A 72,089-nucleotide genomic window follows, 5' to 3' on the forward strand; every position below is an offset into this window, starting at 1 on the left:
GTCGATCGCTAAAAAAAAATGTCAACGCGCGAAAGTTCAAAGTCTGAGATTTGGTCATTGGTAAGGTTTTCCAAAACACTGCAGAACTAAACGTGGGAAAACTCGATGCGAATTAGGAAGGCCCATATCGAGTTACCCAGGTTGTCCGAACCGGAGTCTGCGAGCTCGAAACCTTAGGGGGAACTCCTGTTTTGAGATCGTGGAATTTTATCAACCTAAAAAAGTACTACTATTAAAGTAGTAAAAATAGAACCACGATTGGCTTGATCCTTACACAAAGGTATATAGGCATCTTACTTCGTAGGTGCAGCCCCAAAACAAAACAAATCTGATCGTGGTCTCGTTGTCGAATGTCGAACCATCACGAGCTCCGAAGCTCGCATATTTTCTAAGTATTGCGAGGTCTCAATAACCTCCGATACTTAGCTAAGTTACACAAAACTCCTAAGTTTTATAGCAAAATTCAAGCATTTTAAAAATATTATAAGAAACAAACAAGAATGAGATAATAATAACGTGCATTCAAAACAAAAATAAAGCATCCATAGCAACAAATAATAAAGGCCACCCAGACCTTAATTGTTCCAAAATAATAACAAACATGCCCAAAACAAACGGTCCCTAAAAAAATATAACGAGTCTGGGAATTATGAAAATATGACTTAGACAAAAGAAATAACCACAAAAAGAAAACACGAATAATCTTTCTTCAAACGTTCGGGGGGTTTGGTGTCTAAGTCTCGGTTGCGCTGGCTGGGGCTGGCGGGGTCGAGGTCGAAGCTCTAGCTCCTTTGTTCCCCTATAGAATAGTCGAGAGCATTGGGGGTTGTTCGAGGTCTGCCTCCTCTCTATTATCCGCGTCTTCGACGGGAGAATTCTCGGAGTAACGAGTCATGGGAACCTCGTCCACCTCCGGAAGGGCTGCCGCCTTGTATTTAGCAGAGTAACAAGCGATATCCCTATCCGCTGCCTTGAGCTCCTCCGTCCAATTAGGCTACATGTCATCCATGATCTCGCCGATGAGGTCTCGGTCGCCCCTGCACTGCTCAAGCTTCTTAAGGATGATAATCGCCTCGTCCTCTTTGGCCCTGCAATATTTGAATTGAGCAATCCCCGACTGATACTTCAACGCTGATGCCTTCTTCACAGCATGGATCGCCTTCTCAATCTCGACATTGTCCGACCTTTTGACCCTAGTGACTACGATCCTGGCGGACTCATGCTCGCCCTCCAGGCCTTTGCAGGTGACCTCGAGTTCAGCACGAGTGAACTCGGTGACCCGATGGGAAGTCTCGACCTTCTTGATATGGGCGTAAAGCCTCACTATCATGTCTTTCTTAGCTTTGATGTCAGCACCTTGCATCTGGACCTCGAGAGCAGCGTTTATCGTGGACTCTTGAGCTTCTTCATGGTCGCGTCCTTGGCGGCCACCTCTTTCTGGAGGGTCTGGAATTTCTTCTTCACAGAGCTGAGCTCGTTTTGGACTGACTCCGTCTCCTCCTGCACTTTGGTGAGGTTAGCGCACTTGGCCTCCGTGTCATGAACCCTCTTCTCGAGCTTCATCACCTCGCGGCTGAAGTCCGTCGACAATTAAGAAGAAATAAAATGACTACTAAGTATAAACTATGAAAATAAATGACTATCGTGAATTTAGAAAATTATCATCATCTTACCCTTGTTATGTGCCCAGCAATCGTTCTGTACCACGAAGGCTCAAGAAGCCCGGGAACCTTGGGCATAGGCACATTCGGATCCGAGAGCTGGCAAATAAAACCAGCGGAGGCGTAGTTATCATCGCAAAGCATCCAGTCTTGAGCGAACCGGAAGTAAATCGGTTTCCTCTTCGTTGACCGAGGCCGCGTGGGAACTAGGGCCGGAGCAGAATCGGGATGGCCTTCACTCCGCAATTGCAAAGTCGTGCCCCTGTGAGGGAAATCCGAAGCCCCTTTCTTGCCCTTGCGGACAAAGGCCTCAGCCGTGACCTCCCCTTCTTCTTCTTCCTCCTCATCACCTGTGGCCACCTCGACGACCACGTCCTCTGGTTCAGGTTGATCATCCATTACCACCTTCCCCTTCTGCTCGCTGCTTTTCTTCTTCTTCTTCTTCTTCTTCTTCTTCTTCTTCTTCTTCTTCTTCTTCTTCTTCTTATTCTTATTCTTCTTCTTCTCTTTCTTCTTATTCCTCTTCCCTTCTTTCCTTCATTTCTTCTTCTCTTTCCCTCTCTCTATATCCTCCTATCCGGACTCTTTATGACTGACGGTCCTTCCCAATGGTGCTTCCTTTTACTCGGCACCTCCGTGACAGTGGCGCCATCAGTAGCGCGTTCCTCCTCGGTCATGGGGTCATCGGATCATTGGACCTCGACCAGAGCGACCTCGTCCCCATCAGTTTGGCAGTCTCTTTTGCCTTCGAACTCTCTCCGGAATCGACCTGGACGACTGGGATCGATGATGCGAGGTGTTCCCCATTAATCCTAACTTCCGGGTCATTCGTGGTCCCTTCCGGGGTGGAAACAGACGCGGACGTCGCAACAGCCCTCGTCGATGCCTCAGCCTTTCTCTTTTCAACGAGTGCACTCATCTCGATATTCATATTGTCATCTACACCTGACGATACATCGAATTTCGATTCAATAAAAAAAAAACTTTGACTCATAAATCAAACAAGCACACTCGTAGATGGCGGGACAAGAAGTTAGCGGCCACAACCCCGCTTCGGTGAAACGGAGAGGAGTTATCGAGTCCTGATCAACTTTTCTGTGACAAAGTCTGTCAAGCTTGACCGCGAATTCTTCGTCCCGTGGGATGGATTTGACCCGCCCTAAAAAATTACCGCACACTGATTATGAGCTAAAGACAAAACAAAAACAACGAGAATAAAGAACATAAAATTGAATAATAATAAATTCTTTTACTTGGCTCGCTGGCCCAAGCTGATCTAAATTGGCCAACACGATCACCCAACGAACATTTATTGACGGCAGAGAAAAAAAATATGCGCCCCCGATAGGCATCTTTCCCAGGAAGCCATGTAAGATGCCTCGCTAGCTAAACTTCGACAGGTAGAAGGACTTCGGGTCCTGCTTCGAATTCGCCTTTACCACTGTGAGACGAAGTAAGTCTGTTACGGTGAGCTCGAGCGCTTTCTCCTCAGCGAGAACGATCAGCCATGCATCATCCGAACGAAGTTCAGACACATGTGAGGGATATAGAGTTCCAATGTTTCGAGGTAATCTACCAAAAGTGGGTAAAAGGGAAACCTAAGCCCACACTTTTCTAACCAGATCTCATAAATACAATAAAACCCATCTACTAGGGTATTGGCGGTAGCTCCTGGAGGTGGAAGAAGAAGGTGACCTCTTTTTGAGATTCGGTATGCCTTCCTGTAAGCGAGCAAATCGCTGGAAGTAACCTTAGTAAGTTTTAGGATATCTTCGTTCCCAATAATGGAGGATCTGGCCAAGGTGGACCCTAAGATCTTTGATTTCATCTTGGGTTTGGTCATCTCTAAATAGGAACAATAAGAACAAAACTAACAACTACAAACGAAATCAACGAAGTCCTATGAACACTAATCTAGATCGAGCAAGGTGCTACGAAATTTAAGCGAGATCCTAAAAGAACTGTGAAATTGACATAGAAAAAAAAACGAGCTAGAGAGAGAAAGTAAAAAGTAAAAAAAGGGAGAATGGGAGAAAACTTACTCAATTTTGCTCGTCTCGAAGATTTTAAATAAAAGTAAAAATGACCTTTGGGGTTCGCTTATTTATATTGAGTGAATTTTTACCCGCTTCCGAAAAAATTTCATGATTAGAAATCAAATTGAAGTTCTTTTAAATCTTAACCTCCGCAAAGAAGTCGAACCGTACCACGGAATTTTCACAAGCCTCAACGACGTGTCACCACGTAGTCGATGCACGCGTGCAATATTAGAATATAAAATTCAATTCCCGCCCCTTATTTCGGGTACATCAAATTTCTTTCTTCCCACTTAAAGTATTTTTAATATTTTCTCAAATATTAAATATACTGGGGGCTAATTGTGGGGGGTCAATTATTATTTTCATAAACGAGTAATCTAATTGGACCTTGGGGAGCCCAATAAGCAGTCATTCTTCGACCAAAAGGACGTTCTACTTCGGCCCAAATAAAACAACAATATTCTGATGGACTCATTTATAAGGTGTAACTAATTATTAGCGAAGTCATAGTTGTTGATGTCGAAATCTCAACAATCACAAATATTATATATGATTTATTTAATGGTTCCCAGAAGACTTCGTATAAGAAACAAATGATATTAAAAGAAAAATAAATACGAAATAATAAACGAATAACTTTTATTTAACTCTGCTTTTTACAAGAGGCAAGGTGTTGTTGATGTCGATTTTTGGATCGTTCAACAATCACAAATAATAATATATGCTAATATTTGATATTTATTTTATAAGGGTCTCAGAAGACGTCGTACAAGAAACACTGTAGAAATGGAAAGTTTTAACGAAGGGAAAACAATAATAAACTTTATTACTGTTGAAACTGAATTACAAAGAAGGACGAAGTGGTGAACTCGAGATGACGAGCTCAAGACTGTAAACTATACGAATATAAGAAATGGTTGGTTGAGAGCTGGAATTGTAAGCTTGCATGTGCGAAAATCGTCGTTTCTTCTTCTATTTGTAGGCGAGTTTGAGTTTCCTTGCCGAAGACACGTGTTCTTTGATCCGCACTCCTTGTCAAGGCTGAAGTCGTCTTAGATCCGGTCTTCACGGCGTGGTCTTCTCTTTGACTGACCGATTCTTCTGGCCGGGGGGACGTGGTCAAACTGGAAGACGTGATTGGACTTGGGCCGATCTGTCGAGATCGAACTGGGCCCAAGATTTGATTCCGTGGGCCGACCTGCAAAATAGATAATGGGCTTTGGCTGACCCGAAGCCCACCTGAGATATTTATATTAAATAAAAGCATTTTTTTATCCCCCACAGGTGTCGAGCTCAAATGAGCGAACTCTACAAAATAACCGAAAGAATTTCAATAATAAATAACTATGTTACATGAGCTTGTGTGTGAAAAATTAATAGAACAGTCGTTATTTATAAGCGAAGAAAAGATCATATCTTGGACCTTGTTGATCAGCTCATCCTCGGCACATCGCAGACTGGTCAAGTCTTAGATCCGATCTTCTCGGCGAGATTGCAGGTTGACCACGACATCGTTACTTGGCTAGGTCAGCTCGAGCGAACTGGATGACTTCTCTGTGAACTGGGCTTGGGCCTTTTCTCCTTGAGCCGGACTGGATCATTTATTGGGCCTTTGGCTGAACCGAAGCCCAATAAATAATAATATTTTATTTTTATACCGCCACAATTAACCCCCAAATATTTCCAAAATATTCATAATATTTTGAAAATATTTTGCGCGGAGAATCCGCACTGTCTCGAAAACTTGGTTGGAAATTTGCAAAACTTTTTTGACACGCGGCCTTGCGCGATGACATAACTAACGTGTGGCGCGCTCTAGTCTCATTTGAAAAGTCGGAGTCGAAGAGTCGCGAGTGTCTGTTGGTATTCTCGCGAATATCAAATATTTTATTTGATTTTGAGAGATTCTCTCGGAATGCGGTTGGATATGATTGTATATAAATACGTGCAACGAAAAGACATTTCTTCTCATTTATATTCAGAGCATCCGAAGCAAAAGGTAACTTTTTCTTTCTCTTGCCTACTTCGATTTTTCATTTTCTCTCTCTGCTCTTTGTTTCAATTTAGACTTCGGCCAATCTTTAGTGTTAGTTCAACCGGTGAACTCAGCTTAGATCTTTATTTTAGCCACTTCGTCTTTTAAGTTTCTTTAGTGTAGATGTCGAGCTCAGAAGTTCTCCCGTCGGAGTCTGGCTTTCCTGGAAACGAGGATATTTTTATGCCTTCTGTCATAAATTTTATAGAATTGAGGGCAATTTGTGATAAATATCAAATAGTTCCAGAGATCCCAATCCTTCTTCCCCCTCCCAGAGCTACAGCCGACGCGATTATAGATGGTTTTTGTTGTGTTTATGAAATTTGGTTAGAGAAGTACGGGTTAATGTTTCCGATTCACCCCCTTCTTTTATACTTTGTCGAAGCATTAGGGTTAACCCTTCCTCAAAGTCTTCCAAATTTTGTTAGTCGTGGCCCACGAACAGTAGGTCAAACTCACGAATAGTAGTCCGTCTTTATGTTGTCAAGGCGAACTCGAAACACGATCCGAAGTATTTCTATCTTTCAAAGGCCATGGGTAGGGGAGTGATCTTAGGCATTCCTTTAAAGGATAAGTATTGGGGGAGGCGATACTTTTACTTTGTTGTTAACGAGCATTCTCTCGGGAGCCAAGCTCGATCTTTCTCATCTAAATGGGTGAGCTTGCCGAGTATCCTTAGATTATATATCATGTCTTTAACGTAGTTATCGAAAACACGCTAACTTTTCATTTATTTTATTTTTCAGGAAAGATACCCCCTCCAGGAGACGAGTTCGCCGAGAAACTCTCTAAGCTTTAGGAAGGTTCTGGTGAGTGATCGAGCTTCAACCCGTACAGGTTTACCTCGGCCAAACTTTGGCCATATCCAATCGTATCTAAAGATTTTGACAAAGGTTAGTTCGACAAAGATCGAGTTCGTCCTTTTGTTTCTTACTATTATTTTTTTTACCAAGTCCTTTTTTAGACGTAGGGGACAACATGAACACTCCATTAAGTGCTCGCGAGGCGAGGAAGAACAAGAAGGGGGCACTGCCTCGACTTCGACTCCGGCGCCTTCGATGCCAACTATTGATCCCAACGTCGAAATGACGGGGGTTAGATTAGCGTCTTTGATCCCGGTCGTTCTGGTGAATTCAGACGAAGCACCCGAGACGCCCGAGACCATGCAGAAGGTCGTTTCGGGAGCCAAAGCCCCCGAGTCCGCTGCTCTCGTGGTCGAGGGGGAGTGCGCCACTAAGGGCGCCGGGGTCGCGGCGGCGCCTAAGAAAATAAAGACGTCGGCGGGTCGAACTCCTGACGGCGAGTGCCCGAGGAAGGATATAAGAAGAAAAAGAAGAAAAAGAGGGACCAAGTCCCGAATCTTGCTTAAGCGGTCGAGCAAGGGCCAACTGCCAAAGTCCCCGCGGCCGTAGTGGTCCGGGCCGACAAGGTTAAGGCGGTTGCCAAGAGGAGCAGAGCCTTGTCGAAGTCCAGGAGTAGCGGTCATATTGACTCCGCCCCGTCTGCATACCGGTGGAAGAAACATGTCATCGACTTCCACTATGCATAGGATCACATGTTGTGTGATGACATTTATTCTTCGGCAGGATTTCTCCATCAGCTGACGTACACTGACACGGGCCTCGCGAAAGTACCCAAGCTTGCTGAGGCAAACTGGTATAGGATGATGGCTTCGGCCATCACTGGGGTAAGTATACATGCATATATTTTTTTTGTATGAAGATTTTTTTTAATAGTCGACCTTTTATACTTGAGAAAATTCTAGTTAGGGACTTTGTCAAGAAGTCGAACTTGATATTTAGTTATCTTTTTATGTTGTCGAACTCTTATACTTGGTGAGATTTTGGGATTTTCAATAAGTCGAGCTGGCAGGATCTTCATTAGGTTTGAGCTGTCGACCCAGCTGAACCGGGGTGTGTTTCATTATGAGAAACACATCCTCGATGCTAAGAACGAGCATAACCAGCTGGCCATGGTTTCAAAGGGGACGGGGTCCCTTCAAGCCATGATCAAGGTGATAAACGACAAGTTCGCCGTCCTTCAAGATGATCTCCTCGCCAAGGATGCACTTCTGGAGAGGACGAAGGAGAGGATTGATGAGCACGCCGGCGAGGCTCAATTCCTGTCCGTCGAACTTGATGACAAGAAGAATAAGATCAAGAAGTGGGGGTTTACGCTGATGTCTTGAAGAGGGAGAAGGAGAAGCTCGAGGTTGACCTGGCTGATCGGGACAAAGAGCTGAAAGATGTTCTCGAGGAGCTCAAAGACGAAGAGGACGGCAAAGGCGGACCGGGATCCGGCTGTGCACACGGCGAAGAAGGCAACTTCGCTGCAATAGAGGGAGCACATTCTCAAGTACCGGGCTTAGAAAGAGAAGACGGATGAGGCCTTCCTCGTCCTAAAAAAGCTTGCGCAATGTCGGGGGAACATGGAGCTGATATTGGAAGCCCTTAAAGGCATAAACTCGGATTGGCCATCGCCATCCCCGAGGTCGAGGACGTCCCATTCACTCCCTACTTGGATTGATCTCCTACTGACGCCCCCACGACCGAAGTCGAGACCGCCATCATCGATGAGCACGGCTCAATGCTTGGTCAGAATGATGAGGTCCTCAACTCGATTCCGGAGGGGAACAAGAACGTGGAAGTGTTTCACGCCGACTCTCGAGCAAAGAAACGTCGATGTCAAGCCTCGAGACCAAGCCTAAGCCTTTCTCTACTTTTTCAGCAAGAAGTCTATTTTTTATATTTTGTTTTCAGTAATTCTTTTGGGCCCTCATGTTTTAGGAGAAATCATTCATTCGCTGTGACAATTATTGGGGGCTTCGGTACCCATCTTATTTTTTTAATGTTTATTTGAATTTTTTGTTGTTGCTTGCTTCTTGATTTATTTCAAAATTTTGCTAAGTCTTTTAGGTCGCTAGACCTTTATATGTGTGAATGTTCTTGCAGATTTTGACTAACTCATTCAGGTTGTCCAATCGAAGTTTTTCACTTAATATAATGAAATCGAGTTCTTAGCAACTTTAACTCGTAAAATCTGTTAAGTCTTTTAGATCGATGAGGTCTAAAAGGTTCCCTTAAGATTTTAATTCGAAATCGTATAGAAATGTTTTCCAATGAAATTCGCCAAGTCTTTAAGATTGTCGGAAATCTAAAATGTTTCCCCTAGGTCGAAGTCATTGGGTGGCCCTTTTTCTTTATTTTTATAAAATCTGACAAGTTTTTAATGTTGGCGATCTGAAATATTTCCCTTAAGATTTAGGCCGAAGTCAACAAATGAATTTTTATTAAGAAATTGTTAAGTCTTTTAGATCGTCGGGGTCTAAAATGTTTCCCTTAATACTCTTGGGCGAAGTCGATCTTGACGGAGAGCGCCCTCTAGTTCAAATGTTATGACACAGTGAGATATCGGGTCTCACCATGGACGTCGTTAGGTATTTACACTGCCGACCTAGGCTGGTTCAGAGACAGTATAAAAATATGCGAGCTCCGAAGCTCTATTGATATGTGACTATTGCAGTTTGCGTCACATAGGGAAATTTATATAAAAAATAAAAAGGGGGGACTGTGCCTTTGATGGCCAAACACAAAGGATGTCTACATACCCTTGTGTAGGGATCAAGTCGGACGTAGTTCGATTCTTATTGGGTTAGCAGTAGTATTTTTTTAGGTTTATCACCTTCCATGATCTCAAAACGGGGACTCCATTGAGTGTTTCGAGTTCATAGACACGAGGGTGTACGACCTTGGTCACCCTGTAAGGGCCTTCCAAATCCGCACCTAGTTTTCCGCCGTTTGCCTCGGTGGTGTTTTGAAAGACTTTTCAGAGAACTAGGTCTCATACCTCAAACTTTCTTGGATTGACGTTCTTGTTATAGAACCTGGCGATAGACTGTTTGTATTGGGATAGTCGTGTTAATGTTAGCTCCCGTTTTTTGTCTATGAAATCGAAGGCGTCATATAATGACTGTTCATTCTTTTGTTCGTCTTCATGGGCGTGCATTATCCTAAGAGTTTGCACCTGGTATTCGATTGGGATGAATGATTCCACTCCATGTGTTAGGGAGAATGGGGTTTCCCCAGTCGGCCTCCGTGGGCTAGTCCGATAGGTCCAGAGTATGCCTGATAGCTCTTCCGCCCATCGTCCTTTTTTAGCCGTAAGCCTTTTCTTAATGGAGTTCACGATGGTCTTATTTGCTGCTTTAGCATGTCCATTTCCTTTAGGATATTGTGGTGTCGACATCCTTAGTTCAACGTTGTTGTTGTAGCAAAACTTTCTTAGTCTATTGGATATGAATTGTGAGCCATTGTTTGCCACGATTTCGTGAGGTGTCCCATGCCGAATGATTATATTTTGCCAGATAAAAGCCTCCACGTCGATATCTTTCACTAAGACAAAGGCACCTTCTTCAACCCATTTTGAAAAATAATCTGTGAAGATTAAGAGAAATCTTAATCCGTCTGGGGCGGCTAGCATTGGTCCCATAATGTCCATAGACTACTTCATGAAGGGGTATGGAGCCAAAATGGAAGACAACTCTGCTGCCGGTCTTTTTATGTTAGGGGCGTGTCGTTGGCACCGGTCAGAGTGACGCGAGTGTGCTTCACAATCAGCTAACATTGTAGGCCAGAAGTAGCTTTGTCATTTTATTTTTATGGCGAGTGCTCTTCCACTTGGATGGCTTTCGCATTCCCCCTCATGTATGTCTTCGAGGATTTGCTTGGACTCGGCCAATCCGAAGCATCTAAGGTACGGTCTTGCAAAGCTTCTTTTGAACAGGCTTCCACATAGTATGTAAAATCTCGCACTTCTTAGTATGAGTTTGCGTTTAGCCATTTTTTTAAGTCGGGACTGTACCAGTGGTAATGTAGTGTATGATTTTATCTCTCCAATCCCCCATTTCTATAGTTATTAATGTAGTAACAGTTGCGGCTATAGAAGGTTGTTTGCTTTTCTCGACTAGTATAATTCTTTTTAGGTCTGGGTCCGAAGTGGATGCTAACGTAGCGAGAGCGTTTATGAAGGTATTTTCACCCCGAGGGATTCGTGTCCGAGTGAACTATTTGAATTACGCCGTGAGGTCTTTTACGATCTTTAAGTAGGCTTTCATTCGCTCATCTCGTGTTTTGAATTCGCCAGAATATTGATTTGCTATGAGTTGTGAGTCGCAAAAAGCTTGAACTTGCGTTGCTCCGACTGCTGTAGTTAATTGTAACCTGGCTATTAATGCTTCGTACTCGGCTTCGTTGTTGGACGCGACGAAGTCGAGTCTAAAAAATTGTTCAATTATCTCACCGTGGGGGGAAGTTAGGTGAATTCCTATCCCTTCCCCTTGTTTTGATGACGCTCCATCTACTTTCAATGTCCACGCGTCTTCAACTTCTGTCACAGCGGGATCATCTCTAGGAAGCTCGATTAGAAAATCCGCCAAAATATGTGATTTTGCACATGTTCTAATTCGATACTCGATGTCGTATTCGCTCAATTCTACGACCCATTTAGTCAATCTTCCTGATTGGTCGAGACTATGTAGAAAGCTCCTAAGCGGTTGGGTTGTCATTACTATTATGGTGTGAGATTGGAAATAAGGTCGAAGATTTCGTGCGGAGGAAATGACTGCTAGGGCCAATTTCTCCATAATAGGGTATCGTGTTTTGGTGTCGACTAATGACTTACTTACGTAAAAGATCGGTCGTTGGTCCCTTGATCCTCCCTGACGAGTACTCCGCTAACGGCTGCTTGGGAGACAACGACGTATAGGTAGAGTGGCTCTCCCTCTTCGGGTTTTGCAAGAATATGGGGCGTTGAAAAGTATGTTTTCAATTCTTTAAATGTGTTTTTGCACTTTTCGTCCCATTAGAGCTTTTTATTTCCTTTAAGGAGTCAATAGAATGGGAGGCATTTGTCCGTAGATCGTGAAATGAAGCGGTTGAGAGCGCCGATTCGGCCTGTTAATCTTTGCACCTCCCGCCTGTTGTGTGGTGAGGGAATTTCTCTTAGGGCACGCAATTGATATGGGTTTGCTTCGATTCCTCGATGGGTCACTAAGCATCCGAGGAACTTGCCGGATGATACCCCGAATGAATATTTGGTTGCGTTAAGCTTCATTTGGTACTTGTTGAGTACTTTGAAACATTCTTCCAAATGTTCGATGTGGTCGTTTTTCCTTAGGGATTTTACAAGTATATCATCGATATACACTCCCATGGTTTTTCCTATTTTTCGGCGAACATCTCGTTGACTAGCCTTTGATAGGTGGTGCCATCGTTTTTCAGTCCGAATGGCATAACCTTGTAGCAGTATATGCCTCGGTCTGTTATGAATTTCGTTTTCTCTTGGTCGTCGAGATGCACTAGGATTTGGTTATATCCCGAGAACTCATCCATGAACGACAGAATTTTTTGTCCCACGATTGCCTCGACTAGCCTGTCGATGTGTGACAGAGGGAAACTGTCTTTTGGGCATGATTTGTTTAGATCGGTGAAGTCGATGCACACCCTCCATTTTCCATTTTCTTTTTGACGACGACGGTGTTAGCCAGTCAATCCGGATATTTCACTTCACGGATGGAGCCGGCGGCTAGGAGCCTATCTACCTCGTCATTGACTACTCGAGCCGTATCGAGGCCGAGCTTGCGTCTTTTTTGTTTTACGGGTTTGAAACTAGGATCGACATTGAGTTAGTGGGACGTAACGTCGATGCTAATTCTTGGAATATCTTCTGTCATCCATGCAAACCTGGATTTGTTTCATTTTAGGAAGCAAATCAACTCTCGCCGTATATTTCCTTTAAGCTCGGCTCCGATCCCCACACACTTTACGGGATCGAGGCCATCGAGCTGTACTTGTTCAGTTATTTCGGTACTCGGGGAGTCCAACTCTTCATATTTTGGGTCTTCCCCGTGAGTCGGCTCAATGTTTATTAATTGCTATTACTCCTCAACATGTGGTTTGGTTCTTAGCTTATGGCTCGTGAGGTAGAACCTGCGAGAGGTCGCCTGGTTTCCTCTAATTTCTCTTATCCTTCTAGGCGTAGGAAAGCGGATACCGCCCTCATCTTGTGTATCCACGGTCTTGCCAATATTATATTATAAGGATAGGGACATTCCAGAATCTAGAACTCTACTATTTTGTTTATTCATTCCGTCTTTACAGGTAGCTTTATAGTACCTATCGAGGGAGTGGTTACCCCGTTGAAGCCCGTGAGCTGGGTTTACTCCCTTTTGATCTATGAATCTTCTATCCTCATTCTTGTTGGGGTGTCTTTGAAGATGAGATCCACAGAACTTCCTCCATTGATGAGGACTCTAGCGACTTCACAGTTTGACATGTCGATCGTGATAACGAGGCGTCGTCATATGGCTCTGTTGCCCAGTGAGCCTCGCTTTCCAAAAACATGATTTGTACATATTGCTCCACCCTGGGCCGGGTGGTCTTGTTCTTCAGCTATCGCTGGTGAGGTTTGATCGAGTTAACTGAGTTGCTGCCGAATTTTGAGCCCCCCATTATGAAGTCCACTCGATGTTTTACTTGTGTCGGTGGGGAATCGAGCTCGCCTTCATCTGTTGGTCTTGACCTTTTAGGCGAAGGACTACCTCTCCCTCAGTTGTTAAAGACATTCTTTTTAGGCGGGGGACCTAAGTCGACATTTTTTTTAGTTCCCCTTTTGCGTATTTTTCGGCCAAGAATTTCCGCGTAGTCTCGTAGTTCACTGTCGCATGGCCGTTAGTTTGATGGAATTCGCAATACACGTTCGGATCCCTTGTCCATTTTTTGTTTGGGGTCCTCCGCCGTTGCTTTCATCTCCAATGTTGAAAGCGAAACCCGGAGGGGCATGCTGCTTCCTGGCTTGTGGTACGGCGTCTTGAGGATTGACCATTCAAGGGTTGTTTCCACCGTTTCCAGGTTGTACCCAGGTGTTTGAGTGTGGCTTCTTTTCGACCGTATCACTACCAGAAATTTGGCCTCTAACTACTGCCGAACGCTGTAGTCATTTTAAATCCACTACAGTTTACTGACTGTCATCTATTGCACTGGAGTCTTATCTCTTTGATTATGACTCCAGTGTTTGGCCGTAGTGTATCTGTTTTATAAGACTGTAGTTAAAATATATAACTACATTGTTTAGATGTAGTCTTACTAGTGGCATCTATAAATACTACAACGTTATGCTGTAGTTATATAGAACTCAATTACATAAGATAAAAAAACTACAGTTTTAACAAGTAGTCTTAATTGAGTCAATTAGACAGACTACGGCGTTTTTGTGGCATCTATTGCACTGGAGTCTTATCTCTTTGCCTATGACTCCATTCTTTTCTATTGAAGACTACATCTTTAAAATGTAGTTGTTGAAGTTAAGAGTGTATAAACACTACAGCTTTAGAAAGTAGTTTTAATTAATTGAATTTGACAGACTACTGTGTTTTTGTGGCATCTATTGCACTGGAGTCTTATATATTTGTCTATAACTTCATTCTTTTATGTTGAAGACTACATCTTTTAGGTGTAGTTTATATTCATGAAGTTATATTTTAACAATATAGACTACATCTTATTTATGTAGAGAATTTTTTTTACTAAAAACATATATTTAAATAAATATAAATAAAATACATTTATAATAAATAAATATCCAAAAAACACCTAATAATTTCCAAAAAAAAAAACTCATATTTCAATAAATCAATCATAAATCTCATTTCATTACAAGTATGTCAAACACACAACAAATTCCAAAACTTCCACAACAAATTACAAGTATGGCATTCAAAAGTCAAGACGTTCACAAAATGTACCAAATCATTATGGAATTGGAGACCTCACCTTCTCGGAGCTCGTTATTTATCAGAGATTTCACAGCGACGCTGCCGGCGAGACATGAGTTCGTGCGAAAATCCCAGTCGGAGTCTTAAGTCGAATAACCCGGAGGAATTACCTTGAATGAGTTCGTGCGAAAATCCCAGTCGGAGTCACAGCTTTTACTTCTCTGTTTATACAAGACAATGAAAAAAACAACATCCACAAAAATAAATAATGGCGGGAGATGGAGGACACGATGTCGGAGGTGGCGGCCATTAGTAGGAGGCCAGCAGCTCTGCTATAATGTTCTGATTCCAAACACGTGCATAGAGAGTCATCGCCTGAAAGAATCAGTCAATCAAGGCAAAGATACACAGAAACTAAGCAATTGAAGTAAGCAAAGTAACGACCTTTTTCAATAAAATAAAATCTACACACTTGATAGGACTTAACAAATTAAGGAAATATATATACACACTATAGTTGGATAAATATCAATATCTCAACACTAATATCACTATAGCAATCATTCAATAATATTTAATACAAACCAATCCAAAATCCCATACCAACTTCAAAGCAAGCAATAGAGCAATACACAGCCTCAGCATCATGATTACAGTAAGAAAGGCATATGAGGTTCAGAATTACCTCATAAAGATCAACAACTTCTCATAACTGCCCAACCTAACAACAATCAGATCCTTCTCACACATATGAGTAGAAATCATTAACTAATTAGTGCAAGAATGAGAAGAAAAGTAGACATCAAAGAAAAAAAACTAGTAGAACTCCTATGATTTCCAGGTTTTTGCAGAATTCCTTTATGAAGGCCTAAAGGAAGGAAAGAAATAATAAGCACAAACAGAGTTGTCAGTTTGTATAAACATGCATATTAGGGGAACGTTTGTTATTATGCGTTGACCATATAAAATTTAAAGAGGCCATATTTATACAAACAAAGACTCATATATGAGTGTCCATGGGGTTCCAATTTATCATTCAAACCTTGTAGCTTAAACATAGTAGTATTTATACTAATATGATAAATTTAAACATAGTAGCATTTAAAAACATAGTAGCAAAAACTAATGCAGCTTTGCACTGTCATTGATTTTGTGTACGGTTTCTAAGAGTGTCGGAATCTTATGCTGTAAGATTTGATTATTTAAAATATGATATCACTGGTTCAGTCTTCTGGTGGGTCAGCCTAGAGAATGACAAAGTTGACAACTAATCTCGTCTAGGCTTTTCCAATAATATGTCCAAAACTTGCAGTATAATAATACAATGAAGATACATAACTAAAGCCTTTTTTTCAAGTTATTCGCAAAATTTACCATGCCAAATATCAGCACTGCAAGGAAACAGGGCAAAAAAGAGAGCTCATTGACACTCAAATAGATTTTTTTTATCTTGCAGTTTTTGCATCCTTATTACAGCCTAGAATGAAAGTAATATCATATTTTAGAATGCTGAAATACGACTCCATTCTAGGTACTCATGTTATGTTATTACCTTGAAATATTTGATTGAAAAAGGTCTGGTCATATGATTTCATTGCCTCAGTAATCAGCTCAGTGAAATGTCCCTCGACAACAGACTGCTTCTCCAAAGTTTGGAGCTCTCTGTTAATCGCAGCAGTGTCCTTGCTAACCTTTACATCGAAGTTCCGTTACAAATTACAACAAAAGAGATTCAATGCTATATAAACAAGAGAAAAGAGAGAAATAAATTCGGATCCAGTCTCAAACTCCGAATTCACAAGAAAAAGTTCGGGCATCTCACTTCTTTGCAGCCATTGTATCATAAAAATACCCGACATCTACTCAATATATATATATACACTACACACACACACACACAAAATGTCCCTATATGATCATCAATGGCTTGGAATCTGATACTTCAACTTCAAGTACATGTAACAAAATTTTAAGATTCCGGAACTAGAGATCTTCAAATTAGTACAAAATTATAAATCTTGTGTAAGAGACTTTTCATACATCACAGGAAACCAAATTGAAAGTCCTCTTCACTTCTTTATGAACTTAAGTTATGATTTCCCAGTACGATTTTTCTTAAATCTTTTCATAATCGCACAGTATATGTAAACCTAACTCTCGTGAATTCCAAATTTTTAGACTAATTTTCATTTACGCAATGAATGAATGAGAAAGTGAACAAATATAAATGATGGAACCTAGTTGTTACTAAACTCATTTTATATCGGTTTTGTGATAGATGAAATCCCAAGATACTTAACATGGTATCAAATACACGGGGTGAGACTCAAATGTGTGAGACAAAACAACATTATTTATGCAAGTTCACGGGATTTAAAAAAAAAATAGAACCCATGGTACTTAAGCAAGTGTTAAAAATTGATGCTTATTAGTCTTTATACTTCATACGTAAATCATATGAATTTCTAATTTAAACCAAACCATGTCATTTTCCTCTAATATCAAGTATAGATTCATATAAAATAAAAAATAAAAAAAGGACAATGTACCATTAAACATGGAGAAAGTATCAGCACAACAGCCTTAAAAACACCCAACCCTTAATCAAAATACTCAAAACTCAACACGAGTTTTGAACTTCTACAACTTATAATGATGTGCCCTAAATTATTTCTTTATTTATTTTACCCAAAAGAACCAAGAACATAAATGCAGCTATAGAAAGAACACACCAGTTTAGCGACGCGCAAGTAAAGAACAAGCATTTGGTTAGTGTAATTTGAATCCCCCAATTAGCGCATTTCCAAGCTACCTACTTTACTATACCCAACAAAGCTTCGTCAAAAAATCAATCTTAATTTGATTATAACCAAATACCCTTCGAATCCAAATCCCACACCGAACCCAAAAACAAATATTATCTCACAATGCCAGAGCAATCTCAACTAACCATAGGTGATTTAAATTCATTTTATTCAATAAGTTTTTTTCCTTCCCCAAATTATCAAGGGATGTGATGATAATTAAACCGAGAATGACGAAGAAGGAAAGTAAAAACAGAAGTGCCACGAACTACACATACACCACGAATTCAGGAACCCTAAGTCAAAGAATTTCAGATCAAGAACAACAACAAACCGAGCCCAATCTAACCCATATACCACGAAAAATCACAGAACAAGCAAGAGAAATCCAAAACCCCTAATTTCTAAACCTAAATCGAACTAAAAGAAAGAAGAAATTTTCAAATAGAAACTCATACCTCTTATTAATGAACGAACCACGGACTCTTTGTCTCTCCTTAACCAGAAATCCGCGCTCAAGACCTTGTAAAGAAATGAAACGGAGCCATAGACTAAGATTAGACGCGATTCAACTAAAGAAACGAAGATGAACGAAGGAAAAAGAAAGACGAAGAACAGAGGAAGGACGAGATCTCACCAACACAAGTCCTACGACGCTCAACCCTCACTTACTCGCTCGCTCTCTCTAGCTCTCACTCTCGGAATCTCTCTAGCTCGCTCCCTCTAGCTCTCTTTCTTCTTCTTTTTATTCTTTTTGATGTTTTTACGGTGAAGCAAAGAAAATAAAGAAACTATTCAATTTGTCTAAGTGAATATAGTGTTGTTTCTATACTTAGTCAAATTTGAAGATTTCATACACTGTGTTAAACAAAATTATTAGTGGGAAATTTCCCTCCACACTTAAATAGTAAAATTTTGTTAATTTTTTATATTTTAAGTATTACAACTCCATCTTTACCTTTGACTGTAGTGTAAATGTGCCAAAATTTTGTGGGAAATTTCCCTCCATTTTAAAATGGTGAAATTTTGATCATTTTTAATTTTTTTAGTAAAACCACTACTTTTTTATATAAGCTGTAGAGAAAAGTAGACCATTATCTACAGTTTTATATTCGACTAGAGTCTAATATAGGCCAAAAAAAAGGTGACCGTAGTCTGTATTCAAAGACTCCATTAAAAGGCTAAACTGAAGTTGAAAAAAAAAACTGTAGTTGTATCCCATATGTCTGGTAGTGTATGCTTTTTTGCCAAAGAGGTGAATTCTTCTTTGGCTCTAGCATAGTTTGCGGCCCTATGGATGGCGTCTTCTAGAGTGGGGGGTTGGTTAACGGTCATCTCTAACATGAATCTTGATTCGTGCCATAGTTCGTTCTTCAGAGTGGTCATGGTAGATTCAGGGTCGATGTTTGATATATTGGATAGTACATCCTTGTAACAGACCATAAAGCCCTTCAAGAGTTCACTTTCTTTTTGTGGACTCCCCAAAAGTCGGCCATCGTTCGTTCGTCATCGACGAACATCGAGTAGTGTTTCAGGAATGTTGCAGATAGTTTCGCGAAATTATCAATAGAGTTGGGCTCTAATATGGAAAACCACTATAAAGCGGTTCCAAATAGGTTTTCTGCAAAAAATTGGCAGTAACCTACCTCTCGCTCTCTCTCTATCAGCATGGCTCGTCCCATAGCTATTCTAAAGGATAGAATATAGGCCTTCAGGTTCGAGGTGCCATTGTACCGCGGGAGGCAAACTTTCCAGGCGTCGGTAATGTTTTTAGCGAACAAAGTCCTTCCTATTTCTGCCATGAGTCGGTCTATTTCAGGGGCCGAACTGGTCGCACTATGAAACTTTGAATGGACAACCCTCAGCTCGGCTGCCATAGACTCCTTAAATTTCACAACCTCAGTCATGCTGGGTTCGCCATTCTGAGAATAGCGAAGTCCCTGTGCAGTGGGGTGATGGTCGTGACTTTGACCGAATCTATCATGGTCTGATTCAGTTCGCCCGAGATTTGGGCAACGAATGTTTACGAGATCACCGAGAGACGAGGTCCAGATTTTGCTGGGAAGGACCCAAAGGGTGCTCATGCCGGTGGGGGCGGGGGCAGCCTGATCGGATCATTTCAAGCCTCCGGGGCAGCCTCATCTAAAGTTCCCCCGAGCTGGAAGCTCAGACAAGGGGTCTGGTCTAACCCTCAGGAGACCTGAATCTCACTAAAGTCCAGTCGGATGCCTGTAGGAAGAGCTCGCTCGTCTATGCAGCTGATGTCGCATTCCGAGCCGACTCAGAGGTGGTCATTTTGCCGGATCCATATCATGGATCCGGAGTGTTCAGATGGGTCGTGAGGGAGTCCAGCCGAGCGTTGAGAGCTTGGTTGGTTTCTTCCTGATTTTCCAGCTTCTTATTCAGCATATCCAGGATTGGCCTGATCCCCGGAGGAATTTCTTCTCCTGATTCGTAATGAGTCGGGGTGGAAGACATGATATTTCTTTTTTGGGAGAGTTGTTTTTCTTTCGATGTTGGTCTTTCTGAAGATTCCCACAGACGGCACCAAATTGTTGATGTCGAAATCTCAACAATCAGAAATATTATATATGATTTATTTAATGGGTCTCAGAATACTTTGTATAAGAAACAAATGATATTAAAAGAAGACTTAATACGAAATAATAAAAGAATAACTTTTATTTATCTCTGCTGTTTACAAGAGGCGAAGTGCCGAGCTCAAATGGGCGAACTCTACAAAAGAAGAATGAAGGAATAAAACAAACCTATCTTCTTATTCGGTATCAAAAGAAGAGAATCGTCATGACCTGCAATCCCTGATCGAGTCAGCCCGGCCGTTCCTCCGCGGCGAGCTCGAGAAAGAGGACCTACGTCTTCCGTCGCTCGACGCGTTTCGCCATCTTCTTGGCGTACTCAAATTCCTACGTCAAACTCGCGCTCATCGACCCTTCCACCGCCCACTCCACCGTCGCCGACCACCTCGGCGCCGCTGCCGAGCGCCTCGTCCACCTCTTCTGTGTCATCCCGAGGCAAGCCTTAATCCACGCCGATCTCAAGGTCGAAAAAAAAACAGCTCAAAACCCTATATTCAACTCAAGAAATAAAATAATCCCGAAGCTCAAAACCCTAGCGTTGTAATCAAATTTGAAGTAAAATTTTCAAGATACGAATGAATCAATCGGAGTGAGAAATAACAGAACCAAAACCCCAAATTCATAAACCCTAAATTCGAAGTGAAGAATAACATCAAAAGAAAAAAAAAATATTCAGTACAACAGATTTGAAGAAAATAACTAGAGCTTACCTTGATTGCGAGCTCTAAACTCCGCCTTCGGTTCCCTGACGTTTTGTATCTTACTCTCTCTCTCTCTCTCTCTCTCTCTCTCTCTCTCTCTATATATATATAAACGCGGTGTAGGTTCCGTCGACAAGAGAAATAGAAGACTCACTCACTGAAGATAATGGGAACGAGAATAGGTTTTTAAAACTTTACTTTAACAATTAAATAAACAGTACAAAAATACATTCAAACAATACGAGTGTATCTCCTAAAATACATTCAAAATAAGCTTTGAATGTATCTCCTAAAATACATTAAAAAAATTCATTAATACAAAAAAAAAAAAAACAAGCTTGAATTATTTTAACAATTAGAGTCAATAGTTTTTTTTTTATTATTACAAAAAATGAAACTCTCTTTGAAAGTTAAATATTTACTATTTTTATATGTCACAGTACAAATAATTCATTTTTTAAATATTATTTTATTAATGTAGTAAAAATTTATTTGAATTAAAAATATATATTTGTAGATGACTGAAAATCAAGATACACGATCTCGAACAAAAGCAATATGAGATAATGATGCGGTTGCTATCTTATGCGATGTTTGTTTTGCGGAGATTGAAGCTAGACATCGACCGGGAACAAGCTTCACCAAATAGGATGAGAGAATATGGTTAAAAATATTTTCCAGAAAACACAAAAAATATACGATAAAGCTCAGTTGCAAAATAAGCTTGAGTATTGTAAGGTGAATGAAAACTCTGGAAGCAATTGATCGGAAAAGAAACTGACATTGGATGGAATGGTAACAATAATACCGTTGACGCAACTAAAGAGTGGTGTAGTAGTAAAATAAAGGTTTGTATCAATAAAATAAATAAATTTAAAAACTTCAAATTTAAATTACAACTAAGATAAGACTTTTTTTTTGTATGAGAATAAAAAATTCAGAAAATTTCGCAAAAAAAGCATTTCTCCCAACTTCAAAGATAAACTAGATACTATGTACAAGGATATAGTTGCAACTGGAGTATATGCATTTTCATCTACAACTAACCCTCGTGATTACGATGGTAATGAGACATTTCCTAGTGCTGACATCTCAAAAGAAAGAAGTGATGAATCGGAGGATCCTGTATCTCAGCCGAATCCTCAAAAGAATGTGAAAAAAAGAAAAAAAAAATACCCTAGACCTCAATAATTTTCCAAAGTTTAAAAAGACTGGTGGAAGGAGCAAAGCTAGTGGAGCGGTCAAATTATAGTCTCAAATTGAACGTCTTGGGAAGGCAACAGAAGAGCGAAGCGACAACATATACGTAGTACGCAAAGATTTGCCTAGTACTAGTACGCTGGAATAATGGAAGTTGTTTTGTCACTTCCTGATATTGGTTTGCAACGATGAAAAATCCACATGCTCAAAACTGTTGGCTCACTTACGAGTATAATCTAGTTTATGGCTCAGGAGGAGCTCAAAATGTCTCGCGGTTTTGAATTTTTAATCGATTGTATTTAATAAGCGACCTTATATGAGAACTACATTAATTGTTTTGCATTTGTTGGTTAATTAATTTCCCTTTGTTGTTCATTTTGTTTTACTATAATAATCAAACAATATGAGAATGCTAGTCTCGTTTATATTCCTTGGTTACTTACTTTCTTTTACACCTTAAGTTATCTTTTTGGTATCAATAATGATTTCATCGAATGTTATTTGGTCTTACGATATTACATATTTGTTTTCAGGAACAAATGGATACCACATCAGATGATGAGTTCGAAATTATTGCCAAAAAAGAAAATAACGAATGCATTGTCCTTATAAAGAAAACTGCTCATTTTGATGCAAATTTATTATGATACATACATACATAAAGTTCCTTGTATGGATTAAAAAAAGCGTGGCATATTTTCCTTCAAGAGATGTTGAGGGAAACAGAATTCGGTGCCAAAGAATGTTCAAAATGGAAAAAGAAGTTTTCATAAGTTTGTGCAATAACTTGGAAACAAGTTACGGATTCAAAGGTTCAAGACATATGACTGCATTGGAGATTTTAGGAATGACTCTAATGATTCTAGGACATGGTCTAGAAAACCGATTAGTGCAATAGATGTTTCAACATTCTGGTGAGACGATAAGTCGATACTTTTCGTAGACATTGGATATATTATGTCTCATGTGAGTGGATGTCATAAAACCTGCTGATCCAGAATTTAAGAGTACTCCCAAAGAAATAGCAAATGATTCAAGATATATGACACATTTTAAGGTATTATCATCATACTTTTGTGATTTATTTTCATCAATATCGTATTACAAAATTTGTATAATTTAATTGATGTATTATGTTTTTTTTTTAAGGATTGCATTGGTGCTATAGATGGTGTTCGCGTTCCAGCATTTTTACCTCAAGCAGATCAAGTACCGTTTATCGGTAGAAAGAAGATTTCCACTCAAAATGTATTGGCTGTATGTGATCTCTATATGAAATTCACTTTTGCGTTCTGGTAAGAAAGGTCATGCGCATGATTCAAGGGTATTCTCTGCCGCTCTTCGTGATACCAATATTAATTTTCCAAAACCTTCAGAAGGTATGACTATAATTTTTTTTTTTATAGCTTTTTCTTGTATATAGTTTAAATTAAATCATTTTATTCAACTTGATCTGTCACATGAAGTATTATCTGGTAGACGCTGGCTATCCTAGTTTGCCCGGATATCTTGGTCCGTATAAAGGTCAAATATACCATCTAGAGCATTTTCGTACGAGAAGAACTCAACCTACTACCAGCAAAGAAATCTTCAATCGCGCGCATTTTTCTCTGAGAAGCGTCATCGAGCGAAGCTTTGGAGTGTGGAAAAAAAAGATAGAGAATCCTGAATGTCATACCGAGTTATCCATTCAAAAATCAAGTAAAAATAGTTAACGCAACTATGCACTGTATAACTATATTCGAATGCATGCAAAACAAGAGTGGATTTTGAAATATTTGATGAGACAGTGGACGATGGCGAATGGAATGAAAACGACACAATTGAAGATCAAGATGAAGAGTGTCAGACTTCTTCGAGTAGTATGTACAAGTTAAGAGATGAGATTGCTGCAAATTTAGTAGAAACCATAAATTTGTAGTTTAAATTTTTGTCAATAATTAAAAAAACTTTATATTAAAAATTAAATAAATTTTTGTTGTCCATATGTGTCTAGTTTATAATTATATTTCATATATATGCATATAAATCATCATATTAATAATTTTATTTAATTTTTAAAAACATGTGTATTTAAATATTTTTATTATAATATATTTATTTTACCAAATGCAATATCAGTTTTTATTAACAGCAATAACTGTTTTATAAATTGTTTAACAAACACCTATCATTTACAAAAAAAAAAAAAAAAAAAAAAGTTCTCTAAAAACTCTTCTTTTTTTAAAAACAAAACTATGTAAAAAACGGTGCACATAAAAATTGTTGACGCATCAGGCAAAAACGCCATTGAATTTGAATATCAGCATTACGCGCTTTTCATCAGTCTACTTCCTTTTCATCCTCGAAAATGGCGTCATCGATTTACGCGGTGGCCGACGACAAGGATTTCGACGACGCCACACTGTGGGCCGTTATTGACTCCGCCGCCGCAGCCTCGGCCGCCGCATCGTCCAAGTCTCGGAAGCCTCTCACCATCACTTACCCGAAAACTTTCAATTCTCCCACGCCGCCGCCGAAAATCTACGATTCATCTCCGCCGATAAGATCTTCCAAAAACCCTAGGCCTTGCTACTCCGAATCCGAATCGAAACTCTCCGGAGAAGGCGAGGTTTTGCAGGAGCCCTGGGTTTTCCGGCCGCCGAGGAAGGTTGGGAGGACGTGTTCTTCCGAATTAGCAGAGACGAGTCCGATGGTCGTGGTTAGAAGTGCTCAAAGACTTCCAGTTCCAGGAGCGATTTCTTATTCTTCGCCGGAGAAGTATTTGTCTCCGCAGATCGGGACATTTCCCGGATCGGAGTGCTCGCCGGCGAGCTGTGCGAGAAGCCAGGAGAAGGAGAGTCCGGGCCATTGCTTGTCCGGGATGTTTCCTTCGGTTTCGCTCTTCAAGGAGTATCAGAACGCAGCTATGGCGGTACATTACGAAACTTGATGTTAATATCTAAACTTTTACTTGATATCTATGCTCAAGTGATTGGCTTGTTGAACTGCTTTATGAGGTCAGGTCTGGTCTGGTATGATATGTTTAGGCTTTTGGGTAGTAGACAGTTTTGCAGTATCATTTGCTGGTGGTTTCAGAGTGATTTGAGTGTTTAAAATATCCAAAATTGGAAGAGAAAAAAGCCTGTTTGGCTGAGGTGTTTCAAGGGCTGTGAATTTAAAGACACTGAGAGTCAAACATTAATCCTGATTGAGGATTGGGTTGATATGTTTCTAACATTGGATTTGGATGTCATAATGCTAAGGTACAAAGTTGGCTTCATGTTGGCAGATTTGCTAAAATAGTAGTCTTAGTTAATAAGCTAGGTTTCTTACTTTGATGTTGACGGAAGCAATCCTTCTCTCGCATGTTACTCTCGCTCTTATCATTGCTCTGCACTCTGTTTCATGTCAAAGTGCTAACTGAGAGTACTCAATGAAGGTGATTTGAGGAATCAGTATGGATCTAATCACAGTCTCCTTTTGTCATATTGTTGGCAGATTTTGGAGAAAAGTGATTTCACAATGATTTCAGGGAATCCATTCATAAAAAAGTCAGGTATGGCACGGTAACTATCCTTGTATAGATTGATTAAGGGTTTAGAAAATGAGTTAAGAGGTCACTTTATTTTGATAGGGTGGAGGAAGATATCATTTTACTTCAACCTCTCTTATGAAATCAAAGACAAGTCGATAGAGTTTGATGAGCAGCGTAACGTTCAGCGTGCTGAGTTTGTGGTTCGAGCTTACATGCAGTATGGTTTTTGCCCGTGAATTAGTTATATAAAATGTCGTTAATTCTTGCGCACTTTTCTCACTCTTACTACCTGAATTATCAGGGGCGGCCGATTTTCAGATGGATGGGGTTCGTGTGAGCGGCGTGAGAAAAGATTTCAAAAACCAAATCATGATATTCCAAGTACAGCAGAAACCAGAGCCAAAAATAGAGCATGCCAGGTATAATTCCCTTTTTTCTACAACGTTCATTAAAAAACAATTGTCAGTTCTGTCCAACTAAATTCACACTTAATTCGTTCGCAAGAGGCTGTGTGCATTTTCTATCTTCTTAAAATGCTATATCCTGAAGGTTATAATTTTTTTTGGAATTGTCGAATAGTGCAGGCATACTGCTGACAGACTTAGTGCAGGCATATATTTTGCTGTGGAATTTTGAATTTTGATTAGATTCCAAGAATGGAAATAATTGAAGAAAGAATTTGCTGTATCTACTATCTGTGTGTTGTTTCCAGACAGACTTCATCTAAAAGAAAACTTGCATAAAATAAGTCTTGCTAGCAGTCATTTTCTTAGATATATGATACGGTTTCATGGTTCATTGATTCCGACCATATCGATTGCTGCAATAACTCCGACTAGCATCCTAAAGCAAGGCTAGTACCTATTATGTGTTGTCTTTATTGTTCTTCATTTAAAAGAGAGGAGTAATTAGTGATATATATATATATATATATATATATATAATATATATATATATTTCAGGACCTGCTGGGAATTGGAGAGTATAGACCTGGCATGGCACAAGTCAACGGACAAAGATAGTCTATTACAACGCCTCTGGGATGCACTAAACACCTCTATCTTCACATACAATCTCATTGACAAGAAGGGTGGTTGAAAGAGCAACAATGGAAGTGGAATATGGTTACGAGAGGTGTGCAGATCATTTTATTCAAACGGGACTGTACTCTGGAATTAAGATAAAGGCAATCCGATACTCCCGTTACCAATGTCAATTTTAAATTCAGGTCTTACTCGATTGTTAAAATGGTGTGTCTAGTGCTGGGTGCTTCGCCGATGGTCCCAGTTTACAGAAATACCGACAGTCGATGTAATGTTGATGAAAATTTTGTATCTCTAATGTACAATTGGAAAAAAAAACTGAACTATCTCAAGAAGCCATTTGTAAGACACTTAAATCATTTTGTACCGAAGCTTAATGGTGGGAGTTCAAACAATTTGGAGAATCATTGCTTTTCACATAAACCAAGTCATAAAAGTTCTTTAGGGGGCTAAATTATTCAAAACGATTTAATAACTTTTTCTTTTCTTTTTTCTGTAAGAAACGAAACAATTAAGAGAACAAAAGAAAAACGGAACTACAATTATAAATCAACAAATTTTCGTTCTTTAAAATCGCTGTATCACTACATCACTCGACTTTCTGTGAAACTATTTCGCGAAATTGCCAAGACTTTTGTGGGGGTTTGACGACTGTTATAAAAATGAAAAATTTATCAAACTAGGATTCCAGGTTTGAAAGCGTATAGTGCAATTACTTTATTGTTCCTATTTTTCCTATTTCCCTCTTTGTTTTCTTTTTTCTATATTTCCCCTCCTTCGATAAACACCCCGCAGACTAAACATCTCTTCAAATACCATATCCTTCACCATTTCTTTCGGTTCTCTTTCTCTTCTTTTCTTCTTTCATTTCCTAACTTAAAGAATAAACCCAGACATTGGCGTACCGGAGAACCACCATAAAACACCGACAACCACCACCTGCCTTAAAGGTATTTCCTTCTTTGCATGTACCTTCACCTTCTCTGTTACACTTCTCAGTAGCTAAATCTTCAAACTTTTGAAGATTTAGTGACACTATTGTCACTAAATCTGTACAACCTTTGAATATTTAGTGACATTGGTGTCACCAACTCCAGTTAGTATGTAATTCACTGGAATTAGTCACGAACTTGTCATTAACTCAAGTGAATTAATGACTAACTTGTCAGTAATTCAATAAAATAGTTACAAGCTTGTAACCAATTCCAATGACTTATTGATAAATTTGTAACTAATTCATTGAAATAGTTGCAAACTTGTCACTAATTTTAGTGACTTAATGAGAATTTTGCAACTAACTTCAGTGAATTATTGACAAATTTGTAGAAAATACAATAAAATAGTGACAAGTTTGTAACTAATTCCAGCGACTGTGTAATAAATATAGATCGTTAACTAAACACAAGGAGATGCATATATAACAAACTATGTCAGAACACACTACTTTAAATGTTGGATTCTACAACCTATTTTCTACAACGCTTAAAATAAGTGTTGTAGAAACTAGGGATTCTACAACGCTTAACATAAGTCTTGTAGAAAGTTGGTGTTTCTACAATGCTTATGGCTAAACGTTGTAGAAACTGAGTGTTTTTATAACGCTTATAGCTAAGTGTTGTAGAATTTAGTATATTTCAGATTTTTCACAACATTGAGACTATCCGTTTTAGAATCCTCGCCGCGGCAACAGGTGTTTCTTTTCCGCGGCAACAAATTTCTTCAACGGATAGTCAAAGCGTTGTAGAATAATGGACTTCGCCGCGGTGAGACCTTCTACAACGCTTAGAATAATCGTTGTATAAGAGGCTCGCCGCGGCGAAGTACGTTTTTTGCCGCGGCTAGACATAGCCATCACCGCGGCGAGATTGGTTGTTGGAATTGGTTATGAATTTGCGATTGTTGGAATTGTTTATGAATTTGAGATTGTTATGTTTAAATTGAGTTGGAATTGATATAGTATTTAAAATGGTTATTTTGATTGTAGATGTTGAGATTGAATTGTTTATGATTATGCTTTGTAAATGTGAAAAATGGTTCGAATCAAAACTCTGGCGAGCGCCACGGCTCCGAGCTCTTCCAAAGGTCATAGTAAAGGTAAAAGTAGGAGAGCTCGTCAAGCGTCTCCTGAAGCGGATCATAATACAAGTATCTTACTACCAAGGCCGCGTAGGAACGCTACGATAAAATCTCGTCGCCTAGTGTGATCCTTGAGTGACGATTCAATGTGAGCACTGACACCAAAATAGGAATGCTAATCCGCAACAGTATTCAAGGTCACGACTGGGTGAAGTATTGTGCCGTACCCGAGTTTGATGTGAACTTAAACTTCGTGTACAAATTTTACGCAAACTTACCGGATAACGATCAAGATGTTGTGACGGTCCGAGGTAGAAAGGTCGATGTGAGTGTCGGAGCTATCAACGATTTGCTTGGGAACCCAGACCTGCCTTTCGACAATGAGGGCTATCGGGAATGGTTAAGAACTTGCAACCATGAGGAGATGGTGAGGGTGATGTGCATTCGGGAGAGGATTGGGTCCTTGAAAAAGGAAAAAGGGTATTCAAGCGTGAACGACTCACCAGGATTGCTAAAGCTTAAATTTACTTTTTTTTTTGCGCTCGTCTCTTTCCGATCAAGCACTTCACCACTCTCGACGAGGGTCGTATTTAGATGTTGTTCTGCATCATAAAAGGTCATTCTATCAACGTCGGTCGATTAATCTATAATTGGATGAAGATCCTCGACTCTACTAATGAACGAAACGGTTTGCCATATCCGTCAATCATTACCGGCCTTTGTACAAATATGGGGGTAGGACGCTCGAAAAGGGATATGTTTAAGAGTCCTATGGGGCCTATTACGAATAAAATTATCGATCGGTACAAGATTAGGGAGGAACCACAAGAGGAGGAAGCGGAGGAAGAGGGGGACGATGAACCACCACTCAACGAGCCCCTATTGCAATTACAACCACCTCCGGTAGTCGACCCCGCCACCATCGACTACATTGCTCATTGCTCTAACTATCTCGTAGGCGGGTTTCAGCACACGCAACAGTATATGCACCAACAAGCGGAGTATGGCGCCTCTCACATCAATCAATTGAACGATCTCTACTCTCTTTGGGACATCAACCAGGAGAACCAAGTGTTATTTTCTTCATATACTCAATACTCCGATTATCCGTACCCACCACCATAGTGGCCACCGCATATGGCACCTCCTCAATATCCGGCGTACCCACCACCATAGTGGCCACCGTATATTTCAAGAACCAACAACACCAACTCTTCTTTATAAATTATGTTATAAGTTATAAATTTCATACTCTTTTTTAATTTAAGTTTCAATTTAAGACTCGTTGGGTTTGTTTAAGTTTAAGACTCGATTATTGTGTTTTATTTAATGTGTGTTTGAGACTTAATTCTATGTTTGAGACTAATCTTAATTTCAATATGTTAATGTTCATTGATTGTAGAATTTTTATTTGAATGGTCATTTTTTAGTTGAAAAACATGTTTAATATGCGAAAAAATGTGAAATCTGAATGACGTGGTCGTTGTAGTCTTATCTCGCCGCGGCAAAATCACTCCTCATCGCGGCGTATGTATCGTACCGTGGCGTGAATTTTAAGTCGCCGCAGCGAAAAAGTTACCGAGAGTAGTTAATTTGAGAAAACAGAGTCTGGCCGCAGTGAGGTACATTTTTCGCCGCGGCGAGATTTATACTTCGCGGCAGCGAGAGTTTCTATAAGCGTTGTAGAAAGGTTCTCGCCGCGGCGAGCATAAAACATTGTCACGGCGAAAAACATACCGAGAGCATGAGTTTTTTAAAACATGTCCTCGCCGCAGCGACGCTATTTTCTCGCCGCGTCAAGAAAAAGTAGTCGTCGCGGCGAAAACCATACCGAGAGCATGGGTTTTTTAAAACATAACCTCTCCGCAATGACACACAAGTGTCACCGCGGCGTGTTTGTCTTGCCGCGACGAACATTATACGTCGCCGCGGTGAATCTTCTACATTGTTTAGCAAAAGCATTGTAGAAAGGCCCTCGCCACGATGAGAGTTGTACTTAGCCGCGGCGAATTGCGCTTTCCGCGGCGAGATAATTACGTAGCCGCGGCGAGATCTTAGAAATGATATTTTAAATTTAAATACATTGTACCGATAAACAGTTCTCAAACATTTTTCTCAATGTGCATAACATCCAAACAATGCCGAACGTAGTATGTCTTCCAATAAGGAAGGTTGTAGAAAATCAATTTCTTCTTCCAAGGATTCTCTTTGAACGATTCTTTATTACTAGCACTCCGCTTTCTTTTCCCAAGCACTTCATTGACGATTTTCACCATCTCATAGACATCTTCACTAGACTAAATTCTAGGAGGGGTCGTTCTTCTGTATTTCCATCAAATGCATGTTTCAACCTTCCATACGAGTATCTCTTGGTAAAAATCTTCTTTGACCAAGAAAAACAGTCTTCTTACCATGCTTCAACCGGATGGAAGATGTGTCTTTCATGCAAATCGGACAACCAATCGAGCATTTCACGGAGTATCCTGACAAGTTTCCATAGGCCAGAAAGTCATTAATAGTCAACATTAACATTGCCCTTAAGTTGAACGAATCTCCACGGTAAGCGTCTTTGACTTCGATCCCTTTCTCCCATAACATCTTCAAATTATCGAGCAACGGTGCCAAATAGACATCGATATATTTTTCTGGTGGATTCGGTCCTGAAATCAGAAGCGTTAACATCAAGAACTTTCTCTTCATACACAGCTTTGGAGGGAGATTGTAGTTCACAAGTATAACCGGCCAAACACTGTATTTACTTCTCAGCATGCTGAACGGGTTCATACCATCAGAAGCTAGACAGAGACGCAAATTTCGAGTATCAACACTAAAATCCTTATACCCTAAATCAAAGGATTTCCACTGTGAAGCATCAGCAGGATGTCTCAACATACCATCATTGATACGCTTTTCGGAGTGCCAAACCATGTTCTTCGCGTGTTTGACACTATTAAATATTCGACGAAGCGCAACATTGGAGGAATGTACCATAATGACTGAAATATATTTAAATAAAATCAATAATAAATAATGAATATGAGCTACATGTATTTCCTAATCAAGTAATGAAAATGTACGTACCTTGACTAGAACTCCTTTAACCCCGTTACATGGAATGTTACGCTTCTTCCACCTTGACTCTTTGCACATCGGACATTTATCTAGATCTTCATACTCGTGTCTATATAAAACACAATCATTTGGGCGAGATTTATACTTCACGGCAGCGAGAGTTTCTACAAGGCTTATATAAGCGTTGTAGAAAGGTTCTCGCCGCGGCGAGCATAAAACATTGTCACGGCGAAAAACATACCGAGAGCATGAGTTTTTTAAAACATGTCCTCGCCGCAGCGACGCTACTTTCTCGCCGCGTCAAGAAAAAGTAGTCGTCACGGCGAAAACCATACCGAGAGCATGGGTTTTTTAAAACATAACCTCTCCGCAATGACACACAAGTGTCACCGCGGCGTGTTTGTCTTGCCGCGACGAACATTATACGTCGCCGCGGTGAATCTTCTACATTGTTTAGCAAAAGCATTGTAGAAAGGCCCTCGCCACGATGAGAGTTGTACTTAGCCGCGGCGAATTGCGCTTTCCGCGGCGAGATAATTATGTAGCCGCGGCGAGATCTTAGAAATGAAATTTTAAATTTAAATACATTGTACCGATAAATAATTCTCAAACATTTTTCTCAATGTGCATAACATCCAAACAATGCCGAACGTAGTATGTCTTCCAATAAGGAAGGTTGTAGAAAATCAATTTCTTCTTCCAAGGATTCTCTTTGAACGATTCTTTATTACTAGCACTCCGCTTTCTTTTCCCAAGCACTTCATTGACGATTTTAACCATCTCATAGACATCTTCACTAGACTAAATTCTAGGAGGGGTCGTTCTTCTGTATTTCCATCAAATGCATGTTTCAACCTTCCATACGAGTGATCTCTTGGTAAAAATCTTCTTTGACCAAGAAAAACAGTCTTCTTACCATGCTTCAACCGGATGGAAGATGTGTCTTTCATGCAAATCGGACAACCAATCGAGCATTTCACGGAGTATCCTGACAAGTTTCCATAGGCCAGAAAGTCATTAATAGTCAACATTAACATTGCCCTTAAGTTGAACGAATCTCCACGGTAAGCGTCTTTGACTTCGATCCCTTTCTCCCATAACATCTTCAAATTATCGACCAACGGTGCCAAATAGACATCGATATATTTTTCTGGTGGATTCGGTCCTGAAATCAGAAGCGTTAACATCAAGAACTTTCTCTTCATACACAGCTTTGGAGGGAGATTGTAGTTCACAAGTATAACCGGCCAAACACTGTATTTACTTCTCATCATGCTGAACGGGTTCATACCATCAGAAGCTAGACAGAGACGCAAATTTCGAGTATCAACATTAAAATCCTTATACCCTAAATCAAAGGATTTCCACTGTGAAGCATCAGCAGGATGTCTCAACATACCATCATTGATACGCTTTTCAGAGTGCCAAACCATGTTCTTCGCGTGTTTGACACTATTAAACATTCGACGAAGCGCAGCATTGGAGGAATGTACCATAATGACTGAAATATATTTAAATAAAATCAATAATAAATAATGAATATGAGCTACATGTATTTCCTAATCAAGTAATGAAAATATATGTACCTTGACTAGAACTCCTTTAACCTCGTTACATGGAATGTTACGCTTCTTCCACCTTGACTCTTTGCACATCGGACATTTATCTAAATCTTCATACTCGTGTCTATATAAAACACAATCATTTGGGCACGCATGAAATTTCTCGTACTTCATGCCTAATGTGCCTAAAGTCTTCTTCGCTTCATACGTACTTAAAGGTACTTTATTATCGTCTAGAAAGGCTTCTTTCAGTATTTCCAATAATAGAGTAAAACTAGTGTTTATCCAACCGCCCGACGCCTTTAAGTGAAATAATGTAACTAAAAATGACAACTTCGAAAAGTTTGTACATCCTTAATATAATGGTGTCTCCGCATCATTCATCATGGAGTCAAACAATTCTGGTCTTTCAACAAAATCGTCCTCCAAATCGTTCATCATTCTGCACATATCATCAATATCATCTTCAACATCATTGTTATCCTCGTTTGTCATAGAACAAAAAATCTCACCATGGTAGAACCATCTTTGATACAAGGTAATTGTTTCATATACAAACAAATGGGTCCAAATGACATCAATCAAAAAATGTCTATGATTTCCACATTGAATACAAGGACAACAAATATACTTCACATCTACCATGTTCTCTCTAGCAAAATCACAAAACTCATTTACACATTTCCGATATATCTCGTAAAATCTATTCTCCCACATCCACTTTCTCATCTTCATAGAAAAACTCTAATTATACCAAATATTACCAATTCTAATTAGTAAACTATCAAGAGAACCACATTTGGAACAAGTTAAAGAAGAACTTACATGATTTGGATGTGTAGATGAGACTTGTAAATGATGATGACGCAAAATGAGTCGAAATGGTGCTAGAAGTCTTTTTCGGAGTGAAGTTATGAGATTTATAAGTGAAAAAGACGAGAAATGAGAATTTATATATTTAGTCTCATGTCTACCACCGCGGCGAGAATATAACGTTACAGCGGCATGACTTTCTACAACGTTTGTAATTTGCGTTGTATAAAGATGCTCGCTGCGGCGAGAAACCAACGTCGCTGCGGCGAGAGTAGATGTAGAAAAATGAGATTGGGAAACAGAGTCTCGCCGCGGCGATGTACAATTCTCGCTGCGGCATGAATCACCCGCCACGGCGAGAACAAGTAGTCGCCGCGGCAAGATACTTACCGAAAGCATGCATCTTTCAAATTATGTTCTTGCCATGGCGACGTACACTCTGCGCCGTGGCGAGATATTTTTGTGCTGCGGCGAGAAATCAACGTCGCCGCGGCGAGGCTTCTACAATGCTTAGAATAAGTGTTGTAGAAGCATCTCGCCGTGACTAGGACGTTTAGGGTTCAGGGATTTAGCCTCGCCGCAGCTAGGAAAATATTTCGCCGCGGCGAGATGTTTTTGGGTAGTACTCACTGCAGCGAGAAACTAGTGTCGCCGGGGAGAGTCTCCTACAACGCTTAGAATAAGCGTTGTAGAAGCATCTCGCCGCAGCGAGAAATAAATGTCGCCATGGATTTGGATTATTTTTTTTTTGGATTTGAAGATTATTTTCAGGTACCAGTTTTTAAAACGGGTTTCAGTACCGTATAAACACTGATTTCAGTTTCAAAAATTGGTGCTTTTCGCCGCGGCGACTTAGATTTCTTGCCGCGGAATCTAACACGTGTCGTGGTGAGAAATATGAGTCACCGCGTCAAGAAAGATACCGAGAGTACATATTTTAGAAATCTTAGATTCGCAGCGGCGACGATTTATTTTCGCCGCGGCGACAAACACACCTCCGCGGCGAGATTTCTGTTGTCAATGGTGCCCACAAGAAGAGTCGTAGTGTCTATTTATGTACATTTGATGTCATATAGTCTTACGAAGACTCTTGCTTGTAATTGCTTATTCATTAATAAAAAGTTGAAACATTCATTCAATCTTCCTTGTCTGAAGCTTTATGATAAAACCCTGGTCTTTTAGTCCATAAACAAACCTAACAACTTACGAAGAGACAAATGTAGATTTGCATGAACAAACTCTTCGTAGTTTGCTTAAAACGATATATTCGCAATCTTAGGGTCAAAGGACTATTGACCTCAGTATGATTGTTAGAAGAATCTATGATGTCTGGTTATGAGGCATTGAGAGTTGGGGACTCTATAGTTCTTCTAGGTATCTTCCGAAGGTACTGAATTGACCAGTGCACTTCTAGAGACAATATAAGAACAAACCATTTAACCTCTTATGTCTCGAAGTCACTATGTATGAATTGCATCATGCTTACCTTAATCCTGAAATGAGACATGCCATTTCACACCTTAGTATTCTCATTTGAGAAAGTCAGAGTTCGGACTCACTATGTCATTCCGAACAGGGCCTATTGGTGAAATACTAAGTTGTGAGTATGTCATGGGTAACTTTGTGAAGTTCTCATAGATATGGAATTCATGTACAAGATTGCTGAAATGCAATGTATGTCACCTCATGCTTTGTTCCTTGGAGTGTGAATAAATGAACTGGCCAGTGTCCAAATTGAGTCCTGACTCTTTTGGATGAATCAATGTGACTTGTTAGCTCCTCGTCAATACATTGTTTCTAACTTATTCACAAGCGACAAAGGAGTTGAGGAAATAACAGCTAGAAGGGTAAAATGGTAATTTAGTAAATCCCGACTAGCTGATGACATTCATGAAGGGTAGCATAGATAATATTCAGTGGATCCGCTCATCATAATTAGGTCGAATTCTTGAGTAGAAAACAAATTCATTTGAACCGAGAGATTTTCAGTGTCAGCTCTTTAGTGGAGTCAGTTGGCATTAAGCTAAACTTGGAAAAGGTTTGTGAACTTTTGAGTCCAAGTGTTTAGCTAAAGCTTTGTTCATTTGGGTCCATGAGGTCACTGTCACGAATCACATCGATAGGAATAGTTAAACTGGAAGCTAAGTCAAAACAAGAACGAAAATAGTTAAAAGGGTAATTTTGTCTTTTGAGACATAAGGATGAAATGGATGTCAATAAATTTTGACAAGTTCATTTGATGACTTAATGTCACTCGGCCATAATATGATTAATTGGGCCTTGTGAATTAATTTCATTTCATAAGAATTTTATTGAAAATTCTTAATGGGCCTTTTTCATGTTGTCATGAACAAAATGGAAAAGCTTCTAGAAGCCCTTTCTAGATGGTGTAGGCGCCCATATTACCCAAGAGGAAAGAGAGTTTATTTTGTGCATAAATGTATTAAGATACTTGCCAAAAGAAAAAGAGGAAACAAATTTCCCCTAAGGGGAAAGCATGGTAGGCGCCCAAAAGGATCAAGAGAGAAGCAAATAAAAGAGGAAACAAATCCAAGGACTTACTTGCTTAGTCTTGGCCGTGTGACTCTTTGAAGGAAAAGGGAAATTGGCTCATGAATATGTGATATTCTATAGAAGAGGAAACTACCTTATTGAAGGTGAGACCTCTCCTATAAATAGGAGCCTCATTCCTCACAATTAATTCATGCAAAGTTTTAGAGATTGAGAGCTTCTCTCTCTAGACTTGGCCGCCCCTTCCTCTCTCTCTCTCTAGTTTATATTTTCGATTATTTCTTGTCTTGGCACCTAGGTCCTCACTCGACCTAGTGTTTAGCTCTGCGACTTCGAGACTCGTTCTCAAGTCGTAGTGTTTAAAAGTGCCCACTCACTAATTCCTTCTTTTCGAGTGATTTAGTGATAGAAACTATCGTGGTTGCTCGAGTTCCCGAGGAAAGAAAAGAGAGACGTGCTGCGAGGGGAGACGAACGTTGCCAACCTTCCAAAGGCTCATCAACGTTCAAGCATCAAAAAGGTTAGTAACTTTTATAGCTCATGTTAGTTTTTATTTACATGCATATGCTCTTGTCTAGGTTAGTAAAAACTAGTTTTACTTAAAAAGAAAATTTTTAAAATTCCGCCGCTTAACGAAGCGTTAAACTTTTTCTTAAACCCTAGATCGATTCCAACAATTTCTACATCGCTGCAGCGAGTTTTTAAAAAAAACTCAGAACCTTCCTACGACGGATCTAGATCCGTTGTAGACGTCTGTCGTTGCGGGTCAGAATATACGTCGCTGCGGCGACGTATAATTTTCTCCGCGGCGAGGTATTGTACAACGGATATTTTAACCGTTGTAGAAGCTTCGCCGTGGCGACGTATAATTCCCCCCGCGGCGAGAAGCTTCTACAACGGTTAACTTATCCATGGTACAATACGTCGCCGTGGAGAAAATTATACGTCGCCGCGGCGGGAAGTTTTAAAGTATTTGAAAATTGCATAATGGATTCATACCGTTGTAGAAGCTTCTACAACTGTTTTTAAGCGTTGCAGAATCCTAGTTTTTGAGTAGTGACATTATTAAAAAAATCTCACACCAAGCACAAAGACAAAGAACAACACCTGAAGCATGAAAACATGAGTATGAAGTGCTGGATTCTCGCATTCTTTGTCGTTCTTCTTCTTGATCAATTCTGGAATAATGTGCTTGGATCTTTCGTACATCTCAGGGTCTCTACAATGACACAAATTCACCCAAAGGCACTCCACAATAGTAATTATACAACCTCTACTCATTGTATTCCATCATGGTTCGAATTTGATTTATAATGTGGAAAAGTACGAGTGAGAAGGAAGAACAAGGATTGTATTGAAGAGGAAGAAGTGTTTCAATTGGAGCTTTTTTTTTATTTAGGTTGAATGGTTGGTGAGGTATTTATGGAATTGATTTGCCCAATTTAATTTCAGTTTGCACGTTTGGTCGGGACATTTACTTTTTTCATTCGTTCTAAAAAAACTTGAAACATTAAATTCATCGCGACTTGCGTCGAATTCCGGATTAAAAAGCTCAACAGGCCGGGTCACGAAGAATCCCATTGTAGCTCGAAAAGAGTCAAAAGGCCCGTCCAAAACAGGCTCAAAACAAGCCCACGCTTGCATGCGCAGACTAAGGCGCGCAATTAGTAGGCGCGATAAGGCTTGCTCCTCGTGCACACTTCAAAAGAATGCACGTGCATGCCTCATATGTTGCGAGGCACACGTGTCGTGCAGCCTTGATGGCATGTGCATGTTTTTAAAATTATGAGCTTGAAAATCGTTTTCGAAAGTTTACTAATTTTGTGACAAGTTAGAATTGTAATCTTAGATTTTTTTTTTAATTTATTGCTCATGCCTTTAAATTAAAAACCATGTTGATTTTCTATGAATTTGGGATGATGTTAAAACACATTAGATTCAGTTCTAAAAGTTTTTAATTTTTTATATTGAAAAACGTGTTTTAAAGGTTTGAGATTTTTCGAGTAAATTTTGTGACTAGTTTTATTTCCTTGCTAGTTTCGTTTATTTACTTGAATCGTTTTATGCATGTTGTTATTTCTTTTATTCTATGTTATTACCCTGCTAATAAAACACAAATAAAAGCTTTAAACAACATCATAAAACGTTCCGTTACACTTGATTCTTTTTCGCACCTAAAAAGGACCAAAGTTTTAATTTATTTCTTTTTCTTTGAGCTGGAGTAAACCCGGATTAAAAGTGGCATAACTCTCTGCTCAGAAATCTAAATTTAATGATTCTTGAATAAAATTAAAGCTCTGTCTGTCCTCTGTCCAATGCCACCGGTTTCGGCTGAAAAGGACATCAGAGCCGCCAGATATGGCGATTTTACTCCGAGGTGCGCGGCTGTCTGAAACTCCAGTTTTTAGAAATCCGGATTTTCAAACCCCACTACCATGAGTTATAGAACTCTAATGAGAAAACTTTCTTGAGCAAAAATGTTTTTCATATGATTATAAACATGATGTGTAAGATTAAAATGTTTTGATTTTTGAAAGTTTAATTGAAATTGAATTTTTACAAAACTAGTTTGAATTTTGAAAAACCGTTTTCACTTTCAAGCTTGAAAATATTTTGTCATCCAAATCAAATAAGTTTTCAAAATGTTTTCAAAACTATATCTATATCACATATGTTCAAAATCTATATGCTCTTGAAAATTTGAGTGGGAGGTCTCCTTGTAGACAAGCCGAAAAATAAAAAGATGTGTAATCTCAAACTTTCAAGTGTTCGAGTGAGTTGAAGTTCACACTTCCCTCACGCACTTTCCCGAAATAGAAAATAGGAAAAGATCGAGTATGTACCTTGTGCCTTTATGCACTAATACTGCTCTGAACATGTCGATCTAGGATTCTCTTCTAGTTGTCCGCTCTGTCGCTCTCTAACTAGGAAATTTGTTTCCGAACTTAAAAGAGTCGATGAACCAACTCCAAAAACTAAGTGGGAGGGTTATACTTGTTGTTTGTAACCCACGATCCCCAACACTAATGAAAAGTGCAAGTGTCGCCGGACTAAGAGTCACCCTCGTGGCCCTCTCTTAAATGAGAGTACTCAAGGGCGCTTTGCTCTGATCATTGCTCAATGAGCTACGTCCGAGAGTGAGACGATGATGACAAGACCTCCCCTCGGCGGATTGTTTTTCAAAGTCAATCTTTTGGACTAAGTGGTTGGTTACACACTTAGACTCAATCCCTAGTAATCCTCCCTCGAGGCCCTGCGAAAGGATGTGAGTGATCAAACCAATTTACAAGGTGGCTAGTCAAAATTGATGTATTGACATCTTGGCTATGCATTAATGATGAGTCATTTACTTATGAAAGGAGACTCGTTGCGGCCTTCCCTCGAAGGAGTAAAGTGTCATTTCGTTCATAACACCTTTGGATTTTACAAAAGTCTTAATGAAACTTAAATCCTAAACCAAAGACTAATCATAAACTTGTTTCAACTTACATAGGCAATATGTCTCTCAACCATCTCTCTATCTTTCTTTCCTCGATCAAACTCGAAAACGAAAACTACGTGGATTCGAAACGTAACCTCGACATAATACCTACCGTTAACAAGCACAAATGGGTACTCACCACCCCGTGTCCTCCTCTGACGAATGATGATTCAACTCAAGAGGACAATGACGCCTTAGCGGCCTGGCTTCGATCCGATGAGATTGTGAGGTGCTATATGATGGCATCTATGAACAATATGCTGAAAGAGCAACATCGTGACATCGAGACTGCCGCTGACATGCTCTACAATCTCCTTGAGATATTTGGAGGGCAAAGGCGTCAAACAAGGCTACAAGCAGTCCGACAGTTTATGAACTGTCATATGCAGGCTAGGACTCCTGTTGGAGACTTTATGATATTGATCATTAGTCATCTGAGTAAAATGGAAATCCTAGGATCTGAGATTGATGGGAAGAATGTCATAGATATGATCTTAGAAACTCTCCCCGCATCTCTTGATACCTTCAAGATGAACTACTCCATTAACAAGCTAGAGTACACTGTTACCAAGCTTATGGAGGAACTTCACACTGCTGTAGGTTTCACTAAGAGAAAGAGGAATCAAGGAGAGGCACATGCTACTGAGCAAAAAGCCTCCGCCTCTGGAACTGTGAAGAGACCTTACAAGGCCGATAAAAGGAACTGTCCTGCCTATCTCAAAGCAAAGGAACATAGTATTGTACTAGTTACCGAAGCATGCTTAGTAGCTGATAATGTATCAACGTGGATTCTTGACTCCGCTGCTACTAACCATATTTGTTGTTCCTTGAATGGTTTCAAGAAAACCAAAAGCTTAGAGGAAGGCGAGTTCTGTTTCAAATGGGGTGATGGGAGCCTGGTGTCTGCAAAGGCTGTGGGATCCGTGACGCTGTCTTTTGAAGACCGCACTTTAAACTTGAATAATGTTTATTTTGTTCCTACCTTTGGGAAGAACTTAATATCCGTTGCTCGTCTTCGTGAGCAAGATTATTGTTTAAAGTTCATTAAGAATGGAATTCGTATTTCGTTTCCTGATAATTCTTTTGTCACTGATGCATGTATGAAGAATGCTCTTTTCTACATATATCCCACTCAACCTTCTCTTTTAGACACCGAAATAGATAACGATCTAATTAGGGAGCCAAAGAGGATCAAACTTTCTGAATCCTCCGATCTAACAAAATCAACATACCTCTGGCACTTAAGACTTGGTCATATCAGTCTAGATAGGATTAAGAGACTTGTGAGGGATGGTCCACTCCAAGCCTCTGCAATAGGCTCACTACCTACTTGTGAATCCTGCATAGAAGGAAAAATGACTAAGCGACCTTTCTCCGATAAGGGTCAAAGAGCCACTGAGTTGCTGGAACTAATACATTCTGATGTATGTGGTCCGCTCAACCAACAGGCACGTGGAGGATACGAATACTTCGTTACCTTCACTGATGATTACTCAAGATATGGGTTTGTCTATTTGCTTAAACACAAATCCGAGACCTTTAACGTATTTAAGGTCTTTAGGGCTTTAGTGGAAAAGCAAACTGGCGAAGTGATCAAAACCCTTCGATTTGATCGAGGTGGTGAGTATATGTCTGGAGAGTTCGATGACTTTCTTAAAGAAGAAGGTATCGCTTCTCAGCTTACCGCACCTGGCACACCTCAACAAAACGGAGTGTCAGAGAGAAGAAACCGAACTCTTATGGAGATGGTTAGATCAATGATGAGTTACTCATCACTCCCGCTTTCCTTTTGGGGATATGCCCTCGAAACAGCCGCCTACATTCTGAACCAAGTTCCGTCCAAAACGGTTCCTGGTACTCCTTATGAGAGATGGACTGGCCGTAAAGTGAATCTTGGCCGCATCCGAATTTGGGGTTGCCCTGCACACGTGCTGAGGCAAAAGACTAGCAAGTTGGCTAGTAGGTCAGAATTGTGCCTGTTTGTAGGATATCCGAAGGAAACCAAAGGTTTTACTTTCTATAGTCCCGAGGACGATAAGACTTTCGTTAACACGAATGCTCGTTTCCTTGAGGAGGACTTTATGAAGAATGCGAAACCTAGAAGCAAAATTGTGCTTGAAGAAAAGTTGGGTGAGGAAGCTTCTACCTCATCTGTAAGAACTGTTCTTACCCCAACTGAAACACAACCTAACTCATCAGAATCTCGTCAAGTAGTACTTAGACGTAGTGGGAGGGCTACTCAAAAGCCTGACAGGTACATGTCTTATGGAGACTCTCTTGTAGCCGTCTCCGACATGGATGACCCTGTTTCCTATAGCCAAGCGATGGCTTGTTCTGAATCAAACCTTTGGCTTGACGCCATGAAAGTTGAAATGCACTCGATGTATGTCAACAAAGTCTGGAAACTTGTAGACCTTCCTGAAGGGATTAACCCCGTAGGGTGTAAGTGGATATACAAGAAGAAAAGGGGTCCTGATGGGAACGTCGAGACGTTCAAAGCACGACTTGTGGCAAAGGGTTATACCCAACAAGAAGGGATTGACTATGAAGAAACCTTCTCGCCAGTCGCGATGCTTAAATCCATCCGCATACTCCTATCCATAGCTGCAGCTCTCGACTATGAGATCTGGCAAATGGATGTCAAGGCAGCCTTTCTGAATGGCAATCTTGACGAGCGCATTTACATGGCTCAACCAGACGGTTTCGTGGATAAAGGTCAAGAGACCAAGGTTTGTGAGTTGCTTAAATCCATTTATGGACTAAAGCAAGCATCTAGGTCATGGAATATTAGATTCGATGAAACTGTAAAGAGCTTCGGCTTTGAACAGTCAATAGATGAGCCTTGTGTTTACAAGTTAATACACGAAGGCAAAGTTGTGTTTCTGGTACTATATGTCGATGATATACTACTCATTGGTAATGACGTGGGTAAGTTATCTGAGGTTAAGGTCTGGCTAGCAAAGCAATTTGATATGAAGGATCTAGGAGAAGCCGCGTACATTCTGGGGATCCAAATCTTTCGAGATAGGAAAAACCGGACCCTGTCGCTCTCTCAAGCATCTTATATTGATAAGGTGATGGATCGCTTCTCGATGCAAGACTGCAAGAGGGGTCAAACACCCTTTAGGCATGGAGTTTCACTCTCTAAGGACCAGTCTCCCAAGACTGCACAAGAGATTGAAGACATGAGGAAAATTCCTTACGCCTCTGCCGTAGGAAGCCTTATGTATGCTATGCTTTGCACTAGACCTGACATCTGTTTCGCCGTTGGCGTAGTTAGCCGTTTCCAATCAAACCCTGGACCCGAGCACTGGATTGCTGTTAAGCATGTTCTTAAGTATCTTCGAAGAACTAGTAACTTGATGCTTACATACTCAGGTACTGACCTGACTATGACGGGATATACCGACTCCGATTTTCAAGCGGATAAGGATTCCAGGAAATCCACTTCGGGATCTGTGTTCATCCTTAATGGTGGAGCTGTTGTGTGGAGAAGTATTAAGCAATCTTGCATTGCTGACTCCACAATGGAAGCAGAATATGTGGCTGCTTGTGAAGCATCCAAAGAGGCTGTATGGCTTAGAAAATTCCTTAAGTATTTGGAAGTTGTTCCAAACGTCGACAAGCCCATGACCCTTTATTGTGATAATAGTGGGGCTGTCGCTAACTCAAAGGAACCTAGAAGCCATAAGCGCTCTAAACATATTGAGAGGAAATACCATTTGATTCGAGAGATCGCGCAACGCGGAGACGTGGAGGTGAAGTAGATCTCTGGCAGATCCATTCACCAAGGCCCTAGCGAACATGGTCTTCGACCAACTTCTAGAGGGATTAGGCATGTAGGACTACTCACATCTTCTTTGAGTCAAGTGGGAGTTTGTTGTCAATGGTGCCCACAAGAAGAGTCGTAGTGTCTATTTATGTACATTTGATGTCATATAGTCTTACGAAGACTCTTGCTTGTAATTGCTTATTCATTAATAAAAAGTTGAAACATTCATTCAATCTTCCTTGTCTGAAGCTTTATGATAAAACCCTGGTCTTTTAGTCCATAAACAAACCTAACAACTTACGAAGAGACAAATGTAGATTTGCATGAACAAACTCTTCGTAGTTTGCTTAAAACGATATATTCGCAATCTTAGGGTCAAAGGACTATTGACCTCAGTATGATTGTTAGAAGAATCTATGATGTCTGGTTATGAGGCATTGAGAGTTGGGGACTCTATAGTTCTTCTAGGTATCTTCCGAAGGTACTGAATTGACCAGTGCACTTCTAGAGACAATATAAGAACAAACCATTTAACCTCTTATGTCTCGAAGTCACTATGTATGAATTGCATCATGCTTACCTTAATCCTGAAATGAGACATGCCATTTCACACCTTAGTATTCTCATTTGAGAAAGTCAGAGTTCGGACTCACTATGTCATTCCGAACAGGGCCTATTGGTGAAATACTAAGTTGTGAGTATGTCATGGGTAACTTTGTGAAGTTCTCATAGATATGGAATTCATGTACAAGATTGCTGAAATGCAATGTATGTCACCTCATGCTTTGTTCCTTGGAGTGTGAATAAATGAACTGGCCAGTGTCCAAATTGAGTCCTGACTCTTTTGGATGAATCAATGTGACTTGTTAGCTCCTCGTCAATACATTGTTTCTAACTTATTCACAAGCGACAAAGGAGTTGAGGAAATAACAGCTAGAAGGGTAAAATGGTAATTTAGTAAATCCCGACTAGCTGATGACATTCATGAAGGGTAGCATAGATAATATTCAGTGGATCCGCTCATCATAATTAGGTCGAATTCTTGAGTAGAAAACAAATTCATTTGAACCGAGAGATTTTCAGTGTCAGCTCTTTAGTGGAGTCAGTTGGCATTAAGCTAAACTTGGAAAAGGTTTGTGAACTTTTGAGTCCAAGTGTTTAGCTAAAGCTTTGTTCATTTGGGTCCATGAGGTCACTGTCACGAATCACATCGATAGGAATAGTTAAACTGGAAGCTAAGTCAAAACAAGAACGAAAATAGTTAAAAGGGTAATTTTGTCTTTTGAGACATAAGGATGAAATGGATGTCAATAAATTTTGACAAGTTCATTTGATGACTTAATGTCACTCGGCCATAATATGATTAATTGGGCCTTGTGAATTAATTTCATTTCATAAGAATTTTATTGAAAATTCTTAATGGGCCTTTTTCATGTTGTCATGAACAAAATGGAAAAGCTTCTAGAAGCCCTTTCTAGATGGTGTAGGCGCCCATATTACCCAAGAGGAAAGAGAGTTTATTTTGTGCATAAATGTATTAAGATACTTGCCAAAAGAAAAAGAGGAAACAAATTTCCCCTAAGGGGAAAGCATGGTAGGCGCCCAAAAGGATCAAGAGAGAAGCAAATAAAAGAGGAAACAAATCCAAGGACTTACTTGCTTAGTCTTGGCCGTGTGACTCTTTGAAGGAAAAGGGAAATTGGCTCATGAATATGTGATATTCTATAGAAGAGGAAACTACCTTATTGAAGGTGAGACCTCTCCTATAAATAGGAGCCTCATTCCTCACAATTAATTCATGCAAAGTTTTAGAGATTGAGAGCTTCTCTCTCTAGACTTGGCCGCCCCTTCCTCTCTCTCTCTCTAGTTTATATTTTCGATTATTTCTTGTCTTGGCACCTAGGTCCTCACTCGACCTAGTGTTTAGCTCTGCGACTTCGAGACTCGTTCTCAAGTCGTAGTGTTTAAAAGTGCCCACTCACTAATTCCTTCTTTTCGAGTGATTTAGTGATAGAAACTATCGTGGTTGCTCGAGTTCCCGAGGAAAGAAAAGAGAGACGTGCTGCGAGGGGAGACGAACGTTGCCAACCTTCCAAAGGCTCATCAACGTTCAAGCATCAAAAAGGTTAGTAACTTTTATAGCTCATGTTAGTTTTTATTTACATGCATATGCTCTTGTCTAGGTTAGTAAAAACTAGTTTTACTTAAAAAGAAAATTTTTAAAATTCCGCCGCTTAACGAAGCGTTAAACTTTTTCTTAAACCCTAGATCGATTCCAACAATTTCTACATCGCTGCAGCGAGTTTTTAAAAAAAACTCAGAACCTTCCTACGACGGATCTAGATCCGTTGTAGACGTCTGTCGTTGCGGGTCAGAATATACGTCGCTGCGGCGACGTATAATTTTCTCCGCGGCGAGGTATTGTACAACGGATATTTTAACCGTTGTAGAAGCTTCGCCGTGGCGACGTATAATTCCCCCCGCGGCGAGAAGCTTCTACAACGGTTAACTTATCCATGGTACAATACGTCGCCGTGGAGAAAATTATACGTCGCCGCGGCGGGAAGTTTTAAAGTATTTGAAAATTGCATAATGGATTCATACCGTTGTAGAAGCTTCTACAACTGTTTTTAAGCGTTGCAGAATCCTAGTTTTTGAGTAGTGACATTATTAAAAAAATCTCACACCAAGCACAAAGACAAAGAACAACACCTGAAGCATGAAAACATGAGTATGAAGTGCTGGATTCTCGCATTCTTTGTCGTTCTTCTTCTTGATCAATTCTGGAATAATGTGCTTGGATCTTTCGTACATCTCAGGGTCTCTACAATGACACAAATTCACCCAAAGGCACTCCACAATAGTAATTATACAACCTCTACTCATTGTATTCCATCATGGTTCGAATTTGATTTATAATGTGGAAAAGTACGAGTGAGAAGGAAGAACAAGGATTGTATTGAAGAGGAAGAAGTGTTTCAATTGGAGCTTTTTTTTTATTTAGGTTGAATGGTTGGTGAGGTATTTATGGAATTGATTTGCCCAATTTAATTTCAGTTTGCACGTTTGGTCGGGACATTTACTTTTTTCATTCGTTCTAAAAAAACTTGAAACATTAAATTCATCGCGACTTGCGTCGAATTCCGGATTAAAAAGCTCAACAGGCCGGGTCACGAAGAATCCCATTGTAGCTCGAAAAGAGTCAAAAGGCCCGTCCAAAACAGGCTCAAAACAAGCCCACGCTTGCATGCGCAGACTAAGGCGCGCAATTAGTAGGCGCGATAAGGCTTGCTCCTCGTGCACACTTCAAAAGAATGCACGTGCATGCCTCATATGTTGCGAGGCACACGTGTCGTGCAGCCTTGATGGCACGTCGCTCCCATCACCAGCACAAAGCGCCTGCGCATTGGAGGGAGCACGCGCGATCGAAGCTCCCACTAGGACAAAAGACGTTATCCGGTGCAACGAATGTCGCACCTAATGGTTTATTAGGTGCGACAATAGGTGCGACACTGTCGCACCTGATAACCCGTCGCAGAAGGTATTGGGTGCGACATGTCGCACCTAATAGGTACCCCATTAGGTGCGACACTTTCAGGTGCGACGTATCGCACCTAATGCCCAAGTTATTTTCCTGCCAAATTTTATAGAATTGGCGGGTAATGGCATATCGGGTGCGACATGTCGCACCTGAAAGTTTTCGCGCCATGGTATTCGGTGCGACAATGTCGCACCCAATACGTTTGTTTAATTAAAAAAAATACAAAATTAAAAAAAGTAAATTAACAAAATAAAAATGAATTACATAATTCTAAATGAATTAAAAATAAAAATTCAAATAATATTAATTAAACAAAATTCTAAATGAATTAGAAATAATATTCTGAAAATAGAATTCTTAATTAAAAATACAAATTCTTTCCAAAAAACGAAAAAAATGAATTCCTATTTTTTTTTCTTATAAAACTTATCGATAGTAGAATTTCCTAAGCCGAATAAGTTGCCAGAACTTCGAGAACCGCTTCCGCGTCCTCGTCCACCGCTGCCTGACGCGCTGCCGCTCGTTCCGCCGCTTCCGTAAGGACGGTCTCGCAAGTAATCCATAGAACCTGGCGTGGAACCTGGCGTGGAACCTGGCGTCTGCTGATCCGTCCCACCTGGTTGCGATGCGGGCGGAGGTTGAGGAGTCGTGGGAGGCTGGTTGTGCTGTTGGCTGAGGAAGGCGATCTGTTGCCGCATCAGTTGCAGCTCGGCTTGTTGGGCATCCATCTGAGCTCGCATCTCGGCAACCAATGGATCGGTCTGAGATGACGAACTTGACGAGCCTCCATCTAGCGTTTGGGCAACACCCAACGATGACCTTGGGATCGAAGGCCCTAAACCGACTTCCCAGTCTCTGCGCACTCCCAAAACATCGCGCATCGCGTACATCTCCGCATCTTCTTGGGAGATCCCGATGTTTTGCTCCTCCGCTTGCCGCAAAATATCTATCGTCTGGGCGGTGACTTGATCCTTCAAAATAAAACCACAAAAAACTTATCAGATAAGAAGAAATAAAGTAATTAAATATAGTAAATAAAAAAAATTAACTTACGTATTGCGTCTTCGCGAAGTCCGTCGTCCACGATCCCTTAGCGTCCTGGTGTTTTTCTAACCATATCGCTAAAGCCGAGCCTATACTCCCATCTTCTCTTCGCTGTAATTTTTCAACATTAAAATATGAATCACATATATATTACATATTAATTTTAAGAGACTTACGTTCCTCGAGCGATGACAAAAAAAACTAAGCGAGCCTTGCCTCGCCTTCGTCTTCTTCATCTTCGAATTTTCCCGGTTGCGGAGAGATTTCGCCTGCAAGACATAAATACGTGAAGTTTAATTTTAAGAAATTCGAATAATCATCGGAAGTTCAACTCATACCTTATGCTCTGGCGAGTCGAACACCTCTATTGCTTTCAACCAGGCTTCCTGGTTGTAGCCATCGGGAGTTTCATTTTTAGCGAGATCCTTACTCCCGCAAAATGTCTTGAAGAAGAGCTGCGACAACCTCGACTTCTGGCCACGACGCATCCTCTTCGCATCGCGAATGATAGCCATATCAATCTCGTTGCGAATAGGATCTGCAGACACAAGCTCGCCACTCTCGGGATGTGCATAAACAAAGTTATACTCGTTATGAATCGAGTTCATAAGAGCCGCCACACTCTGCGCAGGCACATGATTCCAGTCTGGGAGGTCGACTGGAATGGTACTCTTGATCAGGTTTCCTAATCGGTTTTGGAACGTCCCGATCAACAGATTTTGCTCCCTGACGTCTTGGTAGAACGCCTGCGCATTCTGATCGTAGCGAACTGTGTTCGCTCCAGGGGTCCCAACACAAGCTCTCGCAGAAACGACGCCAGTCGTTGGTCCCCGCTTCTTCCTCGGCATCTGCGGGGGGTCACGCTCTCCTCCTGATGGGTCCTGACCTGAAGTAGACATCCTGCAAAATGAATAGTAGTTAGTATTTTTAATTACTATGTAATTACTATTCGACGACTACGGTTATTACATGGTGTTAGTCATTCATCGTTCTCACTCGATGTAATGTTAGTATCGACATCAACATCGTCTCCCTCAAAAACGGCAAGCGCCTCATCTTCTTCATCCACTTCTTCATCATCTTCAACGACATTAACAAGCTCGGCCGTAGCAGTTTCGTGTCGATGATTAAGACGGTCGATATTTGACAATTCTATTGTCAATGGAATCGATGCTGAAGTGGTCGGATCAACTTCAGGAATGTCCCATATCCCACGTTGATTGCATTCCTGAACGATTTCCCATTCGCGACCCTTAACGAGATCTTGGATGTAAAACACTTGTTTCGCTTGAGTCGCGAGTATAAACGGCTCTTCTGTAAACCACTCTTTGGCGGTATACGAACTCGTTGCTCCGGTGGTCTTATCAACGTGCACTATACGTCCTGCATTGTACTTGTCACCATACCATATGCATTTGAACAGTACGACACGACAGTTATGTGTATAGTTCAGCACGATTACGTCTTCCATTCGACCGTAAAAGTTGAAGTCGTTCAGGGGCACACAAACACCGCTATTCTGGGTGATTCGTTGGTTATCACGACGACGAGTGATGAACTTCACGCCATTCACAAAGCAACTCGGATACTGATGAGCAATTTGCATAGATCCCGGAATTCGATTACCAATTGGGTGAGACTTCCTCAAGAGCTGCAACAATTCTGTAAACGACTTGTTCGTCCAATGGTTCGTGACTTTGATGTGCATCAACGAAACCAAGAACGACAAAGACGAAAACTCTTTGCACCCAGGGTACAATTCTGCTTCCAACTCAGCGAACAAATCTTCCACTTGCTCATCTGCACGCACTTCACTCGGAGTCGGATCCGTAAAATCGTCGAAGTCCTCGTGATCCATTATATCATGGAGAGCATCGTGCAAACCACCGACTCCTCTTTGGTTAGTCTCGCTGGCAGCTTTTATCATTCGACGTTCGCCGTGATGATACCATTCGGTGTATCCCGGAGTAAACCCCTTGTTCTAAAGGTGATTCTTTACGACCTCGATGTCCAGACATCTCACGTTATTGCAAGACTTACAAGGACAACGATAATGACCGTTTTCGTTCGGGAGTCTGCTTGCAACGCGGATAAACTCGTTAACCCCTATTTTATATTGCAAACTCAACCGATTGTTCTCGGTAATCCAGTCCCTACTTGGATTTGACATTCTTCTGAATGAGACGGGAAATTGGGGGATAAAACAGAATCGTTAGAATTCATTTTGTAGGATTGAATTATTAGGAAATTGAGAGGTAAAATTGAGAGTGAATCGTTAATATTTGAAATTTAGAGTGAATTATTATGAAATTGAGAGTGATGAATTGTTAGGAAATTGATAGTGGATCGTTAATATTTGAAAGATTCGAGAGAGAATTTGTAAGAATGAAAGAGAAATTGTGATTGACATGTATTAATTTTGAAAAGTGGTTAGAATTCGTTAATATATACAAATTCACTACTGATTTCATTAACGAGTTAACCAATTTCGACAAATTAGTTAATTCGTTAAAATATATTATCAAAAGAGTTAATTTTCTTGAGAAATACGTTTTATTCTACCGAAAATTCGGCAGAGTTTCCCCTAAAATATTGACTAACCAAAATCTGCAATTAAAACAAAAACACATATATAACCAACCAAGACTATCTTATTAACATACTAAATACTAAATTGAACCTATGTAGCTCCATTTATTATCTTATCAATAAATTTTCAATAAGTTTAAATTAAATTAAATATGTTACTAATTCATTTTAAAATATATTCATATATATTATTAATTAATCTAACTAAAAAAGTATTAAATTAATTAATTAACCAAATTTTCAACAAATTGCTATCAACTTAAACAAATCATGTTACAATTACATTAAATTACACTAAACACGTTACTAATTAATTTAATATATTACTTTTAACTTAATTAATCTAATCTATCATATTACACATTATTAAAAAAAATTGACTATTACTATATGCTACTATTTTCATCAAAGTTATATTATCATTTAATCTAACATGTTACTATTTTCATATATATTACTAATTAATCTATATAAAATAATCTAAAAATATTAAATAATCTATAAATATTAATAATTACAAATACCTAACGTTTTTCCGAGGTGACGACGAGGCACTGAGACGACGGGGCTGCGAGTGACCAAGCTGCGGCGATGGCTGGGCCGAGGGTGGGCCGGGGGCTGGGCCGAGGGCTGTTGTGCGTGAGCGAGGGTTGAGGCCGTTCACTGAGACGACGGGGCTGCGAGTAAAATACCGGGATCTAATCACACACAGACACACATTGCAAAAAAAAAACCCACGAAATTTGGATTCGTCATACCGGGATATTCTTGTCTGAATCCAAAAGGCGAGCGAGAGAGAGAATGGAACGAACGGGTGTGCAACGGAGTCGGGCCTCTCGGTTTTCGTTCTCGGTGGTGTTCGAGGAGGGAGCGAGGTGGTGAAGTACCGGGGAGCAAGGCCGGAGCGGTGAGAGGGTGGGTCGGGCCTGGTCGCCGGAGGATGTTCGGGTGGGTCGGGAGGGGTCGGAGAGAGACAGAGTGAGATTGACGGAGAGAGAGTGAGACAGAGAGAGAGAGAGAGAGAGAGAGAGAGAGAGAGAGAGAGAGAGAGAGAGAGAGAGAGAGTGTGAGGCTTACCTGGAGGACGGCGCCGGGGAATGGAGGCGGGGCTGGTCCGCCGGAGACGAGCGTCGGGCTGGAGGCGGGGGTGGTCGTCCGGGGACGAGCGTCGGGCTGGAGGCGGGGCTGGTCGCGCCGGGGACGAGCGTCGGGCGCTGGAGGCGGGGCTGGTGGCGTCGGGGACGAGCGTCGGGCTGGAGGCGGGGCTGGTGGCGCCGGGGACGAGCGTCGGAGAGAGAGAGAGAGAAGAGAGAGTTAGAGAGTGAGAGAGTTGGTTTGGGCGAAGAAGAAGAAGCTCGGGTTTTTAAATACCCTAAAACTATTAGGTGCGACATAGTCGCACCTAATAGTCATAAGTGTCGCACCTAATATGACTATTAGGTGCGACACTGTCGCACCCAATGTGAAATTCCAGAACCCAATATATCCGGGGGGAATTTCTGACCGTTTTAAATTTTTAAACCCATTAGGTGCGACACGAGTCGCACCCAATGGTATTAGGTGCGACATATGTCGCACCCAATAGTATCCGATGCGACAATTTCATATCAGGTGCGACAAAGTCGCACCGGATAGCCATAATCATCAGCGAAATTTTTAGGCGCATGGAAGACTATCGGGTGCGACATGTCGCACCTAATATGTTCTTAGGTGCGACATTTAGGTGCGACATGTCGCACCTAATACCCTTCCGCACCCAATATGTTAATTTGTAGTAGTGTCCCCGTGCCTGTTTGTCCTCCACCTAGGGGGGTTTTCTCAACACCTCCCCATGTTTAAATACTTCTCCACTAGGAGGGGATGAGGTAACGTTTTTTAAACACTCTCTACTAGACTTTTCGCATACAGCTTCCTCTAATCGAGCCACAAATCTCCTAAATTATTCTTCACGAATATCGGTGCCCCAACCTCGACCATAAATATCAGACTAATGTGGAGCGTGGGAATGCACCCAAGAGGCAATGCTTCTGCTCCCCTTTAGTTCTTTTCTTCTTATTATTATTCTCAGGTCTCCACGATGAACTAAGAATGTTCTTGAGCTAGAGGAGCGACACTCGTGACATTCGAGTGCCGTATACCCGGCTCGGATGCAGCCACATGTAATTATATGATATATATTTGTTTTATTTACTAATAGGTCTCAGAAGACTTTGTATAAGAAAGAAAATAAATCTCGATTTAATTCGAAAGAAATATCGATACGAAATATAAAAGAAATGGATCTTTATTAATATTGAACGTTTACAAAGGGCGAACTCAACAAAAGACCGAAAGGATTTGAATAAAAATGCGAGACAGAGTGAAAGCTTGTGTGAGCGAAAATGAATACTGTTGGAATTGATCTAGGGTTTAAGAAAAAGTTTAACGCTTTGCAAAGCGGCGGAATTTTAAAAATTTTCTTTTCAAGTAAAAACAGTTTTTTACTAACCTAGACAAAGAGCAAGTACATGTAATTAAAACTATTATGAGTATAGAAGTTTACTAACCTTTCTTGAAGCTTGAACTTTGAAGAAGCTTTTGGAAAGTTTGCAATGCTCGTCTCCCCTCGCAGCACGTCTCTCTTTCTTTCCTCGGCACCTCGAGCAACCACGAAAGTTTCTACCACTAAATCACTCGAAATAAAGGAATTAGTGAGTGGGCACTTTTAAACACTACGACTTAAGAACGAGTCTTGAAGTCGCAGAGCTAAACTCTAGGTCTAATGAGGACCTAGGTGCCAAAACAATAAAACGAAATTGACGAGAGAGAGAGAGGAGAGGGGCGGCCACAAGTTCTAGAGAGAGAGGCTCTCAATCTCTAACTTATGTGGAATGAATGAAATGAGAAGAATAAGGCTCCTATTTATAGGAGAGGCTTTACCTTCAATAAGGTAGTTTCCTCTTCTTTAGAATATCACATATTCATGAGGAAATAATCCTTATTTCCTTTTCTCATTTTGGGCGTGTAAGCCTTGCCATCTAGAAGCAAATTTGTTTCCTATTTTGCTTGCCTTGGCCGCCCATGTCATACTCTCCTAGAGGAAATTTGTTTTCTCTTTTTCTTTTGGCAAGTATCTTCATACATTAATGCACAAAATAAACTCTCTTTCACACTAAGGGCTGCACGAAATTTGGTCTCCCATTCACTTGGGTTGGACGGCCAAAAGCCTTCTAGAAAGGCTTTCTAGGTTTTCTTTTAATTGTTCATGACAACATAAGAAAAGCCCATTAAAAATTTTCTAGTAAAATTCTATGAAATGAAATTAATTCACAAGGCCCAATAAACATGTTATGGCTGTGTGATATAATATGTCATCATATGACATTGTCAAAAAAATTTATTGACATTCATTTCATGCCATGTCCAAAAAGACAAAATTACCCTTTCGACAATTTTCGTTATTGTTTTGACTTAGCTTCCAGTTTAACTATTCCTAATCGATGTGATTCGTGACAGTGACCTCATGGACCCAAATGAACAAAGCTTGAGCTAAACACTTGGACTCAAAAGTTCACAAACCTTTTTCCAAGTTTAGCTTAATGCCAACTGACTCCACTAAAGAGTTGACATTGAAAATCTCTCGGTTCAAATGAATTTATTTTCTACTCAAGAATTCAACCTAATTGTAATGAGCGGATCCACAGAATATTATCAGTGTTTACCCTTCATGAATATCATCAGCTAGTCGGGATTTACAAAATTACCATTTTACCCTTCTAGCTGTTATTTCCTCAACTCCTTTGTCGCTTGTGAATAAGTTAGAAACAATATATTGACAAGGAGCTAACAAGTCACATTGTTTCATCCAAAAGAGTCAAGACTCAATTTGGACACTGGCCAGTTCATTTATTCACACTCCAAGGAACAAAGCATGAGGTGATATACATTGCATTTCAGCAATCTTGTACATGAATTCCATATCTATGAGAACTTCACAAAGTTACTCATGACATTCTCACAACTTAGTACTTCACCAATAGGCCTTGTTCGGAATCACATAGTGAGTCCGAACTCTGACTTTCTCAAATGAGAATACTAAGGTGTGAAATGACATGTCTCATTTCAGGATTAAGGTAAGCATGATGCAATTCATACGTAGTGACTTCGAGACATAAGAGGTTAAATTGTTTGTTCTTATCTTGTCTCTAGAAGTGCACTGGTCAATTCAGTACCTTCGGAAGATACCTAGAAGAACTATAGAGTCTCCAACTCTCAATGCCTCATAACCAGAAATCATAGATTCTTCTAACAATCATACAGAGGTCAATAGTCCTTTGACCCTTAGATTGCGAATATATCGTTTTAAGCAAACTACGAAGAGTTTGTTTATGCAAATCTACATTTGTCTCTTTGTAAGTTGTTTAGTTTGTTTATGGACTAAAGACTAAGGTTTTATCATAAAGCTTCAAACAAGGAAGATTGAATGAACGTTTCAACTTTTTATTAATGAATAAGCAATTACAAGCAAGAGTCTTCATGAGACTATATTACATCAAATGTACACAAATAGACACTACTACTCTTCTTGTGGGCACCATTGACAACAAACTCCCACTTGACTCAAAGAAGATGTGAGTAGTCCTTTATGCCTAATCCCTCTCGATGTTGGTCGAAGACCATGTTCGCTAGGGCCTTGGTGAATAGATCTGCCAGAGATCTACTTCACCTCCACGTCTCCGCATTGTGCGATCTCTCGAATCAAATGGTATTTCCTCTCAATATGTTTAGAGCGCTTATGGCTTCGAGGTTCCTTTGAGTTAGCGACAGCCCCACTATTATCACAATAAGGGGTCATGGGCTCGTCGACGTTCGGAACAACTTCCAAATACCTAAGGAATTTTCTAAGCCATACAGCCTCTTTGGATGCTTCACAAGCAGCCACATATTCTGCTTCCATTGTGGAGTCAGCAATGCAAGATTGCTTAATACTCCTCCACGTAACAGCTCCACCATTAAGGATGAACACAGATCCCGAAGTGGATTTCCTGGAATCCTTATCCGCTTGAAAATCGGAGTCGGTATATCCCGTCATAGTCAGGTCAGTACCTGAGTATGTAAGCATCAAGTTCCTAGTTCTTCGAAGATACTTAAGAACATGCTTAACAGCAATCCAGTGCTCGGGTCCAGGGTTGGATTGGAAACGGCTAACTACGCCAACGGCGAAACAGATGTCAGGTCTAGTGCAAAGCATAGCATACATAAGGCTTCCTACGGCTGAGGCGTAAGGAATTTTCCTCATGTCTTCAATCTCTTGTGCAGTCTTGGGAGACTGGTCCTTAGAGAGTGAAACTCCATGCCTAAAGGGTGTTTGGCCCTTCTTGGAGTCTTGCATCGAGAAGCGATTCATTACCTTATCAATATAAGATGCTTGAGAGAGCGACAGGGTCCGGTTTTTCCTATCTCGAAAGATTTGAATTCCCAGAATGTACGCGACTTCTCCTAGATCCTTCATATCGAATTGCTTTGCCAGCCAGACCTTAACCTCAGATAACTTACCCACGTCATTACCAATGAGTAGTATATCATCGACATATAGCACCAGAAACACAACTTTGCCTTCGTGTATTAACTTGTAAACACAAGGCTCATCTATTGACTGTTCAAAGCCGAAGCTTTTCACAGTTTCATCGAATCTGATATTCCATGACCTAGATGCTTGCTTTAATCCATAAATGGACTTACGCAACTCACAAACCTTGGTCTCTTGACCTTCTTCCACGAAACCGTCTGGTTGAGCCATGTAAATGCGCTCGTCAAGATTGCCATTCAGGAAGGCTGTCTTGACATCCATTTGCCAGATCTCATAGTCGAGAGCTGCAGCTATGGATATGAGGATACGGATGGATTTAAGCATTGCGACTGGCGAGAAGGTTTCTTCATAGTCAATCCCTTCTTGTTGGGTATAACCCTTCGCCACAAGTCGTGCTTTGAACGTCTCGACGTTCCCATCAGGACCCCTTTTCTTCTTGTATATCCACTAACACCCTACGGGTTTAATCCCTTCAGGAAGGTCTACAAGTTTCCAGACTTTGTTGACATACATCGAGTGCATCTCAACTTTCATGGCGTCAAGCCAAAGGTTTGATTCAGAACAAGCCATCGCTTGGCTATAGGAAACAGGATCATCCATGTCAGAGACGGCTATGAGAGAGTCTCCATAAGACATGTACCTGTCAGGCTTTTGAGTATCCCTCCCACTACGTCGAAGTACTACTTGACGAGATTCTGAAGAGTTAGGTTCTGTTTCAGTTGGGGTAAGAACAGTTCTTACAGATGAGGTAGAAGCTTCCTCACCCAACTTTTCTTCAAGCACAATTTTTCTTCTAGGTTTTGCATCCTTCATAAAGTCCTCCTCAAGGAAACGAGCATTCGTGCTAACGAAAGTCTTATCGTCCTCAGGACTATAGAAAGTAAAACCTTTGGTTTCCTTTGGATATCCAACGAACAGACACAATTCTGACCTACTAGCCAACTTGCTAGTCTTTTTCCTTAGCACGTGTGCGGGGCAACCCCAAATTTTGATGCGGCCAAGATTCACTTTACGTCCAGTCCATCGTTCATAAGGAGTACCAGGAACCGTCTTGGACGGAACTTGGTTCAGAATATAAGCGGCTGTTTCGAGGGCATATCCCCAAAAGGAAAGAGGGAGTGATGAGTAACTCATCATTGATCTAACAATCTCCATAAGAGTTCGGTTTCTTCTCTCTGACACTCCGTTTTGTTGAGGTGTGCCAGATGCGGTAAGCTGAGAAGTGATACCTTCTTCTTTAAGAAAGTCATCGAACTCTCCAGACATATACTCACCACCTCGATCAGATCGAAGGGTTTTGATCACTTTGCCAGTTTTCTTTTCCACTAAAGCCCTAAAGACCTTAAATACGTTAAAGGTCTCAGATTTGTGTTTGAGAAAATAGACAAGACCATATCGTGAGTAATCATCGGTGAAGGTAACGAAGTATTCGTATCCTCCATGTGCATGTTGGCTGAGTGGACCACATACATCAGAATGTATTAGTTCCAGCAACTCAGTGGCTCTTCGACCCTTATCGGAGAAAGGTCGCTTAGTCACTTTTCCTTCTATGCAGGAATCACAAGTAGGTAGTGAACCTATTGCAGAGGCTTGGAGTGGACCGTCCCTCACAAGTCTCTTAATCCTATCTAGACTGATATGACCAAGTCTTAAGTGCCATAGGTGTGTTGATTTTGTTAGATCGGAGGATTCAGAAAGTTTGATCCTCTTTGGCTCCCTAATTAGATCATTATCTATTACGGTGTCTAAAAGAGAAGGTTGAGTGGGATAGATGTAAACAAAGACCATTCTTCATACATGCATCAGTGACAAAAGAATTATCAGGAAACGAAATACGAATTCCATTCTTAATGAACTTTAAACAATAATCTTGCTCAAGAAGACGAGCAACGGATATTAAGTTCTTCCCAAAGGTAGGAACATTATTCAAGTTTAAAGTGCGGTCTTCAAAATACAGCGTAACGGATCCCACAGCCTTCGCAAACACCAGGCTCCCATCACCCCATTTGAAACAGAACTCGCCTTCCTCTAAGCTTTTGGTTTTCTTGAAACCATTCAAGGAACAACAAATATGGTTAGTAGCAGCGGAGTCAAGAATCCACGTTGATACATTATCAGCTACTAAGCATGCTTCGGTAACTAGTACAACACTATGTTCCTTTGCTTTGAGGTAGGATAGTTCTTTTTATCGCCCTTAGGAGGTCTCTTCTTAGTTCCAGAGGCGGAGGCTTTTTGCTCAGTAGCATGTGCCTCTCCTTGATTCCTCTTTCTTTTAGTGAGACCTACAGCAGTGTGAAGTTCCATCATAAGCTTGGTAACAGTGTACTCTAGCTTGTTCATGGAGTAGTTCAACTTTGAGGTATCAAGAGATGCGGGGAGAGTTTCTAAGATCATATCTATGACATTCTTCCCATCAATCTCAGATCCTAGGATTTCCATTTTATTCGGATAACTAATGATCAGTATCATAAAGTTTCTAATAGGAGTCCTAGCCTTCATGTGACAATTCATAAACCGTTGGACTGCTTGTTGCCTTGCTTGACGCCTTTGTCCTTCAAACATCTCAGGGAGATTATAGAGCATGTTGGCGACAGTCTCGATGTCACAATGTTGTTATTGCAACACATTGTTCATTGATGCTAAGATATAGCATCTCACAATCTCATCGGAGTAGAGCCAGGCCTCCAAGGTGTCTTTGTCTTCTTGAGTCGAATCATCATTCGTTTGAGGAGGACACGGGGTGGTGAGTACCCATTTGTACTTGGTAAGGATTATGTCGAGGTTATGTAGTTTTTGTTTTCGAGTTTTTTCGAGGAAAGGATGATTGAGGGATGTTTGCGTGACATGTTGCTTATTTAAGTTGAAACAAGTTTATGATTAGTCTTAGGTTTAGGATTTAAGTTTTATTTAAGACTTTGATAAAATCCAAAGGTGTTATAAGCCAAACGATAATTTACTCCCTCAAGAGAAGGCCGCAAAAAATCTCCATTTATAAGTAAATGACACATCATTAATGCTTAGCCAAGATGTCAATACACCCATTTTGACTAGCCACCTTTTAAATTAGTTTGATCACTCATATCCTTTCGCAGGGCCTCGAGGGAGGATTACTAGGGATTGAGTCTAAGTGTGTAACCAACCACTTAGTCCAAAAGATTGACTTTGAAAAACAATCCGCCGAGGGGAGGTCTTGTCTCATTGTCTCACTTTCGGATTTAGCTCATTGAGCAATGATCAGTGCAAAGCGCCCTGAGTGCTCTCATTTAAGAGAGGGCCACGAGGGTGACTCTTAGTCTAGCGATAATTACACTTTTCATTAGTGTTGGGGATCGTGGGTTACAAACAACAAGTATAACCCTCCCACTTAGTTTTTGGAGTTGGTTCATCTACTCTTATAAGTTCGGAAACGGTTTTCCTAGTTATAGAGCGATAGAGCGGACAACTAGAAGAGAATCCTAGATCATCATGTTCAGGGCAGTGTTAATGCATAAAGGCACAAGGTACATACTCGATCTTTTCCTATTTTCTATTTCGGGAAAGTGCATGAGGGAAGTGTGAACTTCAACTCACTCGAACACTTGAAAGTTTGAGATTACACATCTTTTTATTTTTCGGCTTGTCTACAAGGAGACCTCCCACTTAAATTTTCAAGAGCATATAGATTTTGAACAAATGTGATATAGATATAGTTTTGAAAACATTTTGAAAATTTATTTGATTTGGATGACAAAATATTTTTCAAGTTTGAAAGCGAAAACGGTTTTTCAAAATTCAAACTAGTTTTGTAAAAATTCAATTTCAATTAAACTTTCAAAAATCAAAACATTTTAATCTTACACATCATGTTTATAATCTTATGAAAAACATTTTTGCTCAAGAAATTTTTCTCATTAGAGTTCTATAACTCATGGTAGTGGGGCTGAAAATCCGGAATTCTAAAAAACTGGAGTTTCAGCACACCCGCGCACCTCGGAGTAAAATCGCCATAACTGGCGGCTCCGATGTCCTTTTGACCTGAAACCGGTGGCATTACACAGAGGACAAACAGAGCTTTAATTTGATTCAAGAGTCAATAAATTTAGATTTCTGACCAGAGAGTTATATCACTTTTACTGCGGGTTTTACTCCAGCTCGAAGAAAAATAAATAATTAAAGCTTGGTCATTTTTAGGTGCGAAAAAGAATCGAGTGTAACGGAACGTTTTATGAAGGTTGTTAAAGCTTTTATTTGTGTTTTATTAGCAAGGTAATAACAAGGCATAAAAGAAATAACAATAAGCATAAAACGATTCAAATAAAAATAAGAAACTAGTAAGACAAGAAAACTACTCACAAAATTTTACTCGAAATTTCTCAAACCTTTAAAACACGTTTTTCAATATAAAAAATTAAAAACTTTTAGAACTGATTCTAATGTGTTTTAAAAACATCCCAAACTCATAGAAAATCAACATCATATTTAATTTAAAGGCAAGAGCAATAAATTTAAAAAAATCTAAGAAAACAATTCTAACTTGTTACAAAATTAGTAAACTTTCGAAAACGATTTTCAAGCTCAGATTTTTAAATACATGTACATGCATATCTTTGACCATAGCTCTGATACCATTTGTTGGAATTTATCTAGGGTTTAACAAAAAGTTTAACGCTTCGTTAAGCGGCGGAATTTTAAAAATTTTCTTTTTCAAGTAAAACAGTTTTTACTAACCTAGACAAAGAGCAAGTACATATAAATAAAAACTATAATGAGCATAGAAGTTTACTAACCTTTCTTGAAGCTTGAACTTTGAGAAGCTTTTGGAAAGTTTGCAACGCTCGTCTCCCCCCGTAGCACGTCTCTCTTTCTTTCCTCGGCACCTCGAGCAACCACAAAAGTTTCTATCACTAAATCACTCGAAATAAAAGGAATCAGTGAGTGGACACTTTTAAACACTACGACTTAAGAACGAATCTTGAAGTCGCAGAGCTAAACTCTAGGTCAAATGAGGACCTAGGTGCCAAAACAATAAAACGAAATTGACTAGAGAGAGAGAGAGGAGAGGGGCGGCCACAAGTTCTAGAGAGAGAGGCTCTCAATCTCTAACTTATGTGGAATGAGAAAGATGAGAAGAATAAGGCTCCTATTTATAGGAGAGGTTTTACCTTCAATGAGGTAGTTTCATCTTCTATAGAATATCACATATTCATGAGGAAATATTCCTTATTTCCTTTTCTCATTTGGGCGTGTGAGCCTTGGCTTCTAGAAGCAAAATTGTATCCTATTTTGCTTGCCCTGGCCGCCCATGTCATATCCTCCTAGAGGAAATTTGTTTCCTCTTTTTCTTTTGGCAAGTATCTTCATACATTAATGCACAAAATAATCTCTCTTTCACACTAAGGGCTGCACGAAATTTGGTCTCCCATTCACTTGGGTTGGACGGCCAAAAGCCTTCTAAAAAGGCTTTCTAGGTTTTTCTTTAATTGTTCATGACAACATAAGAAAAGCCCATTAAGAATTTTCAAGTAAAATTCTATGAAATGAAATTAATTCACAAGGCCAAATAAACATGTTATGGCCGTGTGATATAATATGTCATCATATGACATTGTCAAAAAATTTATTGTCATTCATTTCATGCCATGTCCAAAAAGAAAAAATTACCCTTTCGACAATTTTCGTTATTGTTTTGACTTAGCTTCCAGTTTAACTATTCCTAATCGATGTGATTCGTGACAGTGACCTCATGGACCCAAATGAACAAAGCTTGAGCTAAACACTTGGACTCAAAAGTTCACAAACCTTTTCCAAGTTTAGCTTATTGCCAACTGACTCCACTAAAGAGTTGACACTGAAAATCTCTCGGTTCAAATGAATTTATTTTCTACTCAAGAATTCAACCTAATTGTAATGAGCGGATCCACAGAATATTATCAGTGTTTACCCTTCATGAATATCATCAGCTAGTCGGGATTTACAAAATTACCATTTTACCCTTCTAGCTGTTATTTCCTCAACTCCTTTGTCGCTTGTGAATAAGTTAGAAACAATATATTGACAAGGAGCTAACAAGTCACATTGTTTCATCCAAAAGAGTCAAGACTCAATTTGGACACTGGCCAGTTCATTTATTCACACTCCAAGGAACAAAGCATGAGGTGATATACATTGCATTTCAGCAATCTTGTACATGAATTCCATATCTATGAGAACTTCACAAAGTTACTCATGACATTCTCACAACTTAGTACTTCACCAATAGGCCTTGTTCGGAATCACATAGTGAGTCCGAACTCTGACTTTCTCAAATGAGAATACTAAGGTGTGAAATGACATGTCTCATTTCAGGATTAAGGTAAGCATGATGCAATTCATACGTAGTGACTTCGAGACATAAGAGGTTAAATTGTTTGTTCTTATCTTGTCTCTAGAAGTGCACTGGTCAATTCAGTACCTTCGGAAGATACCTAGAAGAACTATAGAGTCTCCAACTCTCAATGCCTCATAACCAGACATCATAGATTCTTCTAACAATCGTACTGGGGTCAATAGTCCTTTGACCCTTAGATTGCGAATGTATCGTTTAAAGCAAACTACGAAGAGTTTGTTCATGCAAATCTACATTTGTCTCTTCGTAAGTTGTTTAGTTTGTTTATGGACTAAAAGAATAAGGTTTTATCATAAAGCTTCAGACAAGAAAGATTGAATGAACGTTTCAACTTTTATTAATAAATAAGCAGATACAAGCAAGAGTCTTCGTAAGACTATATGACATCAAATGTCACTACTACAAATACAGTTTTCCGGTGTGGATGACTTTTGGGTGCGACTTTTCGCACCTAAAAGTCGCACCAAAAAGACTTTCAGGTGCGAATAGTTGGACCCAAAAATCAATTAAGCGCTGGAAAATTTTCGCGAATTTTTTTGAATCTGGGTGCGACTTATCGCACTCAAAAGTATGTTAATACTTTTGGGTGCGACTAAGTCGCACCCAATACTTTCTCCAAAGTAATAGGTGCGACTAAGTCGCACCTAAATGGCCTAAATTTTTCGGCGGCCAAACTTCCCCCTTTTTTTTACAAATGTCATTGGGTGCGACATTCTCGCACCTGAATTCACTGACACAGGTCATTGGGTGCGATTTTGTCGCACCCAAAGGTGTCATTGGGTGCGACAAAGTCGCACCCAAATTCAAAAGTCTGTATAAATTAAGGAGCCGCTCGGGTTTTTATTTTATCCGAGCCAAACACCAAAAAAAAACTCTCTCTCCGATTTCTCTCCTGCAGTTTCTCCCACCCCCGTCGTCGCCACCACTACCACTCTCTCTCAGCCTCCGACCGCCACCACTACGCTCCCTCTCTCAGCCTCCTACCGCCACCACTTCTCAGCCTCGGACCAGTCCTCCGACGACCAGCCTGCAGGCTCCTTCCTCGTGCCAGACTCGATCTGAACCGGCCTCGCTCTTCCTCGCGCGACCCGTCGAAGCCTCTGCACCAAGAAGTCCGGCCGTGAGTCTCTCAGCCAAGAAGTCTCAGTCTCTCAGGTATGTGTGTGTGTGTTTATGTGTGTTCCCGTGTGGTGTGTGTTTATGGTGTGTGTTTATGTGTGTGGTGTGTGTTTATGTGTGTTCCCGTGTGCTCTATTGCAGAACCGGCCTCGCTCTTCCTCGCGCGACCCGTCGAAGCCTCTGCACCAGGAAGTCCGGCCGTGAGTCTCTCAGCCAAGAAGTCTCAGTCTCTCAGGTATATGTGTGTGTGTGTGTTTATGTGTGTGGTGTGTGTTTATGTGTGTTCCCGTGTATGTGTGTGGTGTGTGTTTATGTGTGTTCCCGTGTATAATTTATTGTTTTTTTTCAGTGTCGCTGTCTTGATCGAGCTGCTGTCCGATCGACCCCGACCACGAGCCGCTGTCCCTGTGTGACTACGTGACTCCGCTGTCGCAGCACCGCCGCTGTCCCAACAAGCTGCTCGAGACCCGCGCGCTTCAACTCCCCGTCGCAATACCGTCGTGCCTCTCGCAGCCTCGCCGTGCTCTACAGGTTAGCCTCGATCTCATAGTCCTTTTAATTGTGTTTTTAATTACTTTTGATTAATTGTAATTAGTATAATTAGTCTAATTGTTAATTAGTTAGGTAATTAAATAGTTTTCTATATGTATATATGTATTAATAATGTAGTTAGTTTGATAAAATGGTTAATTATGAAATCGAAATTAATTTGATATAATTATAAAAATTGTTAATTATGTAATTGAAATTAATTTGATATAATTAGTAAAATTGGTAAAATTGTTAATTATGTAATTGAAATTAATTTGATACAATTATAAAAATTGTTAATTATGTAATTGAAATTAATTTGATATAATTAGTAAAATTGGTAAAATGTTTTATGTAATTGAAATTAATTTAGTTAGTAATTTTTTAAGTTAATATCATATAATTTAAGTTATTTGTTCAATTGTTAATCATGAAATTGAATTTAGTTGAGTTATTGTATAATTTAGTTTTAGTTTACATATTTTTGATAGATGAGTTGATATTGTTGAATTTTTGTTGTAATCGAGCCACGGAGGTTCGATTTAGGGTTTAGTTGATTATTAAGATAGTTTTGGATGATTTGTATATGATTTTTAAATGAGTTTGCAGGTTTTTGGTTTGTTAGAATTATAGGGGAAATTCTGCCGAAATTTCGGTAGAGTTTCCAACCAATTATTCTCAAAACCCTAATTTTTTCAATTCGACTTCAAATAACATAAAATTCATAATTTCACCTTTATAGTTCTTCGTCCCTTAATTAGTAATAACTCTTAAGCCGCACTATTCGGCATCAACGCCAACATAAGTAATCGATTTCAGTCGTCTTCGTCCCTTAGCAACAACTATTAATAATTGTTAATTTTCTCTTTCGTTTAGCGAAATCAATGTCCAATCCAAGTAGAAATTGGATCACCGAGAACAATCGGTTGTTCTTGCAGTATAAAATCGGAGTTAATGAATTTATCCGCGCTGCAAGAAGATTTCCGAACCATAATTACGAATATCGATGTCCATGCAAGCCTTGCGACAACGTGAGATGGCACGACATTGGGTTTGTAAGGCATCATCTGCTAAACAAAGGGTTTACCCCGGGCTACACAGAATGGTATCATCATGGCGAGGTCGTGCGTTCCGTCGGTCATCTTGAAGAAGTCCCCATCGGAGAAACAGCCCAGAGAGGAGTAGCAGGAATACATGCTGCTGTGGAGGATATAAGAGATCACGAGGATTTCGATGGTGTTACGGAGCCGGCTCTGAGCGATGTGCGTGCAGAGGAGCAAGTGGAAGACTTGTTCGCTGAGTTGGAAGCGGAATTGTACCCTGGATGCAAGGAGTTTTCGTCGTTGTCATTCTTGGTTCAGTTGATGCACCTTAAAGTCACGAACCATTGGACGAACAAGTCGTTCACAGAACTGCTGCAGCTTTTGAGGAAGTCTCATCCAGCCGGTAATCGAATACCGGAGAAGCACTACGAGGTAAAAGCAAAGCTGAAGCATTTTGGCATGGGATACGAGATGATCGACGCGTGCATTAATGACTGTGTCCTATTCCGAAAACATCTCGCGAACGTCGACGTGTGCCCGACAGCAGAAGATGGAAGCCAACTGGTAAGAAGATACAGCAGAAGATATTGCGATATTTTCCCTTGAAAGATCGATTGAAGCGACTGTACGCATCTCGACACACAGCGCTTCATATGCAATGGCACGAAAGAGATCGCGTCAGGGAAGCTAGCGTTCTACGACATCCTGCTGATGGTACAGCGTGGAAGAATTTGGACGAGAGATACCCAGGTTTTGCTGCAGAGCCTCGGAACGTGCGGCTTGGGCTAGCTGCGGATGGATTCAACCCGTTTGGGGATATGAGCCTATCATACAGCATGTGGCCTGTAGTATTTACGGCGTACAACTTGCCGCCTTGGTTGTGCATGAAGAAAGAGTACCCGATGCTCACGCTTCTGATCCCGGGGCCCCATTCACCAGGAAAAGATATGGACGTTTTTTTGCAGCCTGTGGTTGAAGAGTTGAAAGAACTGTGGGAGAATGGAGTCCGCGTTCGTGATGGAGCCAGAGATGAAGTGTTTCGGTTGCGTGCCGCGTTACTTTGGACGATAAACGATTTTCCGGCTAGATCGTATTTATCGGGATGGAGTAGCCAGGGGTATCTCGCTTGCCCTACGTGCAACTTTGACACGCCGTCCCTAAAAGTCAGAAACAGGATCGTCTACTACGACCATTGTCGGTTCTTAAAAAGGCGTCACCGATTGAGGAAAAGCAACGATCACTACAAAGATAAGCACGGGAAACGAAATAAACCCGAGAAGTTGACTTTGCAAGACATACTCGCTCAGTTGGCTGGTGTTTCTTGCACGACTACTGGCAAACACGCTGCCTCTGTAGGCGAAAAACGAAAGCGAGCTGAGTGCGAACTGAATTGGACCAAGAAAAGCATCTTTTACGAGTTGCCGTACTGGTCTGAGTCGCAGTTGAAACACAACATGGACGTGATGCACGTAGAGAAGAACGTGTGTGAGAATCTTCTCGGGACGATGCTCAGCTTGGAAAAGAAGAACTATGACATCGAGAAGGCGAGGCTTGACTTGATGGACTTGGGCATCAAGACCGCTTTGCACTTGGAACCAAATGGGGGTGGGTATTACAAAGCGCGAGCGTCGTACGTTTTGACCCTTGAGCAGAGACAGCGATTTACAGAGTACTTAAAATCTGTCAAATTTCCCGATGGTCTCGCTGGGAATTTAAAAAAAAATGTGACAACTGATGGGAAGCTCACAGGTTTGAAGTCGCATGATTGCCACGTGATCTTGCAAAGATTGTTGGCTGTTGGTATTCGTCCTTTTGTGCCACAACCAATACATGATACGATCACTGAGCTTTGCAACTTTTTCAAGTTGATAAGTTCGAGAACATTAAGAGCCAAAGATCTTGAAAGAGCGCAAGAGTCTATCGTCGAGATCTTATGTAAGCTTGAGATGATATTTCCACCTGCTTTTTTCACGATCATGGTTCACGTGGCGATGCATCTACCAGAGGAAGCGTTGCACGGCGGCCAGGTGCATATGCGGTGGATGTACCCTTTTGAGAGATACCTTGGGACGTTAAAACATTTTGTCAAAAATAGAGCTAGACCAGAAGGCTCTATTGCAGAAGCTTATGTTGTAGAAGAAGCTCTAACGTTCATTGCAAGGTATATTGAAGATAAGAAAGTAGTTGAAGAAGTTCAAGTGCGAGAGCTCTCCATCGAATTCTCAAGGTCCGCCACAGGAACCTGATTCCCACAGAGACCGGATTCTCAACAACCGGCTCGACGTCGTCGCGAGCAACACAGGGTGTACCGGGTGCGAAGGTGGTCAAGTGGGACCCAATAAACCAAACATTCTATCAAGAGATAAGGAAAGAAAATAAAAAGGTTGGACTATTTAACAACCGCCTCGGTGCTTTGGTGAAATCACATATCCCGCCTACGACTCGTGATTGGAGTGAAGTGACGCCCCAGATGTTGGCTGCTATTTTGAGTGCACTTCATTTGGAGTTCAGATTTGTGTACACAGATCCTAACACCGGCAAGGATCTGCCTGCGGATTGCTATCAGAATACGATTGATCAGACTATCATTCGGAATGCCAAGATCAGGCGACGCAATCAGAAGTCCAAGCTATCAGAGAAGTTCAGGTTGGAGTTTTGTGGGAGCACAGAAAACGCTAAGGCGGAAACACCACCGGGATATAAGAAAGAGGATTGGGAGGCGGTGGTAGACGAGTTCGCAACTGACGATTGGAAGGTACGTAATGTATGATTGTAATAAATCACAATATCTTTATCAGATTGAAGAATGACAAAATTAATTATTTGCAGAAAAAGTCTAATCGCAACAAGGAGAATTCGAAGAAGAAGAAGACGAGGTCGACTCAAGGATCTCTTTCTTTCTTGGCTCATCGTCATTTGAACGTAAGTTATTCTAATTTTGAAATACTTAATTTGAAATAAATTCAATACTTATATTTTCATAACAATTGCAGAGTAAGGATGATGGGACTCTGGGCTCCGCGTTAACGACGTGGGAGCTAAAACACCATAATAGAAAAGGTGAATGGACGACAGATTGGGCGAGACGAGCACATGTAAGTCATATGTGATAATTAAGATTACGTTACTTACATAATAATTAATTTTTAATAATTTTTTTTATGTGTAAAGGCGCGGATAGTTACTCTACTGGCGGATCTTCAGCGACAAGTAGAAGAGCAAGGCGTAGTCTTTAACCAGGACGATGTAGAGGAGCACGCAATGCTAGAAATTCTCGGGAACCGTCAAGATTGGTACGTTGGAATAGGTCCAACGGTCCTGAGATCGACTTGGGCTATTGCTCAGGCTCAGGACGAAAGCTCGTCGTCAGGCTCAGGCTCGTCGCGGCGCCGCGTTCCAGATCTAGTGGTTGGCGAGCTCCAAGCTCAGGTGGCGGCACAACAACTCGCTATGGATGAGATGAGGCGAGCCAACCAACAACAGATGGAGGAGATGCAGCGACAAATGTTCGCGTTCACGCATCAGTTTTCGCCCTTGCCTCATATGTCGTCCGACACGATGCCACAGATGCCTTAGATGTCGCCCGGCACGATGCCACAGATGCCTCAGACGACGCCGTCGCCTCAAATGCACCCGTCGCCTCATATGCACCCTATGCATCAGACAACGCCGCCATCAGTTTCAATGGCAGATGCTCAGAAGACGCCGCCAGCTTCAGCAGAATTCCAGCGAGAGCGTACGAGAGGCAGTGAGCGTACGAGCGGCAATGGACGAGGAGGTAGCAGCAGTTCTGGAGCAAGATTTGGCGGAAGAGGGAGTAAAATGTTCAAGGAGTGGTTTACAAACCGAGGAAAAGGAAAGGGAAAAGAATGAACTTTTATTTAATTATTTGTCGTACATTATAATAATTATTGTAATCGAACAACTAATGGTTAGTTTTTATTATTATTATGAATATGAATTAATGAATTTTCTAATTGATAAACTATTTAGTACATATTATTTGATTACAATTATAGAATTCATAAGCATAATAAATAAATAAAAATTTAAGAAAAAACTATTGTAGGCCAACGGGTGCGACCAGTCGCACCCGTTGGCTTACCAGCGGACTTTTTCGCACAATTTTTTTGACTTATGGGTGCGAATATAGGTGCGAAAAACCGCACCTAAAAGTTATGACCTTCGGGTGCGACTTTTCGCACCCATGACCTTTAGGTGCGAACTTTCGGGTGCGAAAAAGTCACACCTAAAGTCGCACCTAAAGGTATCATTGGGTGCGAAAATTGACTTTCAGGTGCGAAAAAAGTCGCACTCGCACCCAATGCTGTTTTTTGTACTAGTGTGTACATAAATACACACTACAACTCTTCTTGTGGCCACCATTGACAACAAAAGCTTGTGTGTGCGAAAATGAATACAACATTCATTATTTATAAGCGAAGAAAGGATCATCTCTTGCACACGTGTTGATCAGCTCGTCTTGCCACGTCATAGACTGGTCAAGTCTTAGATCCGATCTTCTCAGGGAGTTTATAGCTTGACTATGACTTCGTTCCTTGACTATACCAACGCGGGCGATCAGTTCACCTTTCAGTGAGCTGGGCTTGGCCTTTTTGCCTGGAGCCGGACTGGATCACTTATTGGGCTATGGCCGAACTAGAGCCCAATAAATAATGAAAATTTATTTTTACACCCCTACACTTACGTTTTTTTCATCAAGAAGTTTCAAGAAGAGATCTCACAACTATGGTCATCATGCACGAGTTGTTGGAATAGATCTAGGGTTAAGAAAAGATTTATCGCTTCTAGCAAGCGGCGGAATATAAAAAATTTCTTTAAAACACGTAAAACGATTTTACAACCGCATGAACATATAATTTAAAATTTTAAAACTACTATGAGTTTTCACTCGGTACCAACCTTGAATAGAGCTTGAACGTTGAGAAGCCGTAGAAAGGTTGAAACGCTCGTCTCCCCCACTCAGCTCGCCTCTCCAACTAGTCTTCTTGAACCTTTGAGCAACCACGAAAGTTTCTACCACTAGAGTCTTTAGAGTTTAGGTTGGATTTATTGTCAGGGCACTTTTAAACACTATGACTCAAGAACAAGTCTTTGAGCCAAAGAGATAAAACAGAACGCTAGGTCTAATGAGGACTTCGGTGCCAAAACAAAAAGGACAAGAAGAGATAGAGAGAGAGAGAGGGTGGGCAGCTACAATCTAGAGAGAGAAGCTCTCAATCTCTAAAAGGGTGTATTATGAGTTGTGAATGAGGTGGGGTATTTATAGGAGGAGGATTACCTTCAAAAGGTAGTTTCCTCTTTTCTATAAAATATCAAATATTCATGAGCAAATCTTATTTTCTCTTTTCCTACCTCATGGACGTCCAACTCCTTGCTTCTAGAAGCAAATTTGTTTCCTCTTTTGATTGCCTCTCTCTTGCCTTGCCGCCCATATGCCTTCCATGTAGAGGAAATTTGTTTCCTCTTTTTCTTTTGGCAAGTATCTTCATACATCAATGCCCAAAATAATTCCTCTTTCCTTCTCTTGATTGGACGGTTTCATGGCTTCTAGAAGGAGCTTCTAGATGTTTCCTTATTTGTTCATGACAACATAAGAAAAACCCATTAAGAATTTTCATAAAATTCCGTGAAATGAAATACAATCCTCAAAGCCCAATTCTCTCAACTTGGCCGTGTGACTTGAAACCATTGACATCATATGACAATGTCAAAAAACTTATTTATTGACATTCATACCATCCTATGTCCAAAAGAAAAAATTACCCTTTAGACAATTTTCGTAAAACTTGTCTAGTTCTTGTTTTGACTTAGCTTCTATTTCAACTAATCCTACTCTAAAGACTTGTGGTAGTGACCTCATGGATCCAAATGAGCAAAGCTTAAGCTCACATACTTGGACTCAAAAGTTCACAAACCTTTTCCAATTTCCAGCTTAATGTCAACTAACTCCACTAAAGAGTTGACACTGAAATCTCTCGGTTCCAATGAATATATTTTCTACTCAAGAATTCTACTTAATTGTAATGAGTAGATCCATTGAATATTATCTATGTTTACCCTTCATGAATATCATCAACTAGATGGGATTGACAAAATTACCATTTTACCCTTCTAGTTGTTATTTCCTCAACTCCTTTGTCGCTTGTGAATAAGTTAGAAACAATGTATTGACGATGAGCTAACAAGTCACATTGATTCATCCAAAAGAGTCATGAACCAATTTGGACACTAGCCATTTCATTTATTCACATTCCAAGGAACAAAGCATGAGGTGATATACATTGCATTTCAGCAATCTTGTACATGAATTCCATATCTATGAGATCTTCACAAAGTTATTCATGACATCTTCATAACTTAGTACTTCACCAATAGGTCTTGTCTATATCACATAGGGAATATAGAACTCTGACTTTCTCAAATGAGAATACGTAAGCTATGAAATGACATGTCTCATTTCAGGACTGAGGTAAGCATGATGCTATTCGTACATAGTGACTTCGAGACATAAGAGGTTAAATGAAATATTGTTCTTATTTTTTCTCTAGAAGTGCACTGGTCAATTCACTACCTTCAGAAGATACCTAGGAAGAACTATAGAGTCTCCAACT

General features: G+C 40.4%; 1 protein-coding gene and 1 long non-coding RNA gene across 2 annotated transcripts; one reads left to right on the plus strand and one right to left on the minus strand.

The window, feature by feature from the left end:
- Positions 1-24,064: 24,064 nt before the first annotated feature.
- On the plus strand, positions 24,065-26,762 carry LOC149404296 (peptide transporter family protein). The gene is made up of 5 exons (XM_089605015.1): positions 24,065-24,721; positions 25,288-25,345; positions 25,424-25,541; positions 25,626-25,743; positions 26,287-26,762. The coding sequence occupies exons 1-5, from the start codon at positions 24,158-24,160 to the stop codon at positions 26,344-26,346; spliced, it is 918 nt and encodes a 305-aa protein (XP_089461141.1). The 5' UTR covers positions 24,065-24,157; the 3' UTR covers positions 26,347-26,762.
- Positions 26,763-51,398: 24,636 nt separating this feature from the next.
- Positions 51,399-51,947, minus strand: LOC149404297 (uncharacterized). The gene is made up of 3 exons (XR_016294075.1): positions 51,906-51,947; positions 51,587-51,754; positions 51,399-51,505 (listed from the first exon to the last, which is right to left on the minus strand). It is a non-coding gene; the product is annotated as an uncharacterized LOC149404297 (long non-coding RNA).
- Between the last annotated feature and the right edge of the window lie 20,142 nt (positions 51,948-72,089).

Source organism: Urtica dioica, chromosome 2, assembly GCF_054948205.1.
Source record: "Urtica dioica subsp. dioica isolate 48M chromosome 2, U.dioica_male_clone48M_v1_H2, whole genome shotgun sequence".
Taxonomy (NCBI): domain Eukaryota; kingdom Viridiplantae; phylum Streptophyta; class Magnoliopsida; order Rosales; family Urticaceae; genus Urtica; species Urtica dioica.

What these genes read in the sequence shown, in the direction of transcription:
- LOC149404296 (XM_089605015.1), top strand. Translation starts at nt 24,158, where the DNA reads ATGGCGTCATCGATTTACGCGGTGGCCGACGACAAGGATTTCGACGAC. An exon ending in TCCATTCATAAAAAAGTCAG is followed by an intron (nt 25,346 to 25,423) that starts GTATGGCACGGT and finishes TTATTTTGATAG; the next exon opens with GGTGGAGGAAGATATCATTT. An exon ending in CCAAAAATAGAGCATGCCAG is followed by an intron (nt 25,744 to 26,286) that starts GTATAATTCCCT and finishes TATATATTTCAG; the next exon opens with GACCTGCTGGGAATTGGAGA.